Source organism: Apodemus sylvaticus, chromosome 23 (genome assembly GCF_947179515.1).
Source record: "Apodemus sylvaticus chromosome 23, mApoSyl1.1, whole genome shotgun sequence".
NCBI lineage: Eukaryota > Metazoa > Chordata > Mammalia > Rodentia > Muridae > Apodemus > Apodemus sylvaticus.
Genome location: NC_067494.1, coordinates 53,535,982 through 53,608,070, shown reverse-complemented (window position 1 = coordinate 53,608,070; position 72,089 = coordinate 53,535,982). Strand labels below are relative to the sequence as shown.

General features: G+C 36.4%; 1 protein-coding gene across 1 annotated transcript; it reads right to left on the bottom strand.

Moving 5' to 3' along the window:
- Positions 1–31,105: 31,105 nt before the first annotated feature.
- LOC127674025 (vomeronasal type-2 receptor 116-like) lies at positions 31,106–53,581 on the bottom strand. The gene is made up of 6 exons (XM_052169837.1): positions 53,361–53,581; positions 47,378–47,672; positions 46,239–47,030; positions 45,310–45,525; positions 38,428–38,551; positions 31,106–32,034 (listed from the first exon to the last, which is right to left on the bottom strand). The coding sequence occupies exons 1-6, from the start codon at positions 53,579–53,581 to the stop codon at positions 31,106–31,108; spliced, it is 2,577 nt and encodes an 858-aa protein (XP_052025797.1).
- Positions 53,582–72,089: the final 18,508 nt, after the last annotated feature.

The window sequence follows — 72,089 nt, the reverse complement described above, 5'->3', positions numbered from 1 at the left end:
TAGGGGAATACCAGGACAGGGAAGCAGGAGGCGTTTGATTGGGGAACATGGGGAGGAAAGAGGGCTTATGGGACTTTTGGGGAAGGGAGATCCAGGAAAGGGGGAAATCATTTGAAATGTAAATAAAGAATATATTTAATAAAAAGGAATGTAAATGAATAAAATATCCAATAAAAAAGAAAGTTTAATAAAATAAAATAAAATGCCAATACCGCAGCTCATGGATTCCTGTAGTTGCTACTACAGATCATATTCTATTCCTTCACGTATGTTCTCAACACTAAGATGAGTCTCATTTGTGAATTCCAGTGAAACATTTATATCTCATGTCTCTAAAAACAATGTGTATTGGTAGAAGGGTTAGGTAGAGGTGAGGCATAAAAACATAGGTAGAAGTACATCTGTAGGTAGAATAGCAAGGACCCACAGGGCCAGATCAGGAACACTTACTGACAAAGACTTACAGATATCAATGTCATGCATGTTGTAAGTTCATTTTCGTGTTCCTTAAAACAGTGTCATGAAGCCTTACTGTACTTTATTTGGTTTCTGTGTTCTTTCAGATAATTAAATCATGAAAAATACTTGAAAAATATAAAGAAAAAAATTACAGAAAAATTTGTAAGCATAGAATACCTGGAAGCTTCTTAAAGTCTACCATCCTGATACATGGCTTGGTGAAGTGCTTGGACACATGTTCAGGAAGTTCCTTTGGAATAATCTGCCATGGCCAATCTGTGAGTATCGAGTTACCAATAATATCTAGTGGAGAACACAGCAATAGAAGAGCTGCCATGAGATTGGAGACACCTGAAATCAGAGATATGACAGTAGATTGCAATTAGTATTTTAAAAATAAGCATAAGGGTTTTAACCCCCTAGAAAATACCTATGATTTCATCTTTATACTGAATCGTTTGGATGAATACCATTTCAGATTCCCCAAGTCATTCTGCTATATTGTAGCAAATGCCATTTTTCTTCAGAGCCCCTGGATAAGTAGGAACAGACAATGTGGTTCAGACACTGATAACATCAACATTAAAAATTCTCAGAGTATTTACTCATGGTGCTACTTTGTTAAGATACAACCTTAATTGAATTGAAAAATACAAAGTGAGGTAGTAATAATCACTACATATCTGAGTCCATTTCACATGATTTGTATAAAGACTGAGAGACAATTTGTATATAATTGCCTATATTAAAATGGTAATTAGATGCTGTTTGGTGACTTTAAAACCGAGAACCTGACCTGGCTGCTTGAACAGGTACATAATTTTATGCTCAATGATGCTTTGTCAGTTACATGTTGAAATATTTAAGTGATATTCAGTTTGTTTTCACTGCATCTTATATTACTGGCATCATACAAATATAGTATTCTTATAGCTAAATTAATAAAAATTGTATATGTCTAATTTTGATTTGAAAAGATAAGGCAGATCCAATATTTATTTTACAACAAATACTTTATGGTTTCACAAAAACAAAAACAGTCATAGTATATCTCAAATGAAGACTAGAACAGTATTTTTTTCATGAATCTTTTATAAAACATATAATCGGCTATGAAACATGAAAAGCAATATATGAAATTAGACTGTAGCAAACATTGATATCACTGGGGTAAGCAGAAAGTTTGGTTGATAACTTGTTTTGCTACAAGTAAGCGAACATATGTTCAGTCATAAAAATCACATAAAAAAAAAAACCCAGGGTGGTGTTGTGTATTTTTAATTATACCATACAAATATTGCTTCCTCTCCTACTTCTCCCTCCTAAATTTTTCATATACCACTTCTTGCTCACTCTTATATTTATAGCCTTCCTTATATTTATAGCCTTCCTTTCCAACAATATATCCAAATACGTATATATAATGTGTATATATAAATTTAATATATATTTTTATATAATATGTATGATCCACTTGATATGTGATATATAAAATACATGATATATGAATGTATACACATATGATATTTCATATATATGATAAATATACATGTGCATTTGACATATTGGTCAAATACATGTAAAAATACTATATATTCCATGTACAATTTATATCCATATACAATATGCTATATATTGTATTTGCAATATAAAATTATTTAGATATATAATATACATAAATATATGCATGTATTTAAATGTTTATATATATGTATATATGTCAAAATAAAAACATAGTTTACATTTATAAATTTTATAGTCTTATATAAATATATGTGCCTATATATTTTTAATTAAATAAGTGCAGCCACAGTATTTACAATTCTAGGTACCAGTAGGCACCAGTAGGTACATTTTCAGGATTTCATATTTGATAGAGAAAACCACCTCAAATTGAATGGGTAGAGTTTGAAGCACAGTTCTTATTGATACAATTACATTTCAATGAAAGCATATTCAGGTCATATCATTTTTGAAAAGGTGAAGAAAAATATATAAGATCATGAGAAAGAGAAATTGTATTTTGAGGCTTTTTTTCTCCTAGAAATGTCAGAATATCATGTCAACATAAAATACCAACTGAGATTATCCCTTAAATGTACAAGAAAAATCAATGGAGAATGCACTTCAACTCACAATGTACCTGAACAAATACATATTCCTAAATTAATAAAATGTTACCTATTACCAATTTGAAATTAAAGGCTTCTATTTATAAATTCATATATTTAGTCAAACTTTTAGTAATAAAATTTCTAAAAGTTCCTTAAGTGGAAAGCATTCTTAAAAAGAATCTGAAATTAATACATTTCACAAATTTTTAAAAGAGAAAATATAAGCTGTAGATGTAATCATAGGTTTATATTTTTCTTGTCATTCCAGAAGCCACAGGTAACAAAAATATCAGTTATAAAAACTAGAAAACTCATCCTGTTTCTGGGTGAAGCTATATCAGAGTTTCACTAAACTAAGGAAAATTTCAGCAGACATATATATCCTGCATGAACTGACCATGAAAATGTTACCTTTTCTTCAACATACCCAAGTTCAGGGTGGAGAGAAGTCTTCATTTACCACATCACTGATTCTGAGGTCTTGTCATAGTCATTCAGGTAAATTTGCATACAAATATGATTTCACTAAAGAAGCTAGTAAAATTACACAAAGTTTCCCAGAGCTAGACAGCTATTATTTGATTTTGTTCTTTGAAGAGAGAGCTGAAGGCTTTACCCAAGTGTCTATGATTGTTATACTAAAAAGTATAATTCATGTAAAAAACAGTATTAACCACATAAATGACAAAATTATTATGATCTCTAAGCACCTTTGATGCAAGGTAAATATGGATCTGGTATGATTTACTAAAAGTCAGCATCAGAAAAGATTTTATCCTACCATATTTAGAAAGTCAGGAATTAGCAACAGGTATTTGACTCTCTTCATTTAAGTAAATCTACTTATAACTAATAAAGTTTTCACCTAAATTAGCAAAATTCCGTCTCTACGTGCTTTCACCCCAGCATCCATTCTTTAGACTTGAGCAGTTACAAAACTACCATCTTTTTCTGCTACCCAGAAGCACTACAAATAACATACTTCTTTCCTTTTTTTCAGCAGTATCTTTAGCTCCATAGGAAGCTCCTGGAATGACAGACCTGTGAGAGAGGGGATGAAAGCAACCCACAGATAAAGAATTAGAACATGTGATTTCATCTCTCTCAGAATTGTAGTTTTTATCTCATCTGTAATGGCAGTGGCAGCACTTTCTTTGGGAGCCAATAACTCTTTTGAGACTTTGTATCTATTTTAATTCTCTAAAGGTAATATCTGATAACTTATGTGTGTCTCAAAAGAGACAAAAATCCTAGGAGGATCCCTTAAGATTTCATGATCACTGAAGTCCAACATGAAGGTAACTTGCTGGGAACATTGAGGTTCAATATGTGAAAGATAGAGTAAGAAGCCTCTGTGAATAATCAGACTCCATTTTTATCTTTGATTGTTCTCTCTCTCACACACACTATATTATATTATATTAATCATATTATATTAATTTTCAGGTCCCACAGCTGTCTCATTTTAAAGGTGGAATATTGAACAAAGAGAAGTTACTCAAGAATTCAGGGATAGCTAATGATTATCAATAAGGGAAATGGAAATAAGAATCTATACTTATTAACTATTTACTTTTTGCACAACAGGTTACAAATTAACTGGACTTGAGGTATTAAACATGATTAAAATCGCTACATGAATCACTCCAACAATGCCAAAAATCACAAACACAGACATATTCTTTTAGGATTTTTCCATATGTAACTATACCCCACAAAATAAGTCAACAGTATTCAAAAACTGTCACATAACCCAGTATTTACATGGAGTAGAAACCGGAGAAAAGTATAGTCCTTTCCTATAAGGATTTTGTTGAGAATTCATTGTTCAGAAATTAGTGAATAGAATAAAATCTAATGTTTCAAGATATGATCTCTGCCCACTAAACATTTCAATGATGAAATATTGAAGATAATAGAGAATTAGTGAGCTAGAGTCCGAAGAAGGGTGCCTTCTGCCTAACTGCTGCCCAAAGCTCCCATATTTTTCTGAGATTCAATAATTCAACATAATACTTAGGATGCTTAGATTTTGCTTCTATATCAACTCATCACTGGAAAGGTCCTTGATTTGAATAAGACAAAGAAGAAAGGTAAGTAGGCAGTATTATTAAAAGTATTTATGATTTTTGCATTAATATTTCTTTATATGATAGAAAAGTGGTCTACCAATGAGATACCTCATATAAAACAAATAGGTTGACAATACACTGCAACCAACAAAGTTATAGGATAAATGAAGACTTCTTCAATATTTACAATCCCAAGACGTGTGCAATGCCAGACAAGCCTAGGGACGTTCTCCAGTAAGCAATATAACCATATAATCATCTTATGGGCTGAGCTTTACTAAGAGTTTAGAATTGCACAAATAGTAATTTTATGTAGGCAGAGATGTTTGGATGGCTTTTTGCGTCTAGCAGTAGCCCTCATTCTAGTATGTCACTCAGATGTCAAGTTGAATACACTATTTGAATAAAAAAATATGTGCAGATGAAGGCAGAATTCTAGACTGAGGGGAAAATTAAATGAGGATAATTATGGATCAGTGAAGGGAATTAACTTTGTGAATTGGGACAGAGAGATAAGGATATTGGAATATGTTGAGGGTTAAGAGAATCTGGGAATTCCATGTAAGTGGGCTGATACCAACCAAGTTTCTCATACACCTAAAAGGATTTTGGACATATATATTTCCATACTTATTTAAAGTACCCATACAATGTTCTTATATCAATTAATTTGACACATGTAAAATAATGTAAAATTGTGTACACAGTATACTAATGATGTGTTTTTTATTGATAATCATTGCTCTCCAACTTTCCTTTTCTTTTTTTATTTGATATATTTTTTATTTACATTTCAAATGATTTCCCCTTTTCTAGCCCCCCACTCCCCAAAAGTCCCATCAGCTCCCTTCCCTCCCCCTGTTTTCCCACCCAAACCTTCCCACTTCTCTGTTCTGGTTTGTCTCTATACTGCTTCACTGAGTCTTTCCAGAACAAGGGGCCACTCCTCCGTTCTTCTTGTACCTCATTTGGTGTGTGGATTATGTATTTGGTATTCCAGTTTTCTAGGTTAATATCCACTTATTAGTGAGTGCATGCCGTGATTCATCTTTTGAGTCTGGGTTACATCATTTAGTATGATGTTCTCCAGTTCCATCCATATGCCTAAGAATTTCAGGAATTCATTGTTTCTTCCCCCCCATCCCCCGATAAATTTTATTTACATTGCAAATGATTTCCCCTAATTTAGACCCCCACTCCCTGAAAGTCCCATAAGCCCCCTTCCCTCCCCCTGTTTTCCCACCCAAACATTCCCACTTCTCTGTTCTGGTTTGGCTCTATACTGCTTCACTGAGTCTTTCCAGAACAAGGGGTCACTCCTCCATTCTTGTACCTCATTTGATGTGTGGATTATGTTTTGGGTATTCCAGTTTTCTAGGTTAACACCCACTTATTAGTGAGTGCATACCATGATTCATCTTTTGAGTCTGGGTTACCTCACTTAGTATGATGTTCTCCAGCTCCATCCATTTGCCTAAGAATTTGATCCATTCTTGTCTCCTTGTACTAAGCTCAACTCTAAATGGATCAAGGACCTCCACATAAAGCCAGACACTCTGAAGCTAATAGAAAAGAAACTGGGAAAGACCCTGAAGAAGATCAGATCCTGCTATACCACTCCTGGGCATATCCCTCACTTAGTATGATGTTCTCCAGCTCCATCCATTTGCCTAAGAATTTCATGAATTCATTGTTTCTAATGGTTGAATAGTACTCCATTGCATACATATACCACATTTTTTTGCATCCACTCTTCTGTTGAGGGATACCTGGGTTCTTTCCAGCTTCTGATAATTATAAATAGGGCTGCTATGAACATAGTGGAACATGTATTCTTATTAAATGCTGGGGAATCCTCTGGGTATATGCCCAGGAGTGGTATAGCAGGATCTTCTGGAAGTGAGGTGCCCAGTTTTCAGAGGAACCACCAGACTGATTTCCAGAGTGGCTGTACCAATTTGCAACCCCACCAGCAGTGGAGGAGTGTTCCTCTTTCTCCACATCCTCGCCAACACCTGCTGTCTCCTGAATTTTTAATCTTAGCCATTCTGACTGGTGTAAGGTGAAATCTCAGGGTTGTTTTGATCTGCATTTCCCTAATGACTAATGAAGTTGAGCATTTTTTAAGAGGTTTCTGCACCATCCAAAATTCTTCAGGTGAAAATTCTTTGTTTAACTCTGTACTCCATTTTTTAATAGGGTTATTTGGTTTTCTGGAGTCTAACTTCTTGAGTTCTTTATATATATTGGATATTAGCCCTCTATCTGATGTAGGGTTGGTGAAGACATTTTCCCAATTTGTTGGTTGCCGATTTGCCCTTTTGATGGTGTCCTTTGCCTTACAGAGACTTTGTAATTTTATGAGGTCCCATTTGTCAATTCTTGATCTTAGAGCATAAACTATTGGTGTTCTGTTCAGGAACTTTCCCCCTGTACCGATATCCTCAACGGTCTTCCCCAGTTTCTTTTCTATTAGGTTCAGAGTGTCTGGCTTTATGTGGAGGTCCTTGATCCATTTGATTTGAGCTTAGTACAAGGAGACAAGGATGGATCAATTCACATTCTTCTGCATGCTGACCTCCAGTTGAACCAGCACCATTTGTTGAAAAGGCTATCTTTTTCCATTGGATGTTTTCAGCCCCTTTGTTGAGGATCAAGTGCCCATAGGTGTGTGGGTTCATTTCTGGATCTTCAATCCTGTTCCATTGATCTGCCTGCCTTTCACTGTACCAATACCTTGCAGTTTTTAACACTATTGCTCTGTAGTATTGCTTGAGGTCAGGGATACTGATACCCCCAGAAATTCTTTTATTGTTGAGAATAGTTTTAGCTATCCTGGGTTTTTTTCTTATTCCAGATGAATTTGAGGATTGCTCTTTCTAACTCTGTGAAGAATTGAGTTGGGATTTTGATGGGTATTGCATTGAATCTGCATATTGCTTTTAGCAAAAGGGCCATTTTAACTATATTAATCCTCGCGATCCATGAGCATGGGAGGTTTTTCCATTTTTTTGAGGTCTTCTTTCTCCATTTCCTTCTTCATAGTCTTGAAGTTCTTGTCATACAGATCTTTCACATGTTTGGTAAGAGTCACCCCAAGGTACTTTATACTGTTTGTGGCTATTGTGAAGGGTGTCATTTCCCTAATTTCTTTCTCAGCCTGCTTATCCTTTGAGTATAGGAAGGCTACTGATTTGCTTGAGTTGATTTTATAACCTGCCATGTTACAGAAGTTGTTTTTCAGCTGTAGGAGTTCACTCTAGTGGAGTTTTTTGGGTCATTTAGGTAGACCATCATATCATCTGCAAATAATGATAGTTTGACTTCTTCCTTTCCAATTTGTATCCCTTTGATCTCCTTATGTTGTCTAATTGCCCGAGCTAGTACCTCAAGTACAATATTGAAAAGATAAGGAGGAAAGGGGGCAGCCCTGTCTAGCCCCTGATTTTAGTGGGATTGTTTCAAGTTTCTCTCCATTTAGTTTGATGCTGGCTACCCGGTTTGCTGTATATTGCTTTTACTATGTTTAGGTATGGGCCTTGAATTCCTGTTCTTTCCAAGACTTTAAGCATGAAAGAATGGTGAATTTTGTCAAATGCTTTTTCAGAATCCCATGAAATGACCATGTGGTTTTTTTCTTTGAGTTTGTTTATGTAGTGGATTGCATTGATGGATTTCCATATATTGAACCAACCCTGCATCCCTGGATAAAGCCTACTTGATCATGGTGGATGATCATTTTGCTGTGTTCTTGGATTTGGTTGGCAAGAATTTTTTGAATATTTTTGCATCGATGTTCATGAAGGGAAATTGGTCTGAAGTTCTCTTTCTTTCTTGGATCTTTGTGTGGTTTTGGTATCAGTGTAATTGTGGCTTCATAGAAGGAATTGGGTAGTGTTCCTTCTGTTTCTATTTTGTGGAATAGTTTGAAGAGTATTGGTGTTAGGTTTTCTTTGAAGGTCTGATAGAATTCTGCACTGAAACCATCTGGTCCTGTGCTGTTTTTTTGTTGGAAGACTTTCTATTGACCCCTTCTATTTCATTAGGGGTTATGGGAATGTTTAGATTATCTATTTGGTCCTGATTTAATTTTGGTATTTGGTATCTGTCAAGGAAATTGTCCATTTCCTCCATATTCTCCAGTTGTGTTAAGTAAAGGCTTTTGTAGTAGGATCTGATGATGTTTTGGATTTCCTCAGTTTCTGTTGTTATATCCCCCTTTTCATTTCTAATTTTGTTTACTTTGGATACTTTCTCTGTGCCCTTTGGTCAGTCTGGCTAAGAGTTTATCTATCTTGTTGATTTTCTCAAAGAACCAGCTCCTGGATTCTTTGATTCTTTGTATGGTTCTCTTTGTTTCCACTTGATTGATTTCAGCCCTGAGTTTGATGATTTCCTGTCTTCTACTCCTCCTGGGGGAATTGGCTTCTTTTTGTTCCAGGGCTTTCAGGTGTGTCATTAAGCTGCTAGTGTATGCCTCTCTCCATTTTCTTTTTGGAGGCACTCATGGCTATGGGTTTTCCTCTTAGCACTGCTTTCATTGTGTCCCAAAGATTTGGGTATGTTGTACCATTCATTTTCATTAATTTTTTTTAAACTTTTTTTTTATTCGATATAATTTATTTACATTTCAAATGATTTCCCCTTTTCTAGCCCCCCACTCCCCGAAAGTCCCGTAAGCCCCCTTTCTTCCCCTGTCCTCCCACCCTCCCCTTCCCACCTTCCCCGTTCTGGTTTTGCTGAATACTGTTTCACTGAGTCTTTCCAGAACCAGGGGCCACTCCTCCTTTCTTCTTGTACCTCATTTGATGTGTGGATTATGTTTTGGGTGTTCCAGTTTTCTAGGTTAATAACCACTTATTAGTGTCTTTGATTTCTTTCTTTATTTCTTCTTTTGGCCAAGGTGTCATTGAGAATAGTATTGTTCAGCCTCCATGTGTATGTAGGCTTTCTGTTGTTTTTTGTTGCTATTGAAAACCATTCTTACACCATAGTGATCTGATAGGAGGCATGGGATTAGTTTGATCTTCTTGCATTTGTTGAGGTCTGTCTTGTGACCAATTATATGGTCGATTTTGGAGAAGGTACCATGAGGTGCTGGGAAAAGGTATATTCTTTTGCTTTAGGGTGAAATGTTCTATAAATATCAGTCAAATCCAATTGGTCCAAAGCTTCAATTTGTTTTACTGTGTCCCTGTTTAGTTTCTGTTTTCCTGATCGGTCCATTGAGGAGAGTGGATCCCTGTTTAGTTTCTGTTTTCCTGATCGGTCCATTGAGGAGAGTGGAGTGTTGAAGTTCCCCACAATTATTGTGTTAGGTGAAATGTGTGCTTTGAGCTTTAGTAAAGTTTCTTTTACGAATGAGGGTGCCCTTGCATTTGGCGCATAGATGTTCAGAATTGAAAGTTCTTCTTGGTGGATTTTCCCTTTGACTAGCAAGAAGTTTCCCTCAGTGTCTCTTTTGATGACTTTAGGTTGAAAGTCAATTTTATCTGATATTACAATGGCTACTCTGGCTCGTTTCCCGAGACCATTTTCTTGTAAGATTGTCTTCCAGCCTTCTACTCTAAGGTAGATTTTGTCTTTGACATTTAGGTGTGTTTCCTGTATGCAGCAAAATGTCGGGTCCTGTTGTGAGTTTTAATGCTACAGAATGTTGAGAAGTTTCATTATATTAAATGGTGATGAGTGACAATTTCATGTAGAGTTATTCAAAGACTGATAGTGGTGTAGAAAATTATCAGGTTATTGTTAGGTGTTATGGAGCCAACTGTGCACAGAATGCTTGAAGTCTTTGAGATCTTTCTCCACAGTGAAAAAATAAACACAGTCACCCCTCTTTTACATAGCCATGGTATAAGATTATGTGACAAAACAATCGTGTACATATGATTAGATAAATTTCAGTAACTAACTCACTGGACAACACTTACAGAGATGCATGAAGTTTTATTCAAAAGTTTATATTTTCCAATTATTTAGTTTGTAGGGAGTGGTTCTGATGCTCAGGTTCTATTCCTTAATTGTTCCTTGATCTGCCAATAAGGAAAACCTTGGGCTATTTGCTGGGCAGAGGCAGGATCTCCAAGTCTCAGGAGGAAAAGGGAAACACAAGGAGAGAAGGAGAGTGGTTGCCATGCATTGGAGAGAGAAGAACAGGGCAACCATATGGGATCTCAAAAGGGAGTAGCCTGCAAGCAGGTGGTCAGGAACGTTTAGTAACTGAAGTTTAGGGAAGGAGAGAAGGAGATAAGAAATTGGTAAGGGCATGATTTTCCAGGTTGGAGACAGCACCACCCAACAAATATGTCCTAAGGCAAATTAAAAAGGAATATCGGTGTGTTTGTGTCTTTTATGCAAAGATTCAAAGGAAACTGAGAGGGGCCTGGTAGTATGGCCATCTGCTGGAGCTAAACAATAAAACCACATGCAAAAGTGGTTTTTAACAAAATACATTATTTTAGTGTTTTGTGTGTAAATAAGCAGTTTTATTAAATCTTAAACAATTGCACACAAAATATTTAGTATATACTTACTCTCAATTCCCTCTAGTATTCCTATATGTATCCTCTCATTTCCAGCTCATCCTTCTTCTTCTTCTTCTTCTTCTTCTTCTTCTTCTTCTTCTTCTTCTTCTTCTTCTTCTTCTTCTTCTTCTTCTTCTTCTTCTTCTTCTTCTTCTTCTTTCTTCTTCTTTCTTCTTCTTTCTTCTTCTTTCTTCTTCTTTCTTCTTCTTCCTTCTTCTTTCTTCTTCTTTCTTCTTCTTTCTTCTTCTTTCTTCTTCTTTCTTCTTCTTTCTTCTTCTTTCTTCTTCTTCCTTCTTCTTTCTTCTTCTTTCTTCTTCTTTCTTCTTCTTTCTTCTTCTTTCTTCTTCTTTCTTCTTCTTTCTTCTTCTTTCTTCTTCTTTCTTCTTCTTTCTTCTCCTTCTCCTTCTCCTTCTCCTCCTCCTCCTCCTCCTCCTCTTCCTCCGCCTCCTCCTCCTCCTTCCCCCCTCCCTGTCCTTCTCCTTCTCCTCCTCCTTCTCCTCCTCCTTCTTCTTCCTCTTTTCTTCTTCTTCTTCTTCTTCTTCTTCTTCTTCTTCTTCTTCTTCTTCTTCTTCTTCTTCTTCTTCTTCTTCTTCTTCTTCTTCTTCTTCTTCTTCTTCTTCTTCTTCTTCTTCTTCTTCTTCTTCTTCTTCTTCTTCTTCTTCTTCTTCTTTTTCTTCTTCTTCCTCCTCCTCCTCTTTCTCTTCCTCTCCCCCTCCTCTTCCTCTTCCTCCTCTTCCTCTCCTCCTCCTCTTCTTCCTCTTCCTCTTCTTCCTCCTCTTCTTCTCTTCTTCCTCCTCTTCTTCCTCCTCTTCCTCTTCCTCCCCTCCTCCTCTTCTTCCTCTTCCTCCTTCTCTTCTTCCTCCTCTTCTTCCTCTTCTTCTTCCCCTTCACCTTCTTCTTCCTCTTCTTCTCCTCCTCCTCCTTCTCTTCTTTCTTCTTCTTTGTTTAGATCTGTGTCTTTGCCTCTCAAGTATTAGGATAACAGGACTTAGTTTATTTATTTATTATATGTAGATGTATTTGTATTTGTGTTTGTTTATGTATACATATATGTATATGCTATGTGTGTGTATGTGTGTTTGTGTGTGTGTGAATTTTAATCTCTTTCTCCCTTCTTTGAAGGGATATGAATTTATTCTTCTTTTCATTGGAGTTTATTTAATGGTCTTCCCCATATTAAATCTATATAAGTTCCTTTTAATCTTAGAGTCCAATCAATTCTCCATTTTGCCTGACCAGAAGTTTCAGCCTGGTTTATGTATCCTATGTTAGGCTGAGATATTATCATTTCTCCCCATGGAAAGCCAATGTCTAAGGATACTGGGTGCTCAGAGTAGGTTTGATGCCCTAATTCATTAGGGTTACCATGTCTCCTACCCATGCCATTTTAAACTAGAACACTGCCTGTCAGTGTATCCAGTTGGATACTATGATGGCCACATTTAGACCAAAATTGGCTTTAACCACTTATTCCTTTAAATTTAACACAATATCACATTGTCTCTATTATGTGCCTGTTTATTTGACTTATCTATTCCTTTCACAAAGGATTTTTCATTCTGCATTGCTAAGATCATTATTAATGTGCAATATAGTTAATAAATCTAGCAGTATTAGTAATCGCTTTTGTTCAGTGATCTCTGGATTCCTTAGTTGGAAACTTTATTCTCCTGAAAAGATGAAGACAAACAACTTTGAAACTACTCTGGGTCTTTATATTGACTCACATAATATATCTTTTCTAGGTCAAAAGGTTTTTTGGCAATAAAAAAATGCAGCATTTACTTGGATAAATATAACTACATTTCCCTTTTTCTTTATATAAATGTAAGATTGATATGATTTTTTAAATTGCTAAGGATGTTCTATTTATTGTTAAGCAAATATCTACATCGTAACTTTAATGAAAAAAGTTAATGTGTCATATTTATTTTTTTAATATATATATATTTTTATTTTCTATAATCTTTGTTTACATTCCAAATGATTACCCCTTTCCAAGATCTCCTTCCTCATATGTCCCATAAACCTTCTTCTATCTACCCATTCTCCAATCAACTCTCTCCTTTTTCTCTGTCCTGATACTCCCATCTAACGCTAGATCAATCCTTTTCAGGATCAGGACCCTCTCCATACTTCTTCATGGGAGGCATTTGTTATGCTATTTGTTCCTTGGGTATTCAGGGCTTCTGGGCTAATTAATATCCACTTATCAGACATTGCATTCCATGTGTATTCTTTTGTGATTGGGTTACCTCACTTAGGATGATATTTTCCATATCAAACCATTTGCCTAAAAATTTTGTGAATTCATTGTTTCTAATTGCTGAGTAGTATTCCATTGTGTAAATATACCACATTTTTTGTATCCATTCCTCTGTTCAGGGACACCTGGGTTGTTTCCAGCTTCTGGCTACTACAAATAGGGCTGCTATGAACATAGTGGAGCATGTGTCCTTATTACATGTTGGGGAACCCTTTGGGTATATGCCCAAGAGGTATAGCAGGGTCCTCCGGAAGTGTCATGTCCAGTTTTTTGAGGAACCTCCAGACTGATTTCCAAAGTGGTTTTACCATCTTACAGCCCCACCAGCAGTGGAGGAGTGTTCCTCTTTCTCCACATCCTCGCCAACTCCTGCTGTCTCCTGAGTTTTTTGAACTTAGCCATTCTGACTGGTGTAAGGTGAAATCTCAGGGTTGTTTTGTTTTGCATTTCCCTAATGACTAATGATGTTGAGCACTTCTTAAGGTGTCTCTCAGCCATCAGAATTTCTTCAGGTGAAAATTCTTTGTCTAGATCTGTACGCCATTTTTTTAATAGGGTTATTTGGTTCCCTGGGGTCTAACTTCTTGAGTTCTTTGTATATACTGGATATTAGCCCTCTATCAGATGTAGGGTTGGTGAATATCCTTTCCCAATTTGTTGGTTGTTGTTTTGTCCTTTTAACAGTGTCCTTTGCCTTACAGAAACTTTGTAATTTTATGAGGTCCCATTTGTCAATTCTTGATCTTAGAGCATAAGCTATTGGTGTTCTGTTCAGGAAAATGTCCCCTGTGCCCATGTCCTTAAGGGTTTCCCCCAGTTTCTTTTCTATTAGTTTCAGTTTGTCTGGTTTTACATGGAGGCCCTTGATCCACTTGGAGTGGAGTTTAGTACATGGAGATAAGAATGGATCAATTCGCATTCTTCTGAATGCTGACCTCCAATTGAACCAGCACCATTTGTTGAAAAGGCTCTCTTTTTTCCACTGGATGTTTTTGGCTCCTTTGTCAAAGATCAAGTTACCATAGGTGTGTGGATTTATTTCTGGGTCTGCAATTCTATTCCATTGGTCCACTTGTCTGTCACTGCCAATACCATGCAGTTTTTAACACTATTGCTCTGTAGTATTGCTTGAAGTCAGGGATACTGATTCCCCCAGAGTTTCGTTTGTTGTTGAGAATAGTTTTAGCTGTCCTGGGTTTTTTGTTATTCCAGATGAATTTGAGAATTTCTTTTTCTAACTCTGTGAAGAACTGAGTTGAGATTTTGATGGGGATTGCATTGAATCTGTAGATTGCTTTTGGCAAGATGGCCATTTGAACTATATTAATCTTGCCAATCCACGATCGTGGCAGATTTTTCCATTTTCTGAGGTCTTCTTCGATTTCCTTCTTCAGAGACCTGAAGTTCTTATCTTATAGATCTTTTACTTGTTTGGTTAGAGTCACACCAAGATACTTTATATTGTTTGTGGCTATTGTGAAGGGTGTCATTTCCCTACCTTCTTTCTCATCCTGCTTATCCTTTGAGTATAGGAAGGCACCTGATCTGCTTGAGTTGATTTTGTAACCAGCCACTTTGCTGAAGTTGTTTATCAGCTGTAGGAGTTCTCTGGTGGAGGTTTTCCGGTCACTTAAGTAGACTATCATGTCATCTGCAAATAGTGATAATTTGACTTCTTCCTTTCCAATTTGTATCCTGTTGATATCCTTATGTTGTCTAATTGCTATAGCTAGAACTTCAAGTACTATATTGAAAAGATATGGAGAGAAAGGGCAGCCTTGTCTAGTCCCTGATTTTAGTAGGATTGCTTCAAGTTTCTCTCCATTTAATTTGATGTTGGCTACTGGTTTGCTGTATATTGCTTTAACGACGTTTAGGTGTGGGCCTTGAATTCCTCTTCTTTCCAAGACTTTTAGCATGAAAGGATACTGAATTTTGTCAAATGCTTTTTCTGCATCTAATGAGATGATCATATGTTTTTTTTCTTTGAGTTTGTTTATGTAGTGGATAGCATTGATGAATTTCCTTATATTGAACCATGCCTGCATCCCAGGGATGAAGCCTACTTCATCATGGTGGATGATCGTTTTGATGTGTTCTTGCATTCGGTTGGCAAGAATTTTATTAAGTATTTTTGCATCGATATTCATAAGGGAAATTGGCCTGAAGTTTTCTTTCTTTGTTGGATCTTTGTGTGGTTTTGGTATCAGCGTAATTGTGGCTTCATAGAACGAGTTGGGTAGATTTCCTTCTGTTTCTATTTTGTGGAATAGTTTGAAGAGTATTGGTGTTAGGTCTTCTATGAAGGTCTGATAGAATTCTGCACTGAAGTCATTTGGTCCAGTGCTTTTTTTTGGTTGGGAGACTTTCTATGACCCTTTATATTTCTTCAGGTGTTATGGGACTGTTTAGGTCATCTATTTGATCCTGATTTAGTTTTGGTGTCTGATATCTGTCTAGGAAACTGTCGATTTCCTCCATATTCTCCAGTTGTGTTGAGTATAGGCTTTTGTAGTAGGATCTAATGAGTTTTTGAATTTCCTCAGTTTCTGTTGTTATATCTCCTTTTTCATTTCTAAGTTTGTTAATCTGGATACTGTCTCTGTGCCCTTTGGTTAGTCTAGCTAGGGGTTTATCTTCTTGTTGATTTTCTCAAAGAAGCAGCTCCTAGTTTTGTTGATTCTTTGTCTTGTTCTCTTTGTTTCTACTTGATTGATTTCAGCCCTGAGTTTGATGATTTCCTGCCTTCTACTCCTCTTAGGTGAAATAGCTTCTTTTTGTTCCAGGGCTTTCAGGTGTGTTGTTAAGCTGTTAGTATATTCTCTCTCCATTTTCTTTCTGGAGGAACTCAGGGCTATGAGTTTTCCTCTTAGCACTGCTTTCATTGTGTCCCATAGATTTGCGTATGTTGTGTCTTCATTTTCATTAAATTCTAAAAATCTTTAATTTCTTTCTTTATTTCTTCCTTGACCAAGGTATCATTGAGTAGAATATTATTCAGTTTCCATGGGTATGTGGGTTTTCTGTTGTTTTTGTTGCTATTGAAGACCACTTTTACTCCATAGTGATCTGATAGGAGGCATGGGATTATTTCAATTTTCTTATATTTGTTGAGGTCTGTCTTGTGACCAATTATATGGTCGATTTTGGAGAAGGTACCATGAGGTGCTGAGAAAAAGGTATATTCTTTTGCTTTAGGATAAAATGTTCCATATATATCTGTTAAATCTAACTGGTCCAAACTTTAATTAGTTTCATTGTGTCCCTGTTTAGTTTCTGTTTTCCTGATCGGTCCATCGAGGAAAGTGCAGTGTTGAAGTAACCCACAATTATTGTGTTAGGTACAATGTGTTCTTTGAGCTTTAGTAAAGTTTTGTTTATGAATGAAGGTGCCCTTGCATTTGGAGCATAGATGTTCAGGATTGAGAGTTCTTCTTGGTGTATTTTTCATTTGACTAGCAAGAAGTGTCCCTCAGAGTCTTCTTCGGTGAATTTGCGTTGAAAGTCAATTTTATCTGATATTAGAATGGCTACTCCAGCTTGTTTCCTGAGACCATTTGCTTGTAAAATTGTCTTCCAGCCTTTTACTCTAAGATAGTGTTTGTCCTTGACCCTGAGGTATGATTGCTGTATGCAGCAAAATATACGGTCCTGTTTACATATCCAGTCGGTTAGTCTATGTCTTTTTATTGGGGCATTGAGTCCATTGATGTTAAGAGATAGTAAGGAATAGTGATTATTACTTCCTGTCATTTTTTATGTTATTTTTTAAATTTGATTGGTTATCTTTTTTTGGGTTTGATGAAAGAAGGTTACTATCTTGCTTTTTTCCAGGGTGAAGTTTCCCTCCTTGTATTGGTGTTTTCCTCCTATTATCCTTTGTAGGGCTGGGTTTGTGGAGAGATCTTGGGTAAACTTGCTTTTGTCATGGCATATCTTAATTTCTCCATCTATGGTGATTAAGAGTTTTGCTGGGTATAGTAGTTTTGGCTGGCATTTGTGTTCTCTTAGAGTCTGCTTGAGATCTGCCCAGGATCTTCTAGCTTTCATAGTGTCAGGTGAAAAGTCTTGTGTGACTCTGATAGGTCTTCCTTTATATGTTACTTGGCCTTTTTCTCTTACTGACTTTACTATTCTTTTTTGTTTAGTACATTGGGGGTTTTGATTATTATGTGACTGGAGGTATTTCTTTTCTGGTCCAGTCTATTTGGAGTTCTGTAGGCTTCTTTTATATTCATGGGCATCTCTCTCTTTAGGTTAGGGAAGTTTTCTTCCATAATTTTGTTGAGGATATTTTCTGGCCCTTTAAGTTGTAAATCTTCACTCTCATCTATGCCTATAATCCTTAGGTTTGGTCTTCTCATTGTGTCCTGGATTTCCTGGATGTTTTGGGTTACACGCTTTTTGCATTTTGCATTTTTTTTTTAACTGTTGAGTCCATGGTTTCTAAGGTATCTTTAGCACCTGAGATTCTTTGTTCTATCTCTTGTATTCTGTTGTTGATATTTGCATTTATGTCCCCTGATTTCTTTCCAAGGTTTTCTATCTCCAAAGTTGTCTCCCTTTGAGTTTTCTTAGTTGTTTCTACTTCTGATTTTAGATCCTGGATGGTTTTGCTCAGCTCCTTCACTTGCTTGTTTGTGTTTTCCTGTAATTCTTTAAGATATTTTTGTGTTTCCTCTTTCATGACCTCAGTCTGTTGACCAAAGTTCTCCTGTATTACTTTAAGTGATTTTTGTGTTTCCTCCTTATTGGCTTTTGTATTCCCCTGAATTTCTTTCAATGATTTTTTGTGTTTCCCTTGTAAGGGCTTCTAACTTTTGATCCATTTTCTCCTGAATTTCTTTAAGTATGTCCTTCATGTGTTCCTGTACCAGCATCATGACCAGTGATTTTAAATCCAAATCTTGTTTTTCTGGTGTGATGGGGTATCCAGGACATGCTGTTAATGGAGAATTGGGTTCAGATGCTGCCATATTCCCTTGATTTCTGTAAGTGATGTTCCTGCGTTTGCCTTTTGCTATCTAGTTCTCACTGGTGTTAGTTCGTCTTGTCAATTCTGGACTCACAAGTGCAAGCTGCCTCCTCCCAGCTGGCCTCTGGTGCACAGATGACATCCTGCACTGCCTGGAGTCTGAGTGCTGTGCCCTAGGCTGTTCAGATCCAGAAGCAGAGACCTGAAGGCCTGCCCAGGGCCTGCTGGACTCAACAGAGCACACTGACTCCTCCCAGCCGGCCCCCCAGGTGTCCCTCTGGCCTCTTGCAGGGCCTGGAGATGTGGTGTTGTAGCCCAGGCTGTTCTGGATCCCGAAGCGGAGATCGTCATATTTATTTTTATGTTGTCAATTTTTAAGCGGCAGTATCAATTAGCAGATGGTCCCACATTGACATTATTTTGTAGATTAAGCTGGTCAAGAATTCACATGTAAATTTCTGTCTTTAATTCCTGTGTCTGTTGTGTATTAGCTCAGATCTTGTGTTTGCCTTGTCCACATCCCTGTCCCTTGTTTATAGGGAGAAGCTTTTAGGCCTTTCATTCAATTCTGGCTGCAGTAGTCAACCTACACCTGCCTTTCTGAATGCTATGAAAAAAGAACATTAATTCCTATAAGATGAGATTTGGATTTCCTAATGTGCCAAGCCTGAGAGAAACTGGTGAGACTTTTGCCTTGTCTGTGCATTCCACAAAGTTGTTTTAGGTTTTACCAACTGTCATCACACTGACTACTTTTGGCTTGTGTGTATGTGGGAGTACAGTTTGTCCCTATCTGCCATTGCTGTGTTCTGCCCTTAAAAATGTCCCAACTACTGTGATAAGCGTTCAAATTCAGTAGGGAATTATTTTAAGAAGCTCCTACAATACAATTACTCTTCCATTGCCTTCTTCAAAGCTAGAAAATTGTTTCTCTTCACCACTTGTCTGTATATTGTGCAAAGCTTTGGGTTTGGTCTCTTTTTGTTTTTTTTTTTTTGTTTTTTTTTTTTCTTCTATTTTTTTTAACAGACTAGGCCTCTTATCCTGTTAGCCTAACATTGCCCAACTTATTACCTTGGCATTTTTAGAGAGTGTCTTTCATGAAAGCTGTAACTAACAAGGAAGAGAATTGCTCTCCTAAAATGCCACCAAAAGCTCCCTTGCAACCCCTCTCTAGCTAGTCAGTCTTCCACTGGCTCAGCCTGGCTGTGCTCAGCACAGTACAGCCAGTGATGCATCTTGGGGCAACAGCAGCAGTGGAGCCAGCAGCAGCAGCAGCAGCAGCAGCAGCAGCAGCAGCAGCAGCAGCAGCAGCAGCAGCAGCAGAGGTGACAGAGGCAATTCCCCAATTCTGCTCCCACCCTTTCACCTTTTCTTGAACCCTCACACCTGGCCCAGCCAGAGATTTCTATGGATAGCCTCAGGTACACAGATAAACATAGTTAGGCTATTCTCTGATTACCTCTTAACTTAAAATAACCCACTTATTTTTATCTACATTCTGCTACATGAGTGGTTACAAGGTACCATGTGACTGAATCCGAATCATCACATCTTCCCAGGTGAGTCATCCCATCACTCTTTCTCCATAACTTTCTCTACCTCCTGAATGACCCACCTTCTATTCTACCTTTTCTATAGGCCATTTTTCTAAATTGACAGGTGATGCATCTGTATTATACCCAAGATTTTCTCTGTACACATTTTTTTCTTTTCTTTTCTTTTTTTTAATTTTTTTTATTCTTTTTTAATTTTTTTTGAGATTTTCTAATTTTATGGTGAACAGGTTTTTGAAGTAATATGTAAAAATTCTCCATTTCTTCTGTGTCTTTTATGTCATAAATTTCATTTCTGAATTTATTAATTTTGTATCCCTCTATTCCTTTTGTTAGTTTGCATAAGGTTGTGTTTATCTTGCTTATTTTCTCAAAGAACTAACATTTTGTTTACTTCATTATTTCTTTTGTTCTTGTTTCAATTTTATGTATTGCTTGCCTTATTTTGATGATTGCATGCCATTTAGTCTTCTTGTGTTTATTCACTTATTTTGGTTGTAGAGCCATCAGGTATGCTGTTGAGTTTTTAATATGAGCTATCACTTTATGAAGTCAATAAGTGATATAAAATTTCTTCTTTACTCTGCTTTCATTGTGACCCATAACATTCGATATGTTGTCCATTCATTTTCATTGAATTCAAGGAAGTCTTTGATTATTTTATTTCTTCCTTGACACAGTTGTTATTGAGGAGAAAGTTTGTTAGTTTGCATAGGTTTGTTGGCTTTCTTTTCTATTTCTGTTGTTGTTGAAGTCCAGAATTAATTCATGATGATCTGATAAGATACAGGAATTGTTTTGATTTTCCTGTATGTAGTAAAGCTAGATTTAAGAACAACTAAATTGTTTATTTAGGAGATTGTTCTGTAAGGTACCGAGAAGAAGGTATACTCATTTGATTTTAGGTGAAATGTTCTGTAGATATCTTATTGGTCCTTTTGTGTCAAAACATTTTTTAGTTCAGTTTTTATTAGGAGAATTGAGTTCATTTGTGTTAATATATATTGAAGTTCAATGATAGTTAATTCTAGCCACATTGTTGTTAGAGGTTTGTGTGTGTGTGTGTGTGTGTGTGTGTGTGTGTTTGTGTGTGTATGAGAGAGAGAGAGAGAGAGAGAGAGAGAGAGAGAGAGAGAGAGAGAACTTGTATGTATTTCCTTTCCTTTGAATTTTGTGGTTTGGGTTTTTTTCCTGTGTATTTTTTGGTTTAGTAAGCCTCCTTGGTTTGAAATTTTCCTTACGGCATTTGCTGTCTGGCTGAACATGTGTATAGATATTGCTTAAAGTTAATTTTGTCATGGAATACTTTGTTTTCTTCACAAATGGTCATAGAAAGGGCCACCTATGCATCTCCAAATTTTTATCCCAGAATTGTTCCTGTCTAAAGGAAATACAGGGACAAAGTACTGAGCAGAGAATGAAGGATAGGCCATCCAGAGACTACCCCATATGGGGATCAATCCCATATATACGGACACAAAATCCAGACACTATTGCGGATGCCAAGAAATTCTTGCTAACAGGGACCTGATGTAGCTGTCTCCTGAGAGGCTCTGCCAGAGCCTAACAAATACATAGGCAGATGCTCATAGCAAACCATTGGACTGACCACCATGGGTCATTAAGGTAGAAATTAGGGGAAAGACTGAAGTAGCTTAAGGGATTTGCAATCCCATAGGAAAAACACCAATATCAACCAACTATATCCCCCAGATCTCCCAGGGACTAAACCACCGACCAAATAGTAAACATGGAGGGACCCATGGCTTCACCTGCATATGTGGCAGAGAATGGCCTTATCAGGCATCAGTGGGAGGATAGACACTTGGTTCCAAGAAGGCTCCATACTCCAGTGTAGGGGAATGCCAGGGCGGTAAGGGAGGAGTAGGAGTGTTGGTAGGGGAGCACCCTCATAGAAGCAGGAGGAGGGGGGATGCAATAGGGCATTTGCAGAGGGGAAACCAAGAAAGAGGATAACATTCAAAATGTAAGTAAATTAAAATATCCAATTAAAAAAAGAGAGAAAAAAAGAAAATACGTGTCTGTACTTCAATGACAACCCCTACACCCACCCTACTACACCTCCAAAAAGTAATAGTCCAGACAAGAAGCCACTGAGAAGAACTCTTAGAAAGTGTGTCAGAGATGTTGAAGTGTCCCTCTTTACAGTCAATGGCTTCTGGCAGAGGTGTGGGAGGGGAAGGTCTTAGTTCTGTTTAAGGGACTGGTCACTGAGAGTTTGACGATGCTCCAATAAGTTTATGGATAACATAAAGTCGATTTTGTTTTTGTAAAAAAAACAAACAAACAAAACAAAACAAAAACAAAAAAAAGAAAGAAAGAAAGAAAGAAAGAAAGAAAGAAAGAAAGAAAGAAAGAAAGGAAGGAAGGAAGGAAGGAAGAGAGAGAGAGAAAGAAAGAAAAGAAAGAAAGAAAAGAAAGAATTATATGTCGGTAATCCAATTGGAAAGACTGAGATAAGATGTTGACAGTTTGTGGCCAGCCTTGGATGCATAATGTGACCACATCCAGTAAATAAATAAGTAAATAAAATGTTTCAGATTTGAATCAAGATAAGGCAAAAGAGAATTTTTTTTTTTTAGGTATAGAGTCTGGGCTGGCATATGCGGTCTTTTCCAATTTGAGAGACAATTGTTCAGGCACTTTTGAATTTGAGATTCTTTCAGAACGCAAGAGTAATTCTAACAGGTCTGCTTCATGATATCTGAACCTTTTTACTTTGCATTTTTCAATGATATTCTTTAATCTGTACATTATTTACTGTTGTTTCTTCCTCGTAGGTGGATTTTCTTTTCTGGTGCAATGTACCCGGTGATTGGTAGTATTATTTTATGTTTATACTCATCTATTTCTTTAGAATATGGAAATTTTCTTCTATGATTTTGTTAAAATATTATCTGTTGAATAGAACTAAGAATCTTCTTTTCTTCTGTTCCTATTATTCAAAGATTTTTGTCTTTTCATGCTATCCTAAATTTCTTGATATTTGGTTCAGGAAGTTTGTAGATTTCTCATTTTCCTTGACAAATATTTCTATTTCTTGTATTGTATCATCTACATGAGAGATTATCTCTGCCTTTCTTGTATCAAGTTGATGTTTAATCAAAAGGTGCTCTTCACATACATAGGTATGCAATCTCCAGTATTCTCTTACTTTATACTATTTTATTGCTTCTATTTCAATATGTTTATGTCTTTAACGGTATTTAGTCCCTTCATATGTTTGATTGTATTGTTGCAGTTGATTTTGTTAAGAGATTTTGACATTTACTATTTAAATGTCTCTATCATCTTTCTATAATTGGATTTAAGGCCTCTTTGTGCCTTTTAGCTATGTCAGAACATCCAGGACTTTCTATTTTCTACTAGTCTATTTTCCACTAGACAACAAAGTTAGTTGTAATTCAGTAGCAAGAATGGTGACTCTTACAGAACAATATTCATTGGACTTAGTGTTTCTACTTTTTAAAACTGTCTTTTCATATAATTAGAAAATTTCTTAACTCGAAAGTTTGTTTGGGGGTATTTATTTGGCTTATACATTTCCTTAAATATTCTAGATATTTAACACTCTCTGAGGTACATTTTGAATTGTTTATCTCAGATTACTTAGGCTGCTTAGTCTTTGTGGGAACAGTTTCCATTGCTGCAGAGAAATTAATTTCATGTAGTCTCATTTGCTGATGATTTGAAGATTTTCACCTATTTTTGAATTCTTGTTCAGAGAGTTTTTATATATGCAACTTCAAGTGTATTCCTTCTGCAAATTTCATGGTTTTAGGGTTATGAGTGAATACCATTAATCTGATTTGAATTGATGTTTCTATTGAGTAAAAGATAAACTGATGATTTCACTCTGTAGGTGGATTATAGTTTTTATCTCTTATTGTTAAACAGAAAGTATTTCTTACCAATGCATATTATTATTTTTTTGCTAAATGACACTGCTCATATTTATTTTGAGACAGCGTCTCTGTTTGAATCTTGGGCTAGTTAGAAATTTCCTGGCATATAAGAGGTACAACTTTGATGACAGAGGAATTATAAAGGTTTTGAGATGAAGTGCATATTCCCAAAAGCCCACTATCCTGCATTTACTTTAAAAGAAAATACATTTGATTATGCTGATAGCAGGAGAAAGTGTAGAAACTTCTTTGGAAGAGGACAAAAAGGAAGGAGGAATTTAGGAGGAGTTAATAGATTCTCTTTGGGACTATGGGCATATGACCTTTTAGAAGATCTCTTCCAGGAAGCAGTTATAGTATTCTCAAATCACAAAAATGGTTAGGATAAATGGGTCCACATCTTTGACAGAAAGTATATTTTTTCTTTCTAAATGCATACTCTTTTTTCACAGAATATGAAATAGAGATGTACTGGAAGAAAATTGGCAGGGCAAACAGTTATAAGCTGAGGCTTTGAGTAATGTCTGGGAGAGAAGTCCTTTCAGAAAACATGATGCTGGCTTGTTATGTAAGCCTTGTGTCTGTGTCAAAAAATCTGATAGGTTTCTAAGAAATATAGACCAGATCTTTGAGGAAAGAACCCAAGAAAGGCTGGAAGGTTTCCTGAATCTCTAAAGTGCATTGAATAGCATTCGTGTACTTTTTTTTTTTTTTTAGGTTTTTTTTTTTTTTTTAGATTTATTTATTTGTTATATGTAAGCACACCATAGCTGTCTTTAGACACCCCAGAAGAGGACATCAGATCTCATTATGAACGGTTCTGAGCCACCATGTGGTTGTTGGGATTTGAACTCAGGACCTCTGGAGGAGCAGTTAGTGCTTTTAACCATTGAGCCATCTCTCCAGCCCCAGTATTTGTGTTCTTGATGAGTCAAAATATTCGAAGTGGTGGTTAAGAGTTGATGAATGAATCACACTCTGTGTGATTTTATTCTGTGTAAGTGTGCAGAATATCTTTGTGTGGGTGTATGCACAAGTCTTAAAGTACTTATCTCCCCTCAAAAGGCCTCTGGTGCTAGTTGTACAATTTCCTCCACATATGCATGTGATAATTGAAACGTGATAATAAATTAAAATATTTTCAACATCTGTAATCTCTTTGAAAACAGAAATATAGAACATCTTTAAATCTTGTATTTTAAGATAAGCACATTATACTTACAACTGATGGCTATTATAAGATCCACAGTGTGTCTCTAGGAAATTTTATATAATATATTCATGAACTTATAATAACAGACTCTGTAATTTTATAACAGTAAATAATGTTTACAGAACACAGAAAATGTTGTATATTGGGTGGTAATAGCCTTCTAAATTAAAACTTTTTCATCTTGGAGACATAGATATTATGACATGGGAAATTGTAACAGGAATATTCTATTACAAATGAAGACTACTTCAGACTCAGAGTTAAAGAACACATGAGTTTGCACATTCCTAAAGATAATAAGAATATCCAAATGTCTTTACTTCTAAGGGCATAAAATGTGTATGAGCTTCTGGGGAGGGAGGAGACTGGTAAGGAATTTTGAGTTGTGTGATAGTTGTTAAGTGACTTCCAATATTGCAATATTCATGAGAAGTCATACTAATGTAGTAGGCTTTTATGTTATTCAGCTGTTTTAGAGCTGCCCATTCTCCTGTTAAGTAAATTCTCGCCCATACTCCTGTAGCTAGCATAAAAAAAAAGCATTATTTTTTCAAAAAAGGAAAAATTCATCTTCTGTATCTGATAAATAGCAAAGGTCTATTGATATTTGATTACAATACATAGAACACTAATCAAAGAAGGAGAAATACGGCTTTTGTTGAAAAGAGAGAAGAAGAACTAAATGATGACCAAGAGTTATATGCTCTGAAACAATTAAATAAGAAATATTTGTATGCATTATCACAGAGAAGCCATAGCATATATGATATATGAAATTAGTATGTAATTTAAGTTTATTAGCAGATTGAGGCACCATATCCCACAAGGTAACATTTAACAGACATACATTAATCCTTGTAGAAAAATATATGGAGGTTTATACCAAGACTGAACAGAGCCACTATACTAAACAGTATAGCACATGCCTTGTGCAGAATCTTTATCTGAAGGAAACTGCATGTAAGAATGTATATTGACAAAAATAGAGGTATTGTGTAATGTAGTAATAAATGGAGTGGTGGGATTGTCAAATGGAGCCTAGTTGATCTACCAGTATATCTTATATGCTAGTTCAGTATTTGATTTGATACATGCTGTATATTTTGCACCCCAGTCATCATTGTCCCCAACAAGTTTCTATTTTGAATAATAGAAATTTTGAGATACTGTAATGTTGCATTGACAGAAATCAACAGTTACAAATGTTTAACTGTTTTGTCTACTGTTTTTTTTTTTTTTTACAGCCTACTTGATCTGCTCCCTCATTGATGTCGATGTAAAGGGTTGGGAATATTCTCTTCAGCCTGATACATCTTTTATACCTTCTTTAACATTATAGACTCAAATCCATTTAAAATCTTTGAACAAAATAATATGGCCTGAAAACAAAACAACAACAACAAAAAAATAATATGGCCTGACCTTAGGGTTTCATCTAAGGTAATTTGTCACAACCAAGATAAAATTAAGTAATGTAAATATGGACTATTTATTTAACTAGGTAAAGAAAATGGTAGAAGGAAGATAGGTATGTGAGAGATGATATAACTAGTTAGCTAGCTAACTAGATAGATAGATTGATAGATTATTGATAGAGAGATAGACTTTTGGTGTAGAGAGGATAGACCACACATACATATATACACACATATAAACATACATATTTTCATACAGAAAAAGAGCAACATGAAGAGAGAGTCAGGGAGAAACAGAGTTCATGATGAAAAAATCTTAAATCAAGAAAGTGGAAGAGCCAATAGAGTCAACTGCTTAGACCACACATTTTATATGCTTAGTTATTCAGCATTGCTACAAAAATAAGCAAACTCAACATGAAAGAACATATAGTAGTTTAAACATATTCAATTGTAGTAAAGTAACCAATTCAAGTGAATGGCACATATGTAGAATTTTGATGAGGATTGCATTGAAGCTGTGGATTGTTTTTGGTAAGATGGCCATTTTTACTGTTATACATGAACAGATAACAAAGGCACATGTTCCACTATGTTCACAGCAGCATTATTTATAATAGCCAGAAAGTGGAAATAACCAAGATCTCTCTCAACAGAACAATGGATCCAGAAAATGTGGTACATTTACACAATAGAATAGTACTCAGCCATTAAAAGCAATGACTTTTTGAATTTTGCAGACAAATGGATGGAACTAGAAAATATCATGGCTAGTGAGGTAACATAGCCACAAAGAACACACATGGTATTTAATTACTGATAAGTGAATATTAGGAAAAAAGCTTGGAATACTCATAATACAACTTACAGACCATATAAAGGTCTAGAAGAAGAAAGACCAAAGTGTGGGTGTCTCAGTCCTGCTTAGACAGGTGACCAAAATAATCATGGGAGGTAGAGAGTTGGAGGGACTTGGAATTAAGAGAGGAGGGGGGAGGAATAAAAGGGGTGATAATCAGGTATGCAAGGAGACAGGGGAGTTGTACATAGAACATAGGAAACATAGTACATAGGAAACTGAACAATAGCAATTGTGTGACAATGGGGAATGGGAAACTGGGGGTAGCCAACAGAAAGTCCCAGATGCCAGAAAAGCAAAAAGACTTATAGGACCAACAAGAATGACATTAACTGAAATGCACAACAACATGGAGAGAGAAACTGAAGAAACCATATCCAGAAGTTAGGCACAGATGCCATTGAGAGACACCCATCCTTCTCAAATTTTTAACCAGATTTGCACCTCTCTAAAAGAAATATGGGGCAAAGTAATTGATGGAGAGATGGGGCAAAGATTGAAGGAAAGGCCATCTAGAGACTATTTTATGAGGGGATCAATCCCATATACAGACACCAAAGCCAGAAACTATTGCTGATGCCAAGAAGTGTTTGCTCACAGGAGCTTGATATGGATGCCTTCTGAGAGGCTTGGCCAGAGCACTAATGATACAGATGTGGATGCTTGTAGATATCCATTGGACTTAGGACTGAGTCCCCAATTGAAGAGGTAGAGAAATGACTAAAGGAGCTGAAGGGTTTGCAACCCAAGAGGAAGAACAAACATATCAACCAACCAGACTCTCCAGAGCTTCCAACAACTAAACCACCAATCAAAGACTACACATGGAGGGATTCATGGCTCCAGCTTCGTTAGTAGCAGAGGACTGACTTGTCAGGCATCAATGGGAGAGGAGTCCTTTGATTCCCCACTGTAGGGGAAATCCAGGGCTGGAGGGAAAGTGAGGATGTGCAGGGGAGCACCTTAATGGAGGCAGGGTTCTTGGATAGTGGGTTTTCAGAAGGTAAAATGAGAAGGGGGATAACTTTTGAAATGTAAATGAGGATAAACAGGCAGAGAAAGAAATTAGGGAAACAACACCCTTCACAATAGTCACAAATATTACAAAATACCTTGGCATGACTCTAGCCTAGCAAATGAAAGATCTGTATGACAAGAACTTCAAGATCCTGAAGAAAGAAATTAAAGACTTCAGAAGATGGAAAGATCTCCCATGCTCATGGATTGGTAGGATTAATATAGTAAAAATGGCCATATTGCTCAGAGCAGCCTACAGATTCAGTACAATCCTCATCAAAATTCCAATTCAATTTTTCATAGAATTGCAAAGAACAATTTCCAAATTCATCTGGAATAAAAAAAACTCAGGATAGCAAAACTATTCTCAACAATAAAAGAACTTCTGGTGTAATCAGCATCCCGAACCTCAAGCAGTACTAGAGAGAAATAGTGATAAAAACAGCATGGTATTGGTACAGTGACAGGAAGAAAGATTGATGGAATAGAATTAAATACCCAGAAATGAACCCACACACCTATGGTCACTTGGTCTTTGACAAAGGAACTAAAACCATCCAGTGGGGAAAAAAGATAGCTTTTCAACAAATGGTGTATGTTGAACTGGCAGTTAGCATGCTGAAGAATGCAAGTAGACACATACTTATCTTCTTATACAAAGCTCAAGTCCAAATGGATCAAGGACCTCCACATAAAACCAGATACAGTGAAAGTAATAGAAAAGGAAGTGGTAGAGAGCCTCAAGCACATGGGCTCAGGAGAAATTTTCTTGAACAGAACACCAATTGCTTATGTTCTAAGATCAAGAATTCACAAATGAGACTTCATAAAATTACAAAGCTTCTATAAGGCAAAGGACACTGGCTGTAGGACAAATGGCAACTATCAAATTGGGAAACAATCTTTAGGGTTCTATATCTGATAGAGGACTAATATCCAATATATATGAAGAACTCAAGAAGTTAGAGTACAGAGAACCAAATAATCCTATTAAAAATGGGGTGCAGAGGAAAATGAAGAATTCTCAACTGAGTATGACCGAATGGTTGAAGAGTACCTAAAGAAATGTTCAACAGTCTTAGTCATCAGTGAAATGCAAATCAAAAAAACCCTGAGATTTCACCTCACACCAGTCAGAATGGCTAAGATCAAAAACTCAGGTGACAGCAGATGCTGGTGAGGTTGTGGAGAAAGAGGAACACTCCGCCACTGCTGGTGGGATTGCAGGCTAGTACAACCACTCTGTAAATCAGTCTGGTGGTTCTTCAGAAAATTGAACAAAGTTCTACCTGAGAATCCTGTTATACCACTCTTGGGCATACACACAGAAGATGCTCTTACAAGTAAGAAATACAGATGCTGCATTATTTCATCCCAACATTATTTATAATAGCCAGAAGCTAGAAAGAAGTCTCTCGACAGAGGTATGGATAGAGAAAATAGAGCACTCCTTAGCTATTACACACAAACAATGAATTCATGAAATTCTTAGTCAAATGGATGGAACTATAAAATATCATTCTGATTGAGCTAACCCAAGCACAAAAGAACACACATGGTATGCACTCACTGATAAGTGGATATTAGCCCAGAAGCTTGGAACACCTAAGATACAATTCACACACTACATGAAGCTCAAGAAGGAAGACCAAAGTGTAGATATTTCATTCCTTCTTAGAAGGGGGACCAAAATACACATGGGAGGAGATACAGAGACAAATTGTGGAGCAGGATTGGAGAAAAGGCTATCCAGAGACTGCCTCACTTGAAGATACATCCCATATACATTTACCAAATCCAGACCCTATTGTGGATGCCAAGAAGTGCTTGCTGACAGGAGCCTGATATAGCTGGCTCCTGAGAGGCTCTCCCAGTGCCTGACAAATACAGATTCACAGCCAACCAATGGATTGAGCACAGGGTCCCCAATGAAGGAGCCACAGAAAGGACCCAAAGACCTGCGGAGTTTTGTAGCTCCATAGGAAGAACAACAATATAAACCAACCAGTACCCCCAGAGCTTCCAGGAACTAAACCTCCAACCAAAGAGTACACAGGGAGGAACCCAGGGCTACAGTGGCAAATGTAGCAGAGGATGGACTTATCAGACATCAATGAGAGGAGAGACCCTAGGTTCTGTGAAAACTTGAAGCACCAGTGCAGGAGAATTCCAGAACAGGGAAGCAGGAGTAATTTAGTTGGTGAACAGGGGTAGGGGACATGGGAAAGGGGGTTTTCTGAGAGAAAAAGAAGAAAGAGGACATTTTTTAAAATATTTATTTATTTATTTATGTATTTATTATATGTGAGTACACTGTAGCTGTCTTCAGATACTCCACAAGAGGGCATCAGATCTCATTACGGATGGCTGTGAGCCACCATGTGGTTGCTGTGATTTGAATTCAGGACCTTCAGAAGAGCAGTCAATGCTCTTAACCACTGAGCCATCTCTCCAGCCCAAGGAGGACAACATTTGTAATGTAAATAAAGAAAATATCTAATAAAAAAGAAATGTAAATAAACAAAATAGCCAATAAAAAATTAAAAGAAAAATACATGAAAAAATAATTTTCTCTAAAAGAAAAGTTAAAGAAAGAAAATTTGATAAAATTGATTTCAAATCATAATTTTATAATATATGTTTATAGTGGAATAGTGAATTAATTCATCCTCTTAAAAGTTGCTAACATAGAAGCTATTTTTTTCATTATATTTTAAGAGACTTATTCCTTCGAGAACGTGTTTTGTCTCTGATATGAAGAAAAGAATTTTTTTCTGGTCTCAACAAGATAATGTAACACTTAGGAGCAAATATGAAACCAAGGAGGGCTGCACTGGACGCTAAGATAGAGAACACTTCCATAGCCACCATGACTTTCCCCTTAGTGCTGTGGTAGACAGGAAGAAAGGTGACCCAGACACAGAAAAACACAAGCATGCTGAATGACAGAAATTTGGATTCGTTGAATGTATCAGGCAGATTTCTAGATAAGAAGGCCATGGTGTAACCCCCAAGTGCCAAGGAGCAGAGGTATCCCAGAACACAGTGGAAGGCCACAGATGATCCCTTGTTGCAAAAAAGTAGGATGTGTCCATGTTCAGCCTGGAAATCTTGGTCAATAAATGGAGGAGAAGTTGCCATCCATAGTCCACAAAGAAGAAGTTGGATCAGAGTGCAGATAGGAATTACATAGTTTGGAGCCCTTGATGTCATTAACCACCTCACCATTCTCCCTGGAAAGGTAGCCTTGAAGGCAATGACCACAGTAATAGCTTTGGCTAACACAGTAGCTAGAGCCACCGTAAATGCAACTCCAAATATGGTCTGCTGAAGGATGCAGGAGGCTGCATTTGGCTGACCAATGAAGGTCAAAGAACAGAGTAAACAGAAGGTGAGTGTAATGAGCAAGGTGTAACTGAGACCTAGATTATTGGCTTTCACAATGGGAGTGTCCCTGTGTTTCACAAAGATCCCAGTTACAAAGGCTGTGAGTGCAGACAAACTCAGAGCTATACTGGCCAGTGTCCTCCCCAAAGGGTCATCATAGTCAAGAAAGCTCACAGTTTTCTGGAAGCAGTGGTTCTTCTCTGCATTGGCATAGTGACTCTCTGGACACTTCACACACTGATCCACATCTGGTCAGAAATGGAGATTATCATGAGGTCATGAGTCCAGACTGAATTGGTTCCTATTTTTGCTGAATCATTTCTATGGACAAGATCTGTTATAAATTTTATCTTTCTTTTTTTTCCTTAGGGAAAAAGCAATAACTACACTATTGTGGATACGTACATACCTATAAAGAGTTCCTTCTTTCTTTTGTATTTCTTTAAGTATCCATGTTCACAGGCAGTGGATTTTCATTCAATTATTCTTTCTTTCCCACCATCACACTCTTTCCCTTACCTAAGTTATCTGCACTTCTATAGGAAATAATTTTTCTCTTTAGGTAAATAACACCTTTCAGTAGTTTCTCTTAAAGTCTATCTTCTTATATAGTGACTTGATCTAACTTAATATTGTTCCTCTTTTGATTAACAAGTTTTTCTGCCCTTTAGACATAGGTATATCTCTTTTGGAGGTAACTAATATATGGAATTTCATTGCATAAAGTCCAATGGGCCTGATATCACCTCACAAATTACATATGTTTTATGATTTACACATGCAAAAGAGAGAGTATAAGGAACAACCATTGGACCTGATGGGGTTAATTGCCCCAGTGTAGGGAAATGCCAGGTCAGCAATGCTGGAGTGGGTATGTGGGTGGGTGGGGGAGCACCCTAATAGAGGCAGTGGAAGGAGGATGGGATAGGCAGTTTCTGGAGGGGAGACCTGAAAGGGGGATAACATTTGAAATGTTAATAAAGAAAATATCCAATAAAAAGAGTATTTTTTTGCAATGAGTTTCATATAATGCTTTTTCAGCAGTCAGTTCTAAATTTACTTTTCTTTTTAAAGTTCTGTGTTTGTAAATTCTCTTCTTTCTCTGCAGGAGTTTAGTGAAGAAACCTCATTACATTAGTAAATACAAAAAGCTTCCAATAACTGTTTTCATATCAATTGGGCCAAGAATCAATGTTCAAATAAAAAATTATTACCATAGCTGACAGACTTTAGAGAATATTTTCATATTACTATACTCTTGAAATTTTGTATATGCTAGGATTAGCATAAAATATCTTACGTTAGCAATATACCCAAATATTTCTACATTTCTTAAAATGTGAATTTACCATCAGATTTAAAATTTTAACTCGTTCATACTATTAAATTAATATCTCTACTAAAAATAGTATTACATTATTGTACAATTTTTAATAAGCATTATTTTTAAATTTGCATTGTTTAGTATTCATGCAGTAGAGTTTATAAATATAACCCATGGCAGATATGGTCTTGATATGTGACCAGTTGTTATTATGCATACACAAGATACATTCAAAAACTCAGTTTGTGATATGCATATAATATGCATGAGCACATATATATACATGAATGCATGCATACACAATAATATGCAGACACACACATGCTATACATAGACATATACTTATAAATTTACAGCACACACACACACACACACACACACACACACACACAGACTTTTTAATTTTTGCAGCCACAATTAAAACATGCAGGGTGATAAGTTATCTTTCAAAAGTTATTTTCTCAGGGGGACCAAGTTTTATTTAGTTAAATGGAAATTTATTAAAAGACTGTCAACAGTGAAATGAAAAACTTCTATTTTAGAATTCGAGGAGAGTATGGCTGACAGATGCCACCTTAGTCACCCAAATCATGTTATACAGTTTATCAGTTCAGACTCTGTGTATTTCTATAATACAATACCATTTACAATGTTAAAATTGACAATAGATAGGAGGTTTGCAGAGGGGTAATAAGGAAAGTTGATGCCATTTGAAATGTAAATAAAGCAAATATCTAATAAAAACTTCATAAGTTTTCATTTAATTCACTTTTTCTGCTTATTAAAATATTTCTGCTACTTTTTATAATTTAATTAGAGTGAAAAATTAATAAAATTCAGTATAAATTTTATGATGCCAGGCAAAAACAATTAAGCATAATTGAGATTCAGTGATGGGAGTATTAAGTAACTTATGTAAAATATGTTTTGAATTTGATGGTGATAAAATATTATAATCCTGTGTCTCTCATGTTCTCTATCTCTGTTTCTCTGTACATCTCTGTATATCTATCTTTATATATATGTGTGTGTGTACATATATGAATATGTATATATAAAATATGATGTATGCATACATGTACACATATAAATACATATATTATACATGTATATACATATATATCTATAACGTTAATTCATTGCTAGATATTCACTTTGAAAGTTAGTAATAAAAAAATTGAGCTGGGCAGTCGTGGAGCATGGCTTTAATCCCAGCACTTGGGAGGCAGAGGCATGTAGATTTCTGAGTTCAAGGCCAGACTGGTATACAAAGTGAGTTCCAGGACAGCCAGGGCTACACAGAGAAACCCCACCCCCCAAAATTGCCAAGTATTGTCTCATGATAGCAAACTCATCAATTTATGCAGTAATTTAGGAATTAGATCATTAGTTGCAAGAATCACATGCAAAGTGCCAGACAAGAATCCTTCTCTCATACACACTATGTTCTTAATGAAAACAAAAGCTAACTCGGCAGATCCTAGCATAATGTTACTCTCACACTTCAAATAGTGATACCAATTAATCTATTATATTCAAAAATCAAATCTGTATCATTCGCATACAGCAACAGAAAATAGAAAAGGATATCTAACTAATACTAATGAAAATGAGGGTTGTAATAGCAATAACTATCAATTGCTTCTTCAATAAACTCAGCTAGATATTTTCTAAGTAAAAATTTTAAAAACATTTAAGGGGTTGTGTTGTTATGCTGTCTTAGTTATTGTTCTATTCCTGTGTAAAGACAATGGTTCATACAAATTATTTGACTGGGTTCTTTGCTTATAGGTTTACTCTGTTAATCCATTTCTGCCACATCAGTAAGCATGACAGCATTCAGGCAGAGATGACACTGGAGCAGTTGATAAGTTCTTTAACCCTGAATTGAAAGCAGAATAGAGAATGCAGAGAGCTCAACTGTCACAGAATATTTTAAAATCTCAAACCTTGCATCTTGTGACACATCTCCCCAAAAGATCTCTAATCTTAAAAAAAAAGAACACTAATCTTCAATGAAAGGCCTAACAGCAAAATAAAATGTTTTGTTAACATTTTATCCAAGAGAAAGCAAGAAGATAGCTATCACTGTAATACACAGATACCTACTAGAAATCAGTGTCTTCTGAATATATTGGGCAGTTGGACTTATGTGTTTATAAGATAAAGACTTAAGCCAGACCAAAGTCCCATGTAAAGAGTTGTGGAAGAAAGTTTGAACTTTCGAAAGTTCTGTGATGGGAAACATGATTAAAACTTGAGCTGAAGGGGTTTACAGCGCCATGGGACGAAAAATTACGTTGGACACCCAGACACCTCAAGACTCCTAGGGACTGAACCATCAACCAAGGGGTACACATGGTTCCAGCCAAAAACGTGGCAGAGGAATGCCTTGTTGGGCATCAGTGGGAGGAGTGGTCTTTTGTCAGGTAAAGGCTCAATAGAGGTCCCAACAAAGGGAAATGGATGGTGGTGGGAGAATGGGGGGAGGTGGGAGTGTGTTGGGTAGAGGGGCATATACATGGAGGCAGGGGGTGGGAGGAGGGGTATGGAATCTTTGGGGGCTATTGGGAGGGGAAAAATTGGGAAAGGTTTTGCCATTGGCAATGTAAATGAAGAAGATACTCAATAAAAAAATAAAGAGTTGGAGAAGGCATGAAACACACCCCCAGAAAATAATAGATTGGCAATTGTTAGCTCATGGGAGGAGAGTCATTTTTATCATGCATCACATGTTTGGTTGACCATTGTCAAGTGAGATCTACAAACACAGAAGTGGATGAGTACCACAGAAAGTATTACATAGGTTACCTAGAATAATTTTTTATAGTAAAGAAAGAGGGGAATAAATCTGGGATGATTGAGATGGGTAGGATGGTTTGTATATGCTTGGTAGAGAGAGTGAAACTATTAAAAAGCCTTGTTTGCATAGGTATGTCTCTATGTCTCTATGGGCATAGGTCCCTGGTCCTAGGTGTAGAGAAGACAAATTTAGATTAATTACTTTAAAAAAGGAAGCCTCAAAATCAGCCTGGTGTAAGTTCTGTTGTATGGTCAATAAAGTACACTTTTTTGAAGAGGATTTTAATGAAAAGGAACAAGTTGGAAAAGGAAAATTATAAAACATGGTTAAAATATTAAAGGGGAACAGAAAAGTAGAATGGAGCTGAATTCTGTGTTCAAGGAAATAAGCAAATAAGGGACTAGGGCATTGGGGAAGATCCTACCATGTTGTTTAGGTCCAGGAATAGGGGTGCACACATTTATTCCCAGGGGACAGAGGCAAGCATATCTCTGAGCTCAAGTGCAGCCTAATAATGAGCAATCTATAAGTAAAGGAAAGCTTAAATCCAGGCTTGGGGGACCACACCTTCAATCCTAGGATTTAGGAGATAGGTATGCAGATCACTGAGTTCAAGGTAAATCTATAGAACAAATTCCAGGATAGCCAAGCTTAGTCTGTGAAGGAGATAGAAAACAGCAAGCAGGTTATAATGTAACAGAGTAAAAGATACAAAATTTCAGTCCCAGGAAACAGCAAAACTCAGTAACATCATAATGAATCTCTGGTGTTAGAGTCAAGAATAGAAGGGACTATTGGACAATTGATGCTTATTAGCTAGAGCTAAGAAATTAGTAGTTTTTAAGAAGAGACCAGCATTATTGTGGTGAATTCTGGGAAGTGTTTTCTCAGAGCACAAAGAGGCTGTGTTCTAGAGATAGCCATGGTTGCACCTATAGCTAGAGATATACTTGGTAATGTGTAAGAATTGCCCTGGAGGTACTGGATTCTAAGGTGTGAAGCAGTCATGGAGAGCAGTTGAGGCTTGTCATTGTAAGAAGACATAGAAGGCCATTGGTGAAGGTAAAACTTCAGCTGCAGTTGATGGCCCAGGATTAAGTGGTCATGCAAAGAAGTTGAAGCATGGTACCATAAAAAGATGCTATGAGAGGCTATTGATGAAGCCTAGGTGTAGCAGAAAACCCTAGTGTATTGGAGATGTCAATACCATGAGATGAATACCCAGAATATCAATAGCTGTGGAGTGGAGGCAACCAGAGCCTAGAGGGTTACAGATGGCAGAGCTAGAGAAGTGATATAAGTCATTTGGATGAGCCCAGAAGAAAAAGCTGTGAAATTGAAGTTGACATGGAGACCCTAAGATGTTAAAGATGCCAGTGCTGTGAGATATGTTTTGAGGTAAGCTGCTAACAGGGAGTGGTACCAGCCCAGGAGAAAAGTTTGTTACACCCAGGAAAAAGGAGTTGGGGAATTGAAGTCTACTTTGCCATCAGATGTAGAGATGCAGAGTTTGGAGTTTGAACAGCTGGTTTACTATCTTGCTTGGGGGAATTGCAGTTAAGTGATTGAATGAATCTTAGAAACGACTTTGCACTTTGGACTTTTAACATTGTTGGACAGCTATAGACTATGAGGACTTTAGAAGTCAGACAAAATGTATTTTTTATTATTATGGTATGGCTAGGTATCAAACCCATCGACTTGGGTTTGAACAAACCTCTGTGGGCCAGGGAGTGGAATGTGATGCTTTGCATATGCTTGGCCCAAGGAGTGGCCCTATTGAAAGGTGTGATCTTGTGGGAGTAGGTGTGGCACTGTGGGCATGGGCTTTAAGACCTTTGTCCTAGCTGTCTGGAAGGCAGTCTTCTGTTTGACTTCAGAACAATATTTTGAACTCTCAAGTCCTCCTATATAAAGTCTGCCTGGATACTCACATGCTTACACCTTGATGAGAATGGACGGAACTTCTTAATTTCAAAGCTAGCAAAATTAAATGTCTTTTTTAAGAGTTGCTGTGGTCATGGTGTTTGTTTACAGCAGTAAAATCCTAAGATAAGGAGCAAATATAATCAAAATGCATGGTAAAAAATTATAGAACTAAAACAGGAGAGAAAATATATTTGAAAATGAGTTGGAGATAATCACTACTATGAAGATTTAAAGATCTGGGTATTAAATTTATTGAAACACAGCTGAAAATCTTAGACTGATATGTTATCAATATGGGCTAAATGGTACCATCAAATGAAACATACTGTGGAGTATACTGAAGATATTTATTTTTTCTTCCACAATCAATATTGGCACTGAATCTCAGATATAAATCAATTATGATTTTTTAATGACCACAATGATCCATTTCAAAGAGATTGTAAAGAATTATGACAAATAAATTCCTAAATAAAGAAATAAAAAGTTTTTATTTCTGATTTGAATTCAGACCATATTCATCGGCTAGTTTATTATGGAATCCTCTGGAGAAGTGGAAAAGATTTCTGTAAAACCTGCATTTACCTGTATCATTGGAAATCTCATTGTCAGCACAGGGAGTGCAACTGTAGCAGCAGATGGCCTTGCCCTCCAGGATAACTTTTCTGAATCCAGGCACACAACTCTTACTGCACACAGACTGTGGGATCTTAGGAAAATGATAGGAAATTTATCTAAATCTTATGGTTTTATGAAAAATGATTATAAATAGGATTTTTGGCTATTATGTAATGAATTCACAAGTATTTTTGAAAATAAATTTAGAAAGATTATGCCCTGGAAAAACAAATGTGCTAAAAGATTTATCTGAGAATTATTAGATAGATTGTATTATCTATCTAATAATTAGAGAAATTGTACATATAATGAGTTATAGGCAAGTTTTAGAAAGATTGGTGATAAAGAATATAATATAGACCACAGAATTGCTCCAGTTTGATACGACCTTTGTACTTTCTGACTAATGCATTGATCACTGTTCCTTCCACCATGCTTTGGAACCTGGTCTTTCAATTTGATGGGATTATATTGGACATAAAAACAAAGGCATGAGTATTTCTAGGAAGACATATCAAGATAAATCTAGCTAAGTTGCAATGAGACACTCAGAACAAATACACAGATGATAGAAGGGAGCGGTATTATTCATACTTTTCTCTATTCATATGCATCCTCAATTAGGAAATCATATATTTCAAAATATAATGAACTGTACTTCTTCAAATCATTTCTTAAGTTATTACAATTCTGTATTTGTGTTAGTATATAGGCAAACTAGTAGATAGAAGATTTACCATGTGCACACCATACAAGACTCCTCCCGAGGTTCAAAAAGCTAGGACAATTGTTCATAGGTGTACAGAGCCATATTGGGGCAGTCTTGCACTTGGTCAGAGTTTGACTTTGGTCAAGGTTAACTTCTCCCAGAATGCCAGGATCCTGCTCCACCTAGGGTGGAGTGCACGTAGTAAAGGTTAAGTTCATTGTTCTTCCTGGTATAGGGATTCCTGAATTAAACAGGTGACCCACCCAGCTGCCGGAGCAGTCAAGACGAAGACCTCCAAGAGAAGCTAGACAACTTCCACCGGAACTCAGCCTGGAGTCTGGGGGGAAGGGTTTGCCCAAACTGTTAAAAGGTCCGGCGCCATTAAAGTTTACGGCTTTGATCAGTGAACATTGACTTAGCCGTACTTTCTTTTCGCCGCTCTTCCCTATGACCCCAAAATTCTCTCAACAGGTAACCCAGTTTACATGTAGCTGCTGGCGGCTACATAGTGGCGCCTGAACGTGGGAAGACCTGGCACGAGAGAATTTCTTGAGGTAGCCCTATCCAGCGAAGCTTCGTGGAAAAGGTGAAAATTAATGGTGTCCGCACGGTAAGCAACATAGAGGGCAAAACTAGCGCTAGTGAATTCGTGTCTATGGTTGTGAGTGCAAGGAATGGATACAGTTTTTCAAGCATACTGCGTGGACCCAGCGCAGCACTGCTTGGGTTGATAAGATAGGGAAATATGGGGAAGGAATTTGGTAGGCATTTGCCCAAAGCTCGTAAGAGCTGATTTCGGCGAAAAGAAAGGGGTTTTTAAAAATAGGCATATGTCCACAGCTTCTAAGAGCTGTTTAAAGAGGAAAATGGATGCAATTGCTTAACAAGCACGCTTAACTTTCTGTGTATCTTTCCGTGTTTGTCCCGGTGCACCGACCGACTGTCTGTCTATGTGTATGTTTATGTCCTCTCTGTGTCTTTGTGTGAATGACTGTTTCATGTTAAAAAGAAAAAATTGGTAAAGATTACATCTGCTGGTAACCTTTTGAGCTAGCCACAGTTTGTGTGGGGATTGATTCAAAGCCACGCTGCAGCAGCGTAGCTCACTCACCCAAGACAGAAACATGGCTGGGGAAAAAGCCGCTCTTAAAAGCCCAGAAACCTCGAGATTTGGGAAGACTTTGGTTTGGCTTGTGAAATTCATGTAGTCGCTTTATACTTGTTTTTAATTGGTTTTAATGATATAAGGCTTTACATTTCTTGACTAAAGAGTTATAAATTAATTGGTTATTATGTAAAAGGTATAGTGTTATTAAGAAAAGGTTAGTTTAAAACTGGTAATTCAGTGTTAGAGCCATCTTAACTAACTACACGTGGCCTAACGCCACTCATGCTTTGTTCTTGTTTATAATTGGATTTAAAGGTATATTTTGCATGTCTTGACTATAGAGTATTGGCTTAAGTCACTGCACATGATTTAAAAGGTATAATGTTATTAACAAAAGTCAGGTTAAGGCTGGTAGTTTAGGGTAGTCGCCATTTTGAACACGTGGCATGATGGTTAAGGCTGGTAGTTTAGGGTAGTCGCCATTTTGAACACGTGGCATGATGGTTAAGGCTGGTAGTTTAGGGTAGTCGCCATTTTGAACACGTGGCATGATGGTTAAGGCTGGTAGTTTAGGGTAGTCGCCATTTTGAACACCACATGGCATGACACAATCCAGGAAATACAGGCCTTTGGGACGCTCCTAAATTGGCATGGTGTTTCATGTGAATCTTGGCCTGGAGATTAGACTTAATGAAGATTAAGATCTAAAATATTGTCTCTTTAATAAGTTACACTGTTATACACTTGAACATAAGAACTGGCATACAAACCTTGTGCTGTAAATATGTGTTTGCCATTAATTTTAAAGAAAATAGATTGTTTAAAATTGAGATTTGCTTCCAAAATTACAATTGTGCTCTAATATTGCAAGAAAACATTGAGTTACAATAAAAATCAGTGTGTCATTGGCTACAGTTTTCAGTTTGCAGGCTCGTAATTGTTAACACTTTGTAATTAAGATAATTTTGAGAGTGATGCAGCTATGGGTTTTAGAGGCCCATTGCCTCTTTTCCACAAGTTTATAGGCTACAATGGTAGGAGCAAAATTTAACCCTCCAAGATTAAAAAGGAGATCTCTGTAGAAATGTATTTGATATCAAGTAGGTTCCTTTGACCATGAAATTACAGGCTTCTTTTGTTTAATCCTTAAATTGTCCTTGTAGGTTTGGGTCTGGTCTTAGTTAAAAGGCTCAGATTAGAAGATATTTACATTTGAGGAATCTCATACAATGTCCTTGCCAAGGACTCAGGGTGGATCCTAGGGCAGAATTTTTACATTTGAGTTAATGCAAAGCTTAGAACTGCCTCAGGGGAAGCTAGTGAGAAAGCTTTTGAGAAATTGTTTCTGCCTTACAGGCCCCACCTAGGGAGTGTTTGGTTTTAAAAAAAAAAAAAAAAAAAAAAAAAAAAAAAAAGTTTTTGACTTATCCAGGTGTGGGTTAAAATGCAGTTCAAATCTATGAAAGGTCAAGGAGGCTATAAAAGCATTAACATTTGGCCTGTCTACTCCCTATAAAATTATTGTAAATTTAAAGGGTTGGTTTTTTGCTTTACATTCTGATAATTATAAAAGCATTTGCTTCTAATTTTAAAGAGACAACAAAACAATTTCATTAGAAAGTTTTGCCTCAAGGAATGGCTAACAGCCTTATGTCTTGTGAGAAAAAGTGTTTTGTCTCTGTTTCAATACTAGAAGTTAAGATCTTAAAATTTTCAGTGTATAATGTTCATAGAATGTTTGTTACAGGCCCTTGCTCCTATAGACTTTTAGAATTTTTAGGTAAATGGCTTTCAAAGGTTGTTAAGATATATTAATTGGCTTTATCTTATTTACCTCATTTTAAGCTTGCCACAGAAGGTCTTAAACCTCTGTTTTCAAGGTAGGAAACGTTTGTTCCTTGCTTCAAGCAACAATCAAATTTATTATTAATGGTTGGTCTATTACATGGTAAGCATTTTTAGGCAAAATTAATAATTGTTATCCAAAAGATAATTTGTACTATCAGATCACATGTTTATTCCTTTAAGTTTCTCCCTGCTTCAACACAGATACCTGAATTGGGTGCTATAGCAGCTATTTTTAAGATGTTAAAGGTCAAGCTTTTAATAATAGTAGATATACATAGCTCATGGTTTTATAATTGCTTAAAATTGGTCCATTTTTAATACTGCTAATTCTTAATTTCTACAGTTTATACAAATGTGATTCAAATTTCTAAGAACAAAGGATATATTCTCTAAATGACTGTCCTTTAGGTATTTGAAATAATTTTATATTTTGTGCACATCAAATTATAAAGATTTGTTCTTGATGTCCTCAATTTCTACCTCTACCACGTAATGGTGTTAATCCTAGAGGACTTAGTTATTACAGATAAATGATATTCATATTTCTAATTTAAAAGATTAAAAAAATATGTACATGTGACTAATGATTCATTTTTAGGCTGTCTAGTTGCAACTGCTCTAACAGAAAAAGCAACTATATTTTATATAATTACATAGTTATTGCCTATGTTATGGTTTATACTTTGTGTTCCAACTTAAATTAATAAAACAATATCTTGGAAGAAAGAAGAGAGGGGAAATCGTGTCCCTGTACATATCATTTATATTATGCTTGCATGTTTTTAAGAAAATTTTAAAAATTGGATGCCAAGAAACTCCTTGCTAAATGTATATGACATCTTGTAATTAGACATATTGATGTCTAGGTGAAATGAAGGAATTCACTTACTAACATATGCCATGATCCTGATTTAATATTGGGGGAGAAGGCATGTCCTCTGTTTTTTCCACAGAATGCTGCAGAAGATATGCTGACTGTGCTTGCTGAATGCCCAGACCATGGTAACATAAGAGCTATATTGGATATATGTTCTTGACTTACCTCAATTGTTAAATGTCCCAGGTTAGATAAATTGCCTAGCTTCAAGCTTTTAGACTTTGTGGGACAGAACATGGAGACTGTTAAGCTAGCTTAGGAAAAATTAATTAGAAGAGTTAAAATGACTCTTCTCCTTATTGTGTTCAGCTGACTTAACCATAGACTAGTCTAGAAATAATCCCAATATTGAAGATTCCAATTTTGAAGATGGCTAACAATCTTCAGCCAGCTGTGTTAATTTAACATATAGTCTCCACTTTTCCTGAGAAGTAACAGCTTAATTCTTGATTCACAAGGCTACCTCTCCCACCTCAGAGGCCAAGCCTTGGGTCCTTAAAGTTGTTAATTTACAACTGAATTGGATACTTCTGGGACAAGTTAATCCTATTCCACCTTTAACTCTTGACCTTGTCTGTTAAGCAGACTGGCTGTCTCCACCCAGGCTCACCTGGATGGAGAGATTACATGTCTGTTAAAGACACTTGCAGACCCCCCTGGCTTCAAAACTTACACAAGTGGATCTCCAAAGAGGGAGCCACATAGAACTCAGATCTATGTGTGTTTGTTTTTGAACAAACATGGGTACCAGCGAGACGTGCGAGGCAAAGCACTGCATGGGGAGGTGAATTTCTGCTTCTGAGTCCCCAGGAAGTACACCTAATTGCATAGGGGTTAACGTCGAGAGGCTGTCCTTAAAATAATAAGGGAGCCTATTACCCCTCCTCTGAAAAAGACGTTATACAATATTTAAGAGGAATTACGGTCAATGCTTCCCCTCCTGGTTAAGGCCCGCCTTCTTATGAAGGATATTTATCCACTTGTTTTCTACCTCCTCGTGTTCAAATTAATAAAAAAAGGGAGGACATGTACAGAGCCATATTGGGGCAGTCTTGCACTTGGTCAGAGTTTGACTTTGGTCAAGGTTAACTTCTCCCAGAATGCCAGGATCCTGCTCCACCTAGGGTGGAGTGCACGTAGTAAAGGTTAAGTTCATTGTTCTTCCTGGTATAGGGATTCCTGAATTAAACAGGTGACCCACCCAGCTGCCGGAGCAGTCAAGACGAAGACCTCCAAGAGAAGCTAGACAACTTCCACCGGAACTCAGCCTGGAGTCTGGGGGGAAGGGTTTGCCCAAACTGTTAAAAGGTCCGGCGCCATTAAAGTTTACGGCTTTGATCAGTGAACATTGACTTAGCCGTACTTTCTTTTCGCCGCTCTTCCCTATGACCCCAAAATTCTCTCAACAGGTAACCCAGTTTACATGTAGCTGCTGGCGGCTACACATAGGGTAGAATTTTTAAGCAAGAATGACAATGGACCTATTGAGAATATATGGACAGTTAAGGGATTAACTATCCCTTAACTTATCCCTTAAGTTAAGACTTATGGTATTGAAAATACTATACAGGATAAAGTATTTAGATGCCTATTTCCATATTAGTGCCACCATTTGGCAAGCAATTTAAACTTTAAAGATACAGACTTGCTGGAGAAATTATTTCAATGTGGTTGGAATTGAAACATTTTAATCATCTTCTCTAATCTAGGTTTCTTATTGTTCTTACTGTAAATACTGGTGTATAGAAACATCTTTCTGGTGTTTTAGGCTGTTTTCATGACTAAGCAATCCTTGTTGTCATGTTCCCATCCATGGTGGACTTTCATATTTCTGGAACCCTAACCCAAAATATATTGTTTTTTTCATAAGTCACATTTGGATGTTCTTTTGATCACACAATTAAAAGTAAATTTTATATTGTTCCATGTTATTAATCCCAAATGAGAAAATTTCTAAAATACTTTGACCCAAGTGTTTTAGACTTAGGTCAAAACTGGAAGAGGAAATTAACTGCTCTGTAATGTCATACAAGAGACATTACAGAGCAGTTAATTTCCTCTTCCAGTTTTCCTAAATTTCAAAATAATATTCATATTAAAAATACTGTAGGCTTTATTTAGCACTGAATACTTCCACTAATCTGAATGACGAAACGAGAAAACATAATTTCCTAGAATAACTACTGTGTTATTTTAGTCTAGTAATCAAAGATTGATGGGCCTTATGTCAGAAAACAATTGTTCCATCTGAAATTTAAATTTTATTATTAACACAAGCTTAAAGCAATGATTTCACACATAGCGCACCTCTGAAAATCCTTCTGCCCATTGTATCATCTTCTCAGATAAGGACAACTGTTGGCCCTCAGGAGCATTTGCTGAAAAGGATCCTATTTTCACCTTTTGTCCAAGACCCTTTGGTAAATTCCAAAAATTAAGAATGTCATATTCTGCATTTAATTTCTCTCTTCCACCTAAATTCATGTTGTCTCTCTCAGCAATGTCCTTCAGGAAAATGTTAAGCTAAAAGAGATTCATGAATTTATATTACACTGTGTCCAAGAGGCAGAATTGAACTAATGGCTTTGAATGTGTCTTATTTATCTTAAATTATTATGAGAAAGTCAAGTTAATGAAGTTTCCATTAATGTTGAATAAATGAATAGCTGAGTATGAGGAATGCCATTCTGCTTTTGAATGTCAACTCAGCGTCAAGAGAAAACTATGAACAAACTTTGGTAATGAATGAATGATTTCTGACTCATGTAAATGTTAACTTTCTTGAAACCTCGCTAGACCCATTTACATTCAGAATACCTTCAGAGTTATACAGTCTAAAATGAGGGTGTTGATATCTCAAGGGTAAAAAGGGTGTTATTTAGGTATAAAAGCACACTCAGTATTTCACTTAAATGTATATTCAGTTAATCCTGTGGCAATATATACACATAAAAATTATTTATTTGTATTACATGTATTATCATGAGAATATTATTTATCTAGCTTTTGATGATATCACATTTGTATTGACTAATAACATATCTTAGTGTTATCTTTCATCCCATTTATTAACAACACACACTTGAAAATGTCTTGATCTCTAAATGAGTTTAGAGACAAAAAAATTGTTATGACTGTGGACAAGATGAAAATAATTTCAAAATACCTAACTTGCTGTCATTGCAGATCTCATATATCAAGGTGCTGATAATACAATATAGTGGAGTGGTTATTACCTGCCAGGGGAAGAAGTTCATCCCTTCCCCATTTTGATGTGGTTGTATTTGTATTAGTTGAAGACGCATTTGATGCAGACTGTGAGCCACAGCATATACAGCTTTGTAGATATTGCTGCTTTCTTCACTTATTGCCATGTCCAATATATGACTAGGTAACACATCCAGAGAAGCATTGGACTGACAGTTAGCTGACAGTTTACAATCAATATCAGAAAATGAGCACTTGAAAAACAAATACCAAAACTTAGGAAGGTAAATGTCCTCTGGGTATTTGTATGGATTAACTGTTTGAATAAACTTAGTAAGCTCAAAACTCGCTCTATTATGGTGTGTAAAAATTAGGCTACCATGGAATGAGTCAAGCATGAAATAGTCAGCAAAGTCAGTAATATGAGGTTCAATGTTCATGATCCAGACTTTTCCTGTTAACAATCTTTGCCCAATATTTCTCATTAGACCTGTGAGGGAATCAATGTCACCATAGATAATTATGACATTTGTCTCATCCATATTTTCCCAGAATTTGTAAAAATATGCAGTCCATGTGATAGGGATCATTTTCACAAAAGCTATGCAGACTCCTTTTTTCTCCATATCTTCTCTGAACTCTGATAAAATTATATTCCCTTTGTGGTCATCTGGGAGGATGAGACCAACCCAGGACCACCTAAAATGAACCATCAAAGATACAATGCCAAGTGAAATTGATGAGTACTTGGGGGCCATCTGGTAGAGAGAAGAATACTGACCACGGTCACTCAAAATGGGATCATAAGATCCAAAAGATAGCTGAACCAAGTAAGAGGAAGAATATTAACATCAAGCAAAATTTCATTCCTGAAGCAACAAATGACCACAGAAAAACTTAGGTCGTTTTTTCTTAATTTTAAAGGAATATTTTATTTATTGGATTTAATAGAAATTCTGCTTAGACTGTTAGTTTCAAGAAACTATTTGGGTTTATTTATGTCACCATCCTTTCTATTGCATGGAAGTGAAATTTGGATTTATATCCACGTGTTTGTGTGCTTGCTTTGATGTTAAATAACTTGAATACCCCTCTTGTAGTTTTAAAAATACCTTTATTATCAACAAAGCAACCTGAATCCCTGGTCCCACCCTCTACATTTTCTTACCTGAGGAAATTTAAAGAGTTGAAGTAATGTTCCAATTTGGGCAGACGTTGTCCATGATGTTCCTGTGAGGGCAGTAGTAAAATTACTTTTAACACAATTGTAATTTGGAAAAATCATTTTCTGCCCTTGAGCAGTGAGCCAAAAACATACATTCATAAGAGTTTCCTTCTTAGTGAATCTGACATTGTAGAAATCAAATCCAATAGATATATTAGGTAAAAGATTGGGATTCCCATTGATCTCCTCAAGAGCAAAGAGCAAAGCCAGAATATACTGGTAGTTCTTAAAATTATAGCTGTATAAATGACAAAACATATACAAGAGGAATACAACATGGACCACATATTGAGTACAGTAAAATTTATAGTTCATCTTTGTTTCTATTAAATATAAAATTTAACTTTATCATCATGCATGGGTGGAACCAGGTGGGTAAACATGTTAAGATTGGCAAAATCATTATTAATATTCAGAAACTATAGTTCCTCAAAGCATAATTTATTTATTATTTATTACATTATGCTAAAAATTCAGGCTACATTACATGAATCATTTTCCTTCAAAATTATAAATCTTCTGATATCTTGATCATGGCCCTTTGAGACCTCTAATTATGAAAATCCTCCATTTTATTGCAAACCAATCAGATTTTAGAAGCAATATGTTTATTAAATAGTATTCCATTTAATTTCAGTGTCAGACTATTGGGCATAAAAAATACTTCACTTAGGTTCCATTATGTAATGTTTTCCTCACCTGAAAGACTTATAGAACTTAGTTCAGGAGCAGTGGAAAGATTCTACAAACTCTTGTCTTATAATCAGGGGTTGGGACTAATCTCAAGGGAATAACCTCAATGATTTCTCCATACTTCAGGACAGATATATTTATGATTTCATAGTATGTATAACTTCACACAATATTCTGTGAATGCTAACAAGAATCAAAACACAACCATGGAGAATGGGGGTATCCACAGAAAGCAACCTCAAGCTGAGAGGCTGTTGTTCTTCATGTTTTATTGCTGTGAGAAGACACAATGACCATGGCAACTCTCATAAAGGAAAACATTTAACTGAGAATAGCTTAAACTTTCAGTGTTTTAGTCTAGTATGGTCATGATGGAAAGTACAACAGTATAATGGCAGAAATGCCAACTTATAATTTTACATCTTAATCCACATACAGCAAAAGTGGAAACTAAAACGCATTGGCAAATCTTTGGCTTATTAGTCCAATAAACCTTCCCTTACAGTGACACAATTACTCTAGAAAGTCTACTCCTTACTTGAACAAGGCCGCACCTCCTAATAGTGTCACTGATTATAAGCAAGAGATTTAAAAACAATAGAATATGGGTGGTATACCTGCTCAAACCACTACATTCAAGTCTTTGGCATTCTTAACCTGGTAGTCATAACATAATACAAAATGCATTGAGTCTGTTTTCAAAAGTTCCCATAATTTAAAACATCCTCAAATTTGTTTAAAGTCCAAAGTTCAGATTCATTCTCTTCTGAGAATCATCAAGTAATTTTCAGTAATAGCCAAAGAAAATTTCAGATCACATACTTATATAATGACTGAGAATATACACTACCATTTCAAATTTGAGGAAAGAGAGCTTAATGAGGTTATGCTGAACTAAATTCCTAACTTTGCATCTCTGTATTTGAAGTTAAAATACTCATAATTTCTTAAAATCTCTAATTATTTTCATGTTCCTTGACAGTAAAACATTTTTTCTTGGGTTTATTCCATTTCCCAATAGTAGTGCTTTTTGGTTGGTATCCCTGCATTCAAGCATCTTCTATATCATTTGATCTCCTTTCTCGTTCTTAGTTCTGGACTCTTCCTTCATTAAGAGTCAAGAATGACATAATCTTATACACACGCACACACACACATACACACACACACACACACACACACAAACTCATTCACATACCCACACTCTAACTGTGGTATGCTTTGAAGTATTCTGCCCAAGGTATAATAATCTTCCAAAGGAAAGAGTACACAGAATATTTATCTACCACCAAATGAAAGTCTGTATAGAAGTAAATTTACATATGCTGAATATGCTTTTAAAGACTAAAGAGAAATTCATTAGAGTTTACCAAAAATATCAACTAATAGTGAACTTTCAAGTTGAATATCTGCCTAGAGGAAAAAGAAGATGAGAATATGTGTGAATCAAGCTAGTAGCAAAGATACATGGTGGACAACAGCCACATGATAGAACAGTTAGACAAATATAATAGAGCTTCTCTCAGCATCACTAAAATTCCTTATGTTCTGGAAAACCTCCGAAGAAAGAACCAGAGAAAAGGAAAAGATGGTCACACCCAAGAGGCACAAAACAATAGTATGAATAAAAATATTGTATTCAGATTATTTTTTTAGCATTTTTTCCCTCAGAGATTTTGAATCTGGTACCTCAGAGATTGGATCAAAATTCATTATGAATAATATATGTAAGTTTCCTACATGTTTTAAGGTGTTACTCAAATTATTTGGGTTTGGGCCATGTGAAAATAATAAAAAAGTAGAAATCTAGTTTGGTTTTAAAATATAAGATTGTTATGTACTCAGAAAAGTCATTGTGATGGATCAGAATTGATATTCCAGGAGGTATGATAGTCACAACAAAATAGCATACAAATCACTTGTAAACATCAAACACTGGAGAAATGACTTATATAAATTTTTACAGCATAAACATTTATGAAAATCTTAGAAAATATCATTCTCTACTTATGCAATTTCAATAAATCAAATTGAAATTATTATTTAATCTTATAATAATTGAGAATGGAAATATTGTTTATAGAAAATCAGTCTATATATGTCTGAATTATTACTGAATGTAAATATTTTAGTTGGATGCACATATCTATATAAGATGAATGGTAATCTAATCCTTACTACACTGAAAAACAAGAGATGCCAGTACTTATCTCAGTAACCCTTTGCCAAACACCTTAGGCCAGAAAGTTTGGTGTATATTTTGTGAGCTGATGGGTTGGTATTTCTGATTTTGCTCAAAAATCAAATTTTACTTACAAAACACACTGATAAAAAGCTGACAACAATACCCAAGAGCCAATGAAAAGCATAAACTAGGAATGAATGAAGGAAAATGGAAGCAACAGAGAAAACACCAAGGAAAGGTTTTCTAGTTAACATAAATAAAAGAAAGGCCATGAAGGAATTTTGTGAGCACTCATGATCCAGTCTATCTCCTTGTACTGAAAAACCATACTGTTGAAATTCAAAGAGAGGAATTTCAATCAAAGGCAAATTCAGAATCAAAATATAGTTAAGATTAGAACCACATTAACTGAAAATATACATATGATAGACATAAAGACCCCAGGATTTCATTATCTACAAAAGAAATAAAAAATTGGCAATTGAATATTTCATAGGTTCTTCATTTTTCAAACAAATGTAGTCTTCATTTGGATTGGTGTTTATACATTTATAATTAAATATCTGCATTCAAAATGATAAATTTGTGTATATTATCAGGGAATGCATATTAAAACCTTCTAGCTGTAGTATAACTTCCTATAATTTGATCATTGAATATAAAATATCAAGCATGAATAAAATATATCATAAAATGAAATATTTAAAATAAGATTCCAGATATTAGAATTTTTATATATTATAAAAAACTGTTGATGGTACATAACTAGTATCTACATGGTCAAGAGATATATTCTATAGATATGCCAACTTTATAAAGCTACAAATATAGGAAATGAATATATGGCTGATAAAAACCAATTTGAGATATATGTTCATACACATATTTTAATTGATGTGTGAGAAAATAAACTTACTCTCATAAAAACAAAGAGGAATTTTCAGCTGGATTTGTAAAAATACTAGAAAGACCAATAAAAGGACTGAAAACATTGCCTAATAAATTGGCTAAGCCACTATAGGATCCTAGAATTGGCTTCAAGGGTCTGAATTTGATCTCAAGATACTCTGTGTAAGATGAGAAAATCTGTCCTCACAATTTTTCTTTTACCTGAAATTGTGAGCTACAAAGAAAGAATGTGGACACACACAAATGTTAAATGATAATAAATTTGAAAAGACTATACTATTACTGTAATAATCAAAAAGCCTATTTATTCTTAAAATTATTCTATATCCATCAGTAACACTCTACACGATGAATATTCACTTCTTACACTTGCTAAATGATTGATAAAAAGAAAGAACTATTCAGAAAAAGTTGCCTTTAAAATATCAGAACATAATGATAGCCCACTTATTTGTTTGTAGATGTACAAACATATAAAGAGTAAGAATTACAGATGGAGAAAAGAAATCATCTGTTTAAACTAAATAGAATATATCCAAAGAGATAAGTAAAGGATTAAGTAAAAAAGATAAAGAATGTTGTCAGCTTTGCAGTATGTATATCTATTTGTGGTCAATTCTAAATAAAAAAGTATACTTCACAAATGAATTGTATGGGATAATATTGTTAACACTTTTATAATAAAAGCCAATACATTTATGTCATGAATTTAAATTTTTTCTTACATAATGACAAGGAATATTAATGAATGTTAAATATTTGTGGCAAGGAAAATAATTTTATTTATAATGAACAAGCCAAACACTTATGATCACAAAACAAAAGCTACAGTATTTGCTTGAATTGCTGAGAGTAAAGGACACAGGAATAATAAACAGAGAACAATAATTATGATAAAATAAAAGATATTCCTCAATACCTTACAAGCATTTGAAAAAATTTTGTGATTTTTTTCTGATACAATTTGTGATTCTCTAAAATAAATAGACTGATAATCCAATATTTTATCTAAAAATCAAATTTTCCATACCCATAAATGCTAGTTAACTTTTCAAAAAAATAAATCTCTCAGGGTAACATAATGATCAATATGCATTCATACCTAAACTTGTTTTCTCCTCCACTATGTTTGATATACTTCTTAGCACCTCACTGTAACTTTACCAAACACATAATATTGTCACACTGAGCATAATTTACCTTTACACCTGTATTTCTTTTGGTTATTTTTTTACTTGTTAACTCCCAACTGGATTCCTTGTGTGTTTAAAGGGATTTCAAAGTGTTAATGTTCTATTTTAGTGCCCTACTTTCTGAATAAGTACAGATATAAGATTGTTTTTATGGGATTAGAAGGTTTGATTGGGATAAATACATCTCATCTCCTTTATCAGGAAACATATAGGAATTTTTTTCCCTAATTCATAAAGGCCAGTCTAATACTATCCATCCATCTGGAAGATTTCACAAAACCTAAAACAGCCAAAAGATGACCCCCTCATAGTCATGATGTCTTGGTAAATTCAGCCATGAAAATGAAAATACTGCAAACAGCATAAATCAGTAAACACTGGGAAGTGGAAAATAAAAATTAAATCAGCAAAGAAACACTTATAAAAATATGAGATAGATGAAATATCTGTGCAGCACAAAAGCATTCACAACTTCTAATTGTAAGACACTAATTTGAATTCAGCTGCATGTACCAAAGCACAGTCTCTTCAATCAAGCAGCAGAGAAACACTGAGGACTTACTTCATTTAGTGAAGTAAGCACAAGAACACACCCAGAACATGAGCAACAAGGTCAGCCTGAGAATACTTTATCCTTCTTTGAGGCCATAATATTGAAAACTATTCTGACAGTGTGGTATAACAGCAATTGCAAAGAAGACATGTACTTTATTAATCAAATGAGAAAACTAGAATGAATAAACTCAATGATACCATTTTATTCCACCAAAAGTAGAAAGAGGCAAAAGTGATAATTAATTTAAAGAATATATTTTAGAATATCTATAAGAGTACCTATAAGAGAAGTTGTTATATTAAAAGGGAACTAAAGTATTAGTACATTTAAATGACCACGTGTACTAAATTATAAGAATTCTAAACATTAAAAATGAATAATCATACTTACTGTAAATAATTGTCCACATATTGGTACGGTATAGTTGGATGTGGAACTTTGTTTGGAGAGTAATAAGTATGAATAGGAAAAAATGCACCTATTACAACATCTCCTTCATGGTGAAAATCTTCAGGGGTTTTATAAAAGCACAGACTGATATTCGAAGTCTTAAAGGCAGAGACAAATTTGGGAATCTGTAAGAACAAGGAAATAAAAATCCAGTAGAACATCTTATTGATACATTGGTTTGCTTGATGCAGATCATGCAGGTCTAACACATATATGCTAAGGTCATGTTTTTGTAACTATGGTTGTTTTGAACTTTGTTCATGAGTGAGACTGTCACACTAATCATTCCAAAATTATTCTGTTTCCTCCTTCCCTTCTATTGGGAATTTTTAGCCTATTTCTCTTGAGCTCTGCAGATGAGGCCCTCTATTCAAATGAAAAACAATCTAGAATATGAGTTTGCTCCTATTCTTTATTGACCAAAGACACTATGACTTCATCCAATGATACAAATAACCATAGATTAGGGTTGAACTCCTCTTGGGATGAATTGCCTGAAAATATGAAGCAAGAAACTTTTTATGTAAAAACAATTTTGGCTTCTATCCCATGTTACATAAGAGTAGCCCAATTACACAAACAAGGGAAGGACTGAAATGAAAACACTGGCGGTATATTCACTTAAAATTTATATAGTTCATGGCTTTTGAGAGGTCCCATTTGTGGCTTAATATGAAAGATACAGAGATATCTATATAATATTGTTGATATTTTTGCTAAGGCAGTTTCCCAGATAACATTCTAGTCCCAACTCATTTGCCACTGTGTTTCTACCAAGTGGATTTCTCTATGCTTTTGTCAGTCCTCTATTGATCTACCATAATTCATCATCTGATTTCTGCATCCCTGCATTCCTTCTATTCTTCTAAATTTCATGACAAAAATACATATTTCAACTAGTTCTTCATTAAATTATTCTTTTCTTCACACACACACAAAAACACAAGGAGAAAAACAAAACAAACAAACAAAATAATAACAACAAAAAAATCTAGTGTGAAATATTCCACAGCGTACTCAACATAAACAAATCAGTAGCAGGACTGACCAGTAGTGTTGCCTTTTGGTGTCCTCCAAAGAAGTTTGCTTTTCACATTTTAACATGGTGATCTCAGAAAATCATGTCCTTTCTTTTGGCAGACAAGGAAGTCACAAACATTTATATAGAATCAGTGACTGTGAGTTACAGAAATGACAACAACACCATATATCTTGCCAACATCTAACAATTTTAATACAGGGACACACATTCATAGTCAGTTGGCACCATAAGTGTAAGCACAGGATATATCAACATCTCCTCTTTTACTCCAAAAAAAGATTTTATCTCTCATATTAGGACACTATATACAAAGAAAGAATAATTATGAGAAATATCAGAATAAGAATTGTATTTACAATATCCAGATCATTTATATTTCACAACTTTAACAAAGTACTCTACTCTATCTTATCTTGGTGTGTTAGCTGTAGAATAGTTTTTTGGCAAAGAGAACATTGAAACATGCCTTTCAACTTTATTCTTACCCAACCAAAGGAAATTTAAGATTTTGAGCTTTTAGGTACAATAATATAAGCAAAAGTCCATTGTGTGGGGTCCCAAATGGAGGAGATAGAGAAAGGACTGAAGGAGCTGAAGGGTTTGCAACCCCATAGGAAGAACAACAATATCCACCAACCAGAATCCCCAGAGCTGCTAGGGACTAAGCCACCAACCCAGGAATGAGTATACATGATTCTAGCTGCCTCTACAGCAGAGGACATCCTTGTCAGGTCTGAATGGAAGGAGAGGTTCTTGGTCCTATGAAGGCTTGATAGATACCCCAGTGTAGGGGAATTGAGAATGGGGAGGTGGGAGTAGGTAGGTGGGTGGGTGGAGGAACACCCTCATAGAGGCAGGGGAAGGGGGGATAGGGATAGCAGAGGGTGTTTCCAGGAAAGAGGGAAACCCAGTAAGTGGATAACACCGAAATGTAAATAAGTTAAAATAATAAAAAAATAAAAACAAAAAAATAAAACAAAGACTAAAAGTACATCTTCTTAAAAATATTAATAAATTGGATGAAAGACTATACTAGGATACATATATCTTATTGATATTATTTTATCAATAAATATTGATATTATTTTATCAATGAAAATGTGATGCCATCAATAGCTAGATAAAAAAATATCCTTATAATACTTGTTGTACAAAGCAATAATTTAGATAGATACATAGATAGATAGATAGATAGATAGATAGATAGATAGATAGATAGATAACCACAGGAAAAAAATGTGTACACATTTAAGTGTAGCTTTTAGCTACAATAATATAAGCAGAAGTCCATTGATTACAGTTAGGCTTATGAACATTTAAATCTATCAGGAGACTTGTCTTTAAAAGATCAAAGACATGAAGGTGATATGTTATACCATAGTCAGGATCAGGTATGTAGCAAGCAGCTTCTGAATCTAACAAAATTTAAACAGAATTATTGGCTACATAGACTGTCACCAAGGGTTTATCTGAATCACTGGGTACACCTATCTTTGGTAGCTAAGCCTAGAAGATCTTATAGACTTTACTGTGAATTAAGAACTTAGAGAGAATGTACTTCCTTCTTTAGGCAAAGTGGAGAAATCAATACCTAGTGTCCTACTTGTTGACAGTTTTGACTGTGTGCTGTCAGCAGTCAAAGTAATGAGAAGTTTGTAATACAATTGCTACTTTTGAAACATTTGGCATAAGTTTAAGATTAAGTTCCATTTTGCCCATCACCTTCTTTGGAAGAGAGAAAGAACGCCACTAGGATCTGATGTGACTCTTTATTACAAAAACTATTTTTTGAATATTAAAATATATAAGATGCCACATTCTGAATATCTCTGAAGTGTTTGAGAACAGTGTATCTGTTATATTTAAATAGTATATTTAAATATATTTTATATTAATAAATATATTAAGTATATTTAAATAGATGACTTTGCTTGCTTCTCCGTAATCACTCTAAGCTTATCCTGGAAAACATAAATAGAAGGCAGAAAAAGCCTGGAAACTCTTATTATTTGCATCCATTGTAAGCGTGACTAAAAGTGCAGCTCTAGATGCAATAAAGGACTTCTTCATTTACATTGTGACTGATTAATCAGATTAATCAATTAAATCAATTCATTATAAACACAAGTCTTTAAAATTCCCTTAAGAGATTATAAGAACACTCCTCCACTCCTGGTGGGATTGCAAGCTGGTACAACCACTCTGTAAATCAGTCTGGCAGTTCCTCACAAAACTGGGTATGACACTTCCAATGGGTCCTGTTATACCACTCCTGAGAATATACCCAGAGGATTCCCAGGCATGCAATAAGGACACTTGCTCCACTATGTTCGTAGCAGCCATTATAATAGCCAGAAGCTGGAAAGAACCCAGATGTCTCTCAATGGAGGAATGAATACAGAAAATGTGGTATATTTACACAATGGAATAGTACTCAGCAATTAAAAATAATGAATTCATGAAATCCTTAGGCAAATGGTTGGAACTGGAAAATATCATCCTAAGTGGGGTAACTCATTTACAAAAGAACACACATGGAATGCAGTGACTGATAAATGGATATTATCCCAGAAGCTCTGAATACTAAAGACACAATTTACATATCAAATGATTCCCAAGAAGAAGGAAGGAGTGGGCCCCTGGTCCTGGAATGGCTTGATGCAGCAATATGGGGGATTACCAGAACAGACAAGTGGGAGGGTGCTGATTGGGGAAAGGGCGGAGGGAAAAGGGCTTATGGGACTTATGAGGAGGGGGGACCTGGGAAAGGGAAAAATCATTTGGAATATAAACAGAGAATATAGAAAAAAATAAGATTAGCTTTTCAAAAACAAGGAATTTAGGTTAAACCTTCAAAATCAAAAATTTAAACTTTAGCACTTTTAGTTTCAAATTAAACTTTTAATCATGAATACCATCCATCAAGATACCCAAGAGGCACAGGGATGTAGCTAACTACCCAGGAATGTAGAGAGGCCTGACAGCACAGATAGGACCACCCACACTGCTCAGAGGATCATGTCCAGAACCCTCTGGCAGAAGCCTTCCAGGTTCTGTCTCTGGCTTTGGACCATCCTCTGCCACAGCACACCATATCCAGGTGGTATAAGGAGATAGCAGACCACCCAGAAGTGGGGAGAGGCCAGTCAGCACAAGTAGGACCTCACCTGCTGCTCAGATGATTGCATCTGGAACCCTCAGGTCGGAGCCTTCTGGTTTCTGTCTCCAGCTCAGGACCATCCTCTGCCACAGATCAGGACCATCCTAAGCACAGCCATTTCCAAGTGGTGCAGGGAGGTAGCTAACTATCCAGGAGTGAAGAGAGGCCAGACAGCACAGGTAGGACTGCCCTACTGCTCAGAGGAAAGAGCTGGAAACTCTGAAGACACAAGAGCCTAGGAGCAGCCTGGGACAGGAGTTCTGTGATTTCTGCCCACACCCAGAGCTGATTGGGGCCACAGAGCTACATATCCAAATACCGTCACAAGAGAGCTGGTCTTGTAGAAGTACCTACATACCTGTATTAACAGAGAGAACAGGTCTCCTAGGACCATAGATACAGAGGCTTAGGGGACAGATAAGCCAAAGTCAGAGACAGCAACACCAGCTAACATCAGAGATAACCAGATGGCAAAAGGCAAATGCAAGAACATTACCAACAGAAATCAAGGCTACATGGTACCATCTGAACCAAGTTCTCCCACAATAGCAAGTACTGGATACCCCAACACACCAGTAAAGCAAGATCTTAATTTAAAATCACATCTCATGATGCTGTAGAGGATTTCAAGAAGGACATAAATAACTCCCTTAACTAATTAATTAATTAATAATTTCCTTAAGGAAATACAGAAGAACATGAGTCAATAGGTAGAAGCCTTTAAAATGGAAACACAAAAATCCCTTAAAGAAATAAAGACAGAGGGGGACACTCTCAGCCAGTCATTGAACTGAGTACAGGGTCTCTAATGGGTGAGCTAGAGAAAGGAATCAAGGAGCTAAAGGAGATTGCACCGCCATAGGAGGAACAACAATATGAGCTACCCAGTATTTCCCAAGCTCCCAGTGACAAAACCATCAACCAGAGAGTACACATGGTGTTACCCATGGCTCCAGATGCATAGTCAGCAGAGGATGGTCTTGTTGGACATCAAAGGGAGGAGAGACTTTTAGTCCTGGAAAGGCTTGATGATGCAATGTAGGGGAATACCAGGACAGGGAAGTGGGAGAGGGTTGATTGGGGAACAGGGTGAGGGGAAATGGCTAATAGGATTTTCGGGTATGTGTGGGGGACCAGGAAAGGGGAAATCATTTGAAATGTAAATAAGGAATATATCTAATAAAAAAAAAGAAATACAGGATAACATGAGTCAATGAGTAGAAGCCCTTAAAGAGGAAACACAAAAAAATCCCTTAAAGAATTACAAGAAAACACAAACAAACAAGTGAAGAAACTGAACAAAGCCATCCAAGATCTAAAACCAAGAATAGAAACATCAAAGAAATCACAAAGAGAGACAACTTTGGAGATAGAAAACCTTGGAAAGAGATCAGGAGTCATAGATGCAAACATCAACAACAGAATGCAAGAGATAGATGAAAGAATTTCAGTTGCTGAATGTACCATAGAAAGCATTGACTCAACAGTCAAAGAAAATGCAAAATGCAAAAAACTTATAATCCAAAGCATCCAGTAAGCCTAGGAAACATTGAGAAGATCAAACCTAAGGATTATAGGTATAGAAGAGAGTGAAGATTTACAACTTATAGGGCCAATAAACATCTTCAACAAATTATATAAGAAAACTTCCCCAATCTAAAGAGAGAGATGCCCATGAACATACAAGACTACAAAGCTTCAAACAGACTACACCAGAACAGAAATTCCTCCTGTCACATAATAATCAAAACATCAAATTTACTAACCAAAGAAAAATATTAAAACAGTAAGGAAAAATGGCAAGTAACATATAAAGGAAGACCTATCAGAATTACACCAGACTTCTCTCCAGAGAACAAGAAAGCAAGAAGATACAGGGCAAATCCCATACAGTCCCTAAGAGAACACAAATGCCAGCCCAGACTACTATACCCAGCAAAACTCTCAATTACCATAGCTGGAAAGCCAAGATATTACATGGCAAAAACAAATTTACACGATATCTTTCCACAAATCCAGCCCTATAATAGATAATAGAAAGAAAACGCCAACACCAGGAGGGAAATTACACCCTAGAAAACTCAAGAATGTAATCTTCTCCCAAAAAAGATAGTTACACAAATATAAAAATAGCATCAAAAATAACAGGAAACAACAATCACTATTCTTTAATATCTCTTAACATCAATGAACTCAATTCCGTAATAAAAAGGCATAGACTAACAGATTGAATATGTAAGCAGGACTGAGCATTTTGCTGCATACAGGAAAAGCACCTCAGTGTTAAAGACAAAAACTACCTCAGAATAAAGGGCTCGAAAACAAATTTCCAAGAAAATGGTTCCAAGAAACAAGTTGGAATAGTGACTCTTCTATCGAATAAAATAGACTTTCAGCCAAAAGTCATCAAAAAAGATAAGGAAAGAAACTTCATATTCATCAAAGGAAAAATCTACCAAGAAGAACTTTAAATTCTTAACAACTACACTCCAAATGCAAGGGCACCCACATTCATAAAAGAAAATTTACTAAAGCTCAAAGCAAACATTGTACCTCCAACAATAATGCTGGGAGACTTCAACGCACCACTCTCAGGAAAGGACAAATCATGGAAACAGAAAATAAACAGAGAAACAGTGAAACTAACAGAAGTTAGGATCCAAATGGATTTAGCAAATATCTATAGAACATTTCATCATAAACAAAAGAATATTCCTTTTTCTCATCACCTCTTGGTACCTTTCTCCAAAACTGACCATATATTTGGTCACAGATCAGACCTCAACAGATATAAGAAATGTGAAGTAATACCATGTCTCCTAATAGATGACTACAAATTAAGGCTTGATTTCAATAGCAGCAAAAAAACAACAGAAAGCCCAGATGTACAGGGAAGCTGAACAACATTCTTCTCAATGATAACTTGGTCAAGGAAGAAGTAAAGAAAGAAATCAAAGACATTTTACAATTTAATGAATATGAAGGCATACCCAAAATTATGTGACACAATGAAAGCAGTGCTAAGAGAAAAACTCATAGCCCTGAATGCCTCCAGAAAGGAACTGGAGAGAGCATAACTAGCAGCTTAGCCATACACCTGAAAGCTCTAGAACAAAAATAATCAAATGTGCCAAGAGGAGTAGAAAGCAGGAAATAATCAAACTCAGAGCTAAAATCAATCAAATAGAAACAAATAGAATTATTCAAAGAATCAATCAAATCAGGAGCTGGTTCTTTGACAAAATCAACAAGATAAATAAACCCTTCAACAGACTAACCAGAGAGCACAGAGAGAGTATCTAAATTAACAAAATCAGAAATGAAAAGGGAGATGTATGGGGCTGGGCATACCTGGCTGTTGCCAGGAGAGTGGGGTGGAGCTTAGACAGAATACTAAGATAGGTAACATAAAATAACAAAGAGAACAATGTGCAGGAGACAGAGGGAAAGAGGAAAAGAGCAGAAGGAGCAGGCAGGCTTCTCCTCACCATGGGACAGGACAGGTCCCATGGTAAGGACAAGGCAGGCTTAGTCTTAAGAGAAACAGCCTTTTTCTTACAAACATGGATTTAATTCATTTAGCATTTAAAGGGAGGGAGCTTTTTCTTTCTTGATGCCATAAATATTGTAGTCCATTTTTAATCCAGAATGAGTGAGTTCTTTGTGCCCCGGTGCTTGGTCTTTTGCTCCAAATGCATATGTAAGTATCGATATGTGTGTAAGTATGTAATTGTGAGAATGTATGTATGTGTGTGTGTGTAAGTATGAAATTGTGAGAATACATGCAAGCTGGGCCCAGCTGACTGCGTGAAAATATGTATGAAGCTGTGTGTATGAATTTATGTGAGATTATGTGTATTTACTTATGTAGAAGTTTTTCCTTCTGCAAGTGTTATTCTCTTCTCCTGCTTCAATAGTAGTTTGTTGCTCCTAACGTCCTCCTAGACTGACAAGCAAGAGACATCTGAAAAATAGGGAAAAGGCTCTAGAAACTAATCCTTTACTTAATCTCCTGCTCTCTTAGGATGAGGTATTAAATGCCTGAGAGTGCAGTCTCTGGTTTCAGAGGAACATAAGAAGGCAGGTCAGCTACATTACCATAGTAACTTAGACTTAGATAAGTAAACCTTTTATTATACAGCAACCCTAAATTTTCAGTAAGACAAAGTCTTACCTCCACCGAAGCTTTCCGCTGCCTCAAGAAGAACCAAGAAGAAAAGAACACCTTCGCTGGGGCTGGCTCCTGGCAATCAAGAATTGACAAATGGGACATCATAAAATTGTAAAGCTTCTTTAAGGCGAAAGACACTGTTAATAGGACAAAATGGCAACCAACGGACTGGTAAAAATCTTTACCAAGCATACATCTGATAGAGGGCAAATATTTAATATACACAAAAAACTCAAGAGTCAGAGTCCAGAGAACCAAATAACCCTATTTAAAAAATGGATAAATGAGCTAAACAGAGAATTCTCAATTGAGGAAATTCAAAGGGCTGAGAAGCACCTAAAAAAATTCAACATCCTTAGTCATCAGAGAAATGCAAATCAAAACGACCCTGAGATTCTGCCTCACACCAGTTAGTATGGCTAAGATCAAACACTCAGGTGACAGCAGATGCTGGAATAAAGAAAACAAGGTATACCCAAACCTTGTAATACTACTCAGCTATTAAAAACAAAGACATAATGAAGAAAAATGAATGGAAATTAAGACTATTATCCTGAGTGAGATATTGGCAGACATATAAAGACAAAGATTGTATGTACTCACTTACAATTGGACACTAGCCATAAAGTACATGATAACCTTGCTACAATTCACAGACCAAAAGAAACTGGGTAGTAAATAGGTCACAAGGGAGGATTCATGAATCTCACCCAAAAGGGGCAGAAACAATAGTAATAGTTAGTAAGTGATGTGAAACATCTGGGTGGGAGGAATGAGTAGAAGAATAATGATTACAAGTATCCAGAAATATACTGTTAAAGTATTTCAACTGAATTACAAATTATATTTGTACAGACTTTTATATACTTCTCCATTCCTTTAACTACCTCACCAGTTTTCTTTACTTACCTAGTATTTCCTCTCTATAAATGATCTTTCTTTCCTACTATCCTCATCTCAAAAGCCATAAATTAGATTTTTTTCCATCCCATGAATTTCAAACTTTTTCACATTCTTCCAACAAAACATTAAATATACACAAAACTCTATTTGAGCAGAAAGGAAAGTCACAGCAAGGACATAATCTCAATATGAATTTATATTTGAGAGTCCTTTCGTGCTGCTATAATTTAAAATACCCTGATAAATGTAACCAAATTTAAAGGGGTGATTTTTTTTAATTTTTTTTATTCGATATAATTTATTTACATTTCAAATGATTTCCCCTTTTCTAGCGCCCCACTCCCCGAAAGTCCCGTAAGCCCCCTTCTCTTCCCCTGTCCTCCCACCCACCCCTTCCCACTTCCCCGTTCTGGTTTTGCCGAATACTGTTTCACTGAGTCTTTCCAGAACCAGGGGCCACTCCTCCTTTCTTCTTGTACCTCATTTGATGTGTGGATTATGTTTTGGGTATTCCAGTTTTCTAGGTTAATATCCACTTATTAGTGAGTGCATACCATGATTCACCTTTTGAGTCTGGGTTACCTCACTTAGTATGATGTTCTCTAGCTCCATCCATTTGCCTAAGAATTTCATGAATTCATTGTTTCTAATGGCTGAATAGTACTCCATTGTGTAGATATACCACATTTTTTGCATCCACTCTTCTGTTGAGGGATACGTGGGTTCTTTCCAGCATCTGGCAATTATAAATAGGGCTGCTATGAACATAGTAGAGCATGTATCCTTATTACATGGTGGGGAATCCTCTGGGTATATGCCCAGGAGTGGTATAGTAGGATCTTCTGGAAGTGAGGTGCCCAGATTTCGGAGGAACCGCCAGACTGATTTCCAGAGTGGTTGTACCAATTTGCAACCCCACCAGCAGTGGAGGAGTGTTCCTCTTTCTCCACACTAAAGGGGTAATTTTTAATATATCTTTTTCTACATGACTGCATATAAGCTAGGGACATCCAAACAAGAGATAGTTGAAATAACCTGTCATTTTACCTGCACATTCAAGACTGTAATGCATTGTAAATAATGTGTTTTAGGACTGAAATAGGATGGTGAATCTTATATAAGCCATGCTAGGTCTCCAGCCTAGCTTTTGGTACCACACACAATACAGAAGGTTTTTTGCACAGAAACACCCATGAGCAAGAATTAGAAAATACGCTTTTTTAGATGTTTCTCTCAAATTAGTTGTTTGATTATGCCTAGTTGGCCATCAAAATGAGTTATTACATGGTTTCTACCTTGTCTTTCCTCACCCTGCTTCTATCAAACTTTGTTAATGCAAATATTTAAAGATTTAAGTATTTATAATGTACTTTTTAAAAATTTCTTTTTATTTATTGAAAAGGGAAGAAAGGGGAAGCAAAAACACTTTATGATAAAATTAAGTATTTACATAGAAAATATTTCATATAAACATGCTAAAATTGTCAATTTTCATGGAAAATTAAGGAGTAAAGTGGTAGACATGTAAAACATTGCTAAATTAGTTGAACTATGGGATAGAAACATTTTATGATAGAATTGAAGATGTACATGGAAAGTAGTTCTGATAAAATTGTAGATAAATGTAGAAAAACATGTTAGAAGTGAAGATTACCATGGAAAATTTTATATAGATATAATAATGATAGGCATAAATGCATTCCTAAGTTGATTAAAAGTGGAACTATAAACATTTTCTGATAAACTTGAATGAAAAATATTTCTGATAAAATTGTTGAAATATATAGAAAATCATGATAAAATTAAAGATCATCATATAGATAAATGGATTATATCTATATGATAATTAGAAAATCATATTATATCTAATATGAAATTCTATAGATAAAATGATAGACATAAAGATAATTCTAAGTTGATTGAAGGAATTATAAACATTTTCAGATAATATTGACGATTTACATGGAAAATATTTCTGGTAAAATTCAAGAAATAAATAGATAAACACATTAAAATCGACTATTTCATGGAAAATTTTACATAAAAAATTGTACATATAAAAACTCTTTCTAAATTAATTGAAGGTGGAATTAGAAACATTTGTGATAAAATCAAATATTTATATTGGAAACATTTCTGATAAAATAGAGGAAATATATAGAAAGACATTAAAATTGAAGATTGTCATGAAAAATAATGCAGATAAAATGGTAGACATAAAAGAAATTACTAAATTAATTAAAAGGGAAATTACAAACATTTTCTGATAAAACTGAAGATTTACATGAGAGATATTTCATTAGTCTATGTCTTTTTATTGGGGAGTTGAGTCCATTGTTGTTAAGAGATATTAGGGAATAGTGATTGTTGCTTCCTGTTATTTTTGATGTTATTTTTATGTTTGTGTGGGTATCTTCTTTTGGGTTTGTGGGAAGAAGATTATTTTCTTGCTTCTTCTAGGGAGTTGTTTCCTTTCTTGTGTTGGCATTTTCTATCAATTATCCTTTGTAGGGCTGGATTTGTGGACAGGTATTGTGTAAATTTGGTTTTATCATGGAATATCTTGGTTTCTGCATCTATGATGATTGAGAGTTTTGCTGGTTACAGTAACCTGGGCTGGCATTTGTGTTCTCTTAGGGTCTGTATGAGATCTGCCCAGGATCTTCTAGGTTTCATCGTCTCTGGTGAGAAGTCTGGTGTGATTCTGATAGGTCTGCCTTATAAGTTACTGGCCCTTTTTCCCTTACTGCTTTTAATATTCTTTCTTTGTTTAGCGAATTTGTTTTTTGATTATTATGTGCCTGGAGGACTTTCTGCCCTTGTCCAGTCTGTTTGGAGTTCTGAAGGCTTCTTGTATGTTCATGGGCATCTCTCTTTTTTTTTTTTTCCACCAGAAATTTATTTATTTCGATATAATTTATTTACATTTCAAATGATTTCCCCTTTTCTAGCCCCACCCCCACTCCCCGAAAGTCCCGTAAGCCCCCTTCTCTTCCCCTGTCCTCCCTCCCACCCCTTCCCAGTTCCCCGTTCTGGTTTTGCCAAATACTGTTTCACTGAGTCTTTCCAGAACCAGGGACCACTCCTGCTTTCTTCTTGTATCTCATTTGATGTGTGGATTATGTTTTGGGTATTCCAGTTTTCTAGGTTAATATCCACTTATTAGTGAGTGCATACCATGATTCACCTTTTGAGTCTGGGTTACCTCACTTAGTATGATGTTCTCTAGCTCCATCCATTTGCCTAAGAATTTCATGAATTCATTGTTTCTAATGGCTGAATAGTACTCCATTGTGTAGATATACCACATTTTTTGCATCCACTCTTCTGTTGAGGGATACCTGGGTTCTTTCCAGCATCTGGCAATTATAAATAGGGCTGCTATGAACATAGTAGAGCATGTATCCTTATTACATGGTGGGGAATCCTCTGGGTATATGCCCAGGAGTGGTATAGCAGGATCTTCTGGAAGTGAGGTGCCCAGATTTCGGAGGAACCGCCAGACTGCTTTCCAGAGTGGTTGTACCAATTTGCAACCCCACCAGCAGTGGAGGAGTGTTCCTCTTTCTCCGCACCCTCTCCAACACCTGCTGTCTCCTGAATTTTTAATCTTAGCCATTCTGACTGGTGTAATATGAAATCTTAGGGTTGTTTTGATTTGCATTTCCCTAATGACTAATGAAGTTGAGCATTTTTTAAGATGCTTCTCCGCCATCCGAAGTTCTTCAGGTGAGAATTCTTTGTTTAACTCTGTACCCCATTTTTTAATAGGGTTGTTCGGTTTTCTGGAGTCTAACTTCTTGAGTTCTTTATATATATTGGATATTAGCCCTCTATCTGATGTAGGATTGGTGAAGATCTTTTCCCAATTTGTTGGTTGCCGATCTGTCCTCTTGATGGTGTCCTTTGCCTTACAGAAACTCTGTAACCTTATGAGGTCCCATTTGTCAATTCTTGCTCTTAGAGCATACGCTATTGGTGTTCTGTTCAGAAACTTTCTCCCTGTACCGATGTCCTCAAGGGTCTTCCCCAGTTTCTTTTCTATTAGCTTCAGAGTGTCTGGCTTTATGTGGAGGTCCTTGATCCATTTGGATTTGAGCTTAGTACAAGGAGACAAGGATGGATCAATTCGCATTCTTCTGCATGCTGACCTCCAGTTGAACCAGCACCATTTGTTGAAAAGGCTATCTTTTTTCCATTGGATGTTTTCAGCCTCTTTGTCGAGGATCAAGTGGCCATAGGTGTGTGGGTTCATTTCTGGATCTTCAATCCTGTTCCATTGATCCTCCTGCCTGTCACTGTACCAATACCATGCAGTTTTTAACACTATTGCTCTGTAGTATTGCTTGAGGTCAGGGATACTGATTCCCCCAGATTTTCTTTTGTTGCTGAGAATAGTTTTAGCTATCCTGGGTTTTTTGTTGTTCCAGATGAATTTGATAATTGCTCTTTCTAACTCTGTGAAGAATTGAGTTGGAATTTTGATGGGTATTGCATTGAATCTGTATAGTGCTTTAGGCAAAATGGCCATTTTAACTATATTGATTCTACCGATCCATGAGCATGGGAGGTTTTCCCATTTTTTGAGGTCTTCTTCCATTTCCTTCTTCAGAGTCTTGAAGTTCTTGTCATACAGATCTTTCGCATGTTTGGTAAGAGTCACCCCAAGATACTTTATACTGTTTGTGGCTATTGTGAAGGGGGTCATTTTCCTAATTTCTTTCTCAGCCTGCTTATCCTTTGAGTATAGGAAGGCGACTGATTTGCTTGAGTTGATTTTATAACCTGCCACATTGCTGAAGTTGTTTATCAGCTGTAGGAGCTCTCTAGTGGAGTTTTTTGGGTCACTTAGGTAGACTATCATGTCGTCTGCAAATAATGATAGTTTGACTTCCTCCTTTCCAATTTGTATCCCTTTGACCTCCTTATGTTGTCGAATTGCCCGAGCTAGTACCTCAAGTACAATATTGAAAAGATAAGGGAGACAGTGAGAGTTAAGTTAGTTTGACATAGAATCTGGAGGGCAGTACCAGTAGCTGAGGTGTTTCTTCCAGCCTTTCTTGGTCTTTCTTATCCACCTGGAGGACTTTAACACAAGTACCCTTTCCAACCAAAGAGAAGCAAGATTTGTAACCCAGGTAGTGCCACTAACACTTAAATTTGAGTGCTTAGAACTCTAATCCTATGGGTCAGACTTCTTGCCTCAAATAAAAACTGCTTTTGTGAAAAAAAAGAAAAAGAAAAAGAAAAGATAAGGAGAAAGGGGGCAGCCTTGTCTGGTCCCTGATTTCAGTGGGATTGCTTCAAGTTTCTCTCCATTTAGTTTGATGCTGGCTACCGGTTTGCTGTATATTGCTTTTACTATGTTTAGGTATGGGCCTTGAATTCCTGTTCTCTCCAAGACTTTAAGCATGAAAGGATGCTGAATTTTGTCAAATGCTTTTTCAGCGTCCAATGAAATGACCATGTGGTTTTGTTCTTTGAGTTTGTTTATGTAGTGGATTGTATTGATGGATTTCCGTATATTGAACCAACCCTGCATTCCCAGGATAAAGCCTACTTGATCATGGTGGATGATCGTTTTGATGTGTTCTTGGATTCGGTTGGCAAGAATTTTATTGAGTATTTTTGCATCGATGTTCATAAGGGAAATTGGTCTGAAGTTCTCTTTCTTTGTTGGATCTTTGTGTGGCTTTGGTATCAGTGTAATTGTGGCTTCGTAGAAGGAATTGGGTAGTGTTCCTTCTGTTTCTATTTTGTGGAATAGTTTGAAGAGTATTGGTGTTAACTCTTCTTTGAAGGTCTGGTAGAATTCTGCACTGAAACCATCTGGTCCTGTGCTTTTTTTGGTTGGAAGACTTTCTATGACTCCTTCTATTTCTTTAGGCTTTATGGGACTGTTCAGATGGTCTAGTTGGTCCTGATTTAATTTTGGTATTTGGTATCTGTCAAGGAAATTGTCCATTTCCTCCAGATTCTCCAGTTGTGTTGAGTACAGGCTCTTGTAGTAGGATCTGATGATTTTTTGGATTTCCTCAGTTTCCGTTGTTATGTCTCCCTTTTCATTTCTAAGTTTGTTAATTTGGATACTTTCTCTGTGCCCTTTGGTCGTTCTGGCTAAGGGTTTATCTATCTTGTTGATTTTCTCAAAGAACCAGCTCCTGGTTTTGTTGATTTTTTGTATGGTTCTCTTTGTTTCTACTTGATTGATTTCGGCCCTGAGTTTGATGATTTCCTGCCTTCTACTCCTCCTGGGTGAAATAGCTTCTTTTTGTTCCAGGGCTTTCAGGTGTGTCATTAAGTTGGTAATGTATGCTCTCTCTATTTTCTTTTTGGAGGCACTCAGGGCTATGAGTTTTCCTCTTAGCACTGCTTTCATTGTGTCCCATAGATTTGGGTATGTTGTGTTTTCATTTTCATTGTGTTCTTAAAAGTCTTTAATTTCTTTCTTTATTTCTTCCTTGATCAAGGTATCATTGAGTAGAGTATTGTTCAATTTCCACGTGTATGTGGGTTTTCTGTTGTTTCTGTTGCTATTGAAGACCACTTTTATTCCATAGTGATCAGATAGGAGGCATGGGATTAGTTCTATCTTCTTATATTTGTTGAGGTCTGTCTTGTGACCAATTATATGGTCGATTTTGGAGAAGGTACCATGAGGTGCTGAAAAAAAGGTATATTCTTTTGTTTTAGGATAGAATGTTCTATATATATCAGTTAAATCTAATTGGTCCAAAGCTTCAATTAGTTTCATTGTGTCCTTGTTTAGTTTCTGTTTTCCTGATCGGTCCATTGAGGAAAGTGCAGTGTTGAAGCCACCCACAATTATTGTGTTAGGTGCAATGTGTGCTTTGAGTTTTAATAAAGTTTCTTTTATGAAAGAGGGTGCCCTTGCATTTGGAGCATAGATGTTCAGGATTGAGAGTTCTTCTTGTTGTATTTTTCCCTTGACCATCAAGAAGTGTCCCTCAGAGTCTCTTTTGATGACTTTGGGTTGAAAGTCAATTTTATCTGATATTAAAATGGCTACTCCAGCTTGTTTCCTGAGACCATTTGCTTGTAAAATTGTCTTCCAGCCTTTTACTCTAAGGTAATGTTTGTCTTTGACCCTGAGGTGTGTTTCCTGTAAGCAGCAAAATGTAGGGTCCTGTTTACGTATCCAGTCAGTTAGTCTGTGTCTTTTTATTGGGGCATTGAGTCCATTGATCTTAAGAGATATTAAGGAATAGTGATTGTTACTTCCTATCATTTTTGACGTTATTTTTTAAATTTGATTTCTTAACTTCTTTTGGGTTTGATGAAAGGTTACTATCTTGCTTTTTTCAGGGTGAAGTTTCCCTCCTTGTATTGGTGTTGTCCTCCTATTATCCTTTTTAGGGCTGGGTTTGTGGATAGATATTGGGTAAACTTGGTTTTGTCGTGAAATATCTTATTTTCTTCATCTATGGTGATTGAGAGTTTTGCTGGATATAGTAGTTTTGGTTGGCATTTGTGTTCTCTTAGAGTCTGCATGAGATCTGCCCAGGACCTTCTAGCCTTCATAGTCTCAGGTGAAAAGTCTGCTGTGATTCTGATAGGTCTTCCTTTATATGTTACTTGGCCTTTTTCTCTTACTGCCTTTAATATTCTTTCTTTGTTTAGAACATTTGGTGTTTTGATTATTATGTGACGGGAAGTATTTCTGTTCTGGTCCAGTCTGTTTGGAGTTCTGTAGGCTTCTTGTATATTCATGGGCATCTCTCTTTTTAGGTTAGGGAAGTTTTCTTCCATAATTTTATTGAAGATATTTGCTGGCCCTTTAAGTTGTAAATCTTCACTCTCATCTATGCCTATAATCCTTAGGTTTGGTCTTCTCATTGTGTCCTGGATTTCCTGGATATTTTGGGTTACAAGCTTTTTGCATTTTGCATTTTCTTTAACTGTTGAGTCCATGGTTTCTATGGAATCTTCAGCATCTGAGATTCTTTCTTCTATTTCTTGTATTCTGTTGTTGATATTTGCATCTCTGTCCCCTGATTTCTTCCCAAGGCTTTCTATCTCCAAAGTTGTCTCCTTTTGAGTTTTCTTAGTTGTTTCTACTTCTGATTTTAGATCCTGGATGGTTTTGCTTAGCTCCTTCACTTGCTTGTTTGTGCTTTCCTGTAATTCTTTAAGAGATTTTTGTATTTTTTCTTTCATGACCTCAGCTTGTTGACCAAAGTTCTCCTGTATTTCTTTAAGAGATTTTTGTGTTTCGTCTTTCATGACCTCAGCCTGTTGACCAAAGTTCTCCTGTATTTCCTTAAGTGTTTTTTGCATTTCCTCCTTGTTGGCTTTTGTATTCTCCTGGATTTCTTTCAATGATTTTTGTGTTTCCCTTGCAAGGGCTTCTAACTTTTGATCCATTTTCTCCTGAATGTCCTTCAAGTGTTCCTGTACCAGCATCATGACCAGTGATTTTAAATCCAAATCTTGTTTTACTGGTGTGATGGGGTATCCAGGACTTGCTGGTAGAGGAGAATTGGGTTCAGATGTTGCCATATTGCCTTGATTTCTGTTAGTGACGTTCCTGCGTTTGCCTTTTGCCATCTAGCTCTCACTGGTGTTACTTGGTCTTGTCAGTGCTGGACTCACCAGTGCAAGCTGCCCCTTCCCCGTTGGCCTCTGGTGCACAGCTTACACCCTGCACTGCCTGTAGACAGGGTGCTGTTTTCCAGGCTGTTCAGATCCCGAAACAGGCACCTGAAGGCTCCCGCTGGGGCCCGCAGGATTTATTGGAGCACACCGACTTCTCCCAGCTGGCCGCCCGGAAGCCCCCACTAGCCTCTTGAGGGACCTGGAGATGTGGTGCGGCCACCCAGGCTGATCTGAAGCGGAGAGAGTTGACCTGAGGGCTTCTGCCTGAGGCCTTGCCCCAGATTGTGTCTGTGCACCAGATGGAACCCGTGTGCACCCCCAGGGAGCTCCGAAGGTGTATGCTGCTGTGACCTCCCCTGTGTTCCGCTCACTCCGCTGGGCAGCCGATTTCCCCAACTGTGCTGGTGCACACTAGGTTAGCCTTGTCGCCCAGGCCCTGAGTCCAGGCAAAAGCCTGGGAGGCCAAGGTCCGAGCAAAGTTCCCCTAGGGCTATGACTGTTATTTGGGTCTGCCAGGTGACCCGGATGGCGGGTGTGCGCGTCCGCGCTCCCCGAAAGCACCGGGAGAGTCTGTTGTGCTAATAACCTCCTGGGCGGGTTGACACACAGATGGCCCACCAAGCCGCCCAGTTCTTGGGGTCAGTCCTGTGCCTTTTGGGGCCTAGACCCCCGTTTTGTTAGCCTCAGGTTACGCTTGTTAGCCGTCTCTGCCCTCCCGAGTACTCTGGGTCCTGTAGGCAAAATGGCGGCGCGTGCACCGGCCAGGGCAAAAAAAAA

What these genes read in the sequence shown, in the direction of transcription:
- LOC127674025 (XM_052169837.1), bottom strand. Translation starts at nt 53,581, where the DNA reads ATGTTCTACTGGATTTTTATTTCCTTGTTCTTACAGATTCCCAAATTT. An exon ending in AACTCTTTAAATTTCCTCAG is followed by an intron (nt 47,031 to 47,377) that starts GTAAGAAAATGT and finishes TACTTGGTTCAG; the next exon opens with CTATCTTTTGGATCTTATGA. An exon ending in GGGCAGAAGGATTTTCAGAG is followed by an intron (nt 38,552 to 45,309) that starts GTGCGCTATGTG and finishes CATTTTCCTAAG; the next exon opens with ATCCCACAGTCTGTGTGCAG.